General features: G+C 37.4%; 1 long non-coding RNA gene across 2 annotated transcripts; it reads right to left on the bottom strand.

The window, feature by feature from the left end:
- Nucleotides 1-16563: 16563 nt before the first annotated feature.
- LOC139076465 (uncharacterized) lies at nt 16564-61668 on the bottom strand. 2 transcript variants are annotated; one of them, XR_011528100.1, is made up of 4 exons: nt 61602-61668; nt 59220-59413; nt 42907-43027; nt 16564-18320 (listed from the first exon to the last, which is right to left on the bottom strand). It is a non-coding gene; the product is annotated as an uncharacterized lncRNA (long non-coding RNA). The 2 variants fall into 2 exon arrangements; XR_011528099.1 differs by having other exon boundaries at nt 61373-61647.
- Between the last annotated feature and the right edge of the window lie 10421 nt (nt 61669-72089).

Below are 72089 nucleotides of genomic sequence, written 5' to 3'. Positions count from 1 at the left end.
GATGGATGGATGGATGGATGGATAGATGGATGGATGGATAGATAGATAGATAGATAGATAGATAGATAGATAGATAGATAGATAGAAAGACAGACAGACAAATAGATGGATCCTTCTTCATATATCTTTCCTCCATTTCTATGCCACCTACCTAGTTCAAGATCCATCATTTCCCACTGGCCTCCTTCTGCTGTAGCCTCAGGACACACTCTCCTCTGATCTGTTCTCCAAAACACCCTTTCCAGCCTCATCTCATCACTTTTCTTGCTCTCCATGCTCCATCCACAGTCTCCTCCCTGCATTTCCACCAATTCCCCGTGGTTATTCCCAATCCTGAGCCTTTACAATCCTCTTCACACTCTCTCTCATGCTTTTTCCAACTGTTTTTATTATTTAGTATCAATTCTTTCTCTAGCTCACCAATCCCCCCAAATTTTTTATTGTACCCACATCAGTAAAATTTTAGCACTTGTAGCCTAATAAAAGTGTATACACACAGACACACTCAAGAAACTACACACATTACATACGGTTACAAATATGCTATGTATGTAATGAAAACACATAAAAATAGAAAATTTAAAGGATATATCATGAAATAAAAATACTATATTTGTAGTTGTACATATTAATGATTAAGAAGTTTGTTTCTTGGGGCTGGCCCTGTGGCCAAGTGGTTCAAGCTCCACATGCTCCGCTTTGGCGGCCTGGGTTCGCAGGTTCGGATCCCAGGCATGGACCTACTCCACTCATCAGCCATGCTGTGGAGGGATCCCACATACATAGGACAGGAAGATTGGCACAGATATTAGCTCAGGGGGAATCTTCTCACCAAGAAAACAAAAAGGAAGGAAAGAAGGAAGAAAAAAGAAACTCTTTTCTTCACTAAAAAAATGTTTTTAATAATATTTTTGTGAGATATGCAATGATTTGAAAATCTGCTCTTTCTAAATTGTCTATTTTTTTTATATCAACAATTGTTACAGCTGAAAAAAGATGACTCACAAATACACAGTCAGAAAGGCAGCAGAGTTCAGCAATTGGCTCCAAACCCAGGTTGACCAGATTAGCCTGGATTAACCGTGTTCTTGCTTTGTGATCTTTGGGAGATGTACTAACTTCTCTATGCCTCAGTTTCCTCATCTGAAAAATAATATGATAATTGTATCACCCTCTGCAGAGTTTTGATGACTAAATGAGTGAACATGTATAAGTCACTAAGGATAGAGCCTGGCACAGAGAAAGTGCTTTAATCATGCCAGTTAACATTATTGTTGAATTTATAAACTCAGAGACATACCATGGCACTCTGTGTACTTCTGGCCTCAGCTTCTCTGCTCTGATATGAATTATCATGCAAGGAAAATATTTTAAGTGATACTAACTCTATATCTTTGGCCCATAATGATTCTCATAAATTTAAGCTAAGCTGCCACTACAAAAGAGTTTATATCTACACAATTTTTCTATAAAATGTTTTAATTAAAGAAGTCGTAAGTCCAGTGTATCTTTTTAGTCAAGTGGCTCACAAAAATAATTACTTTTATATTTCATTATTAAAACAGAATCTCGCAAATACCATAAGCTCAGGCATATAGAAACATCTGTTTCTTCATCCAACTGCACAGCAAACCTCCCACACCGTGAATTTATTCTATTTGATTCTTCAAACATTAAACAGTATTTTTTCTGTGCCAGTCTTTACTGCAAAGAAATGTATCTTAGTTTGTGTCTTATTGTTCTTTATGTGTGATTTCAGCCATTTTTATTATTTCATGAAATCTAAGTAGCATTTTGAATTCTGTTAATACACAGGAAATCTCCAGAGGTTTTTTTAAACATGTATCTTATGCTTAGCGAAGACAGTGTATCACGAAATGTTAAATATAATTGAAAATATTATAGAGTTTTGTCCTCCTGTTCTGGCTTCTTGGGTTGTCAAGCATCACCATCTAATTTCTCAAGGCATTCTATAAACTTTATTAGTGGTCATAATTGCTGTACTTCACAAAGTGTCCTCGGAAGAGCTCAAACTAGGAGTGGAAGAGTCAGCTCTGCCATTTTCTCATTCACTCTCCCTGCATTATTAGTGTGTTCTCCAGTCTGTGACTTCCATATGGTCACTTTTTTCAAGCAATCTATTCATTTTGTGAGGATTAATTTAGTTGACAATGTAATCTTACATGATATGACCCGGGCAAAAGTATACTATGATATCTCAGTATACCAGGAGCGGAGAGAGGAGAGAGCACACCACTGTCAGCCTCTCAAGAGAGAACTTCCACCTTTCCTTCAGGATACGTCAGGCATGAACATGGCTCAGGTCTGGCCTAGAGATTAATTTAGGGCGCCCAGGTGTGTCCACACATTCTTAAATAATGGTCAAAGGTGATTTTTTTTCTAATTTGTAGATAAATAAACATATGTAAGTTCTATTTCTATCTTGGTGCTCCACCACCGGAATGCTTTGTACATGCTCTAGGGTATGTCATCTCCACTTTGGAGGCCATTTCATTAGCTCTTTTCTCAAACATCACTTCTTCAGGAGAGCTTGTCAGGGCCATCGGTGACCGAGGAGAAGTGATAGTCTCATCTATTGACTATCTATGGAAATGTATCTTTTCAAGTGGTCAGCATGCTGCTTTTCCTCTCTTGACAGAAACAAGGTCAACAAGAGGACTGTGTCGATTGATCTAGCAACGTTCGTTCTTCGATATGGTAGAAGAAAAATGATGAATTGGTTTTAATATGTCATTCTGGCCAATCATTAGCCCAAATATTCCAATTTTGAGTTAGCAGCAACATACATTATTTTTTATTTTACTTTTGGAATTGATTTTGATGTTTTCCAAAGTACATCTCTTGGCCTCACTGTGAGTCTCTCTTAACCTAAAATTCCTCAGTTTCCCTCAGATTGAATTAGAAGATGCCCAGAAAACTGCATCTGAAAAGAGGTAGACAGTCACAGAATATAAAACCTAGAAATGAAAGTTAAAAATAATTAAAGAAAAAGTATTACACAAATAGGTTTCACTTATGAATCTCTCTCAGAGAAGTGAGAGAGATGTTTACACACACACACACACACACACACACACACACACACACACACGGAATTTGGCTAAGCAGTGATTGAGGTTGACAGACATGGTAACTATCTACAAATGTTGTAAGGCACGCACATTAAGGAGCAGAAAAATTTCCAAGTAGAATTCAAAGCATGTAGTTAAGAGATGGTAAAATATGAGCTTTGTTTCTGGAAGTTCTTTTGAGAGTGGACACTTTTAGAATAAGAAATAAAGATTCCTCAAGGAAAAGGAGAGAAAAATAATAATAATCACTCATTTCTCCTAATTACATAGGACAAAACATTCTTGAGGGTATGTTGTGAAGAATAGTCCTGAAACCCCAAAACAACTTATTGGACTGGTTGAATTACGTGATTTTTCCAATTCAATCAACTTCCAACCAGCTTTTCTACTTTGCCATCTGTTTCTAAAGCAAAACTTAACACAGTCTGTGGAGGATGAGGTTTGTTTTGTTTCTTTTCAATCTAAGTTTTAGTGAATCACGTCTAGGCTAAATTCCAGGTTGAATGGATCATCAAAACCCAGCATCGCACCCACGTGTTTTCTTAAATTCACAGTAGAGCATGTTGTCTTTCTTGCTACATTTGAACCACAGAAATAGATTTACTATGCTAAAAAGCATCCAAATAGCACATGCAGTAGCACTTCCTAAGTGAAGAGGCAGTTAACAAGCATTTCAATGCCATTTGTCTCTACCAAGTGCCAAATTCTCCGCTGTGTTAACCCTAAAGCATTTTGAAACTCTGTTTATTCTGAATCTGATAGTTCTTACACAAATGAATTTTACATACTCTGTGTAGAATACTCTGCAAGATGTTGACATGTAAAGATAAACAACTTCACGAATTTAGCATTCTGATTATGTTATGGGGTGATCAGGAGTTCAAACTTATCCCACTGGGGTATAAGAATTCATTATTATATCAAAATAAATTTCCAAACAACAGTAATTCTTTCCTGTGCATAAATAAAGACAAAAATTCTATGCCAATATAACAATCCCTAACAACTTGGGCAAAAATAATATGAGGTTCAACTGAGAAATAATACATGAGAGATGGTTACATATACAGAGTATTCAATAAATATTAGTTATTATCATTAGACAACTCTAAAACATTCTGATTTTTAGTTTTTTTAGGAATACTTGAAGCAGTGAAATGTTGTCCTTTTGCACACTAAAACTGTGAGTCATTTAGGAAAAATAAAATCCACTCTAAGGAAAACAGTGACCATCCTGCATACTCTATATCTAATATAAAGACTTATGCACAGGGGGCACAGGAAATGGCAGGTATGCACTGAGGTACAGAAGATGATCCTTGAGTGTCAATTCAAAGTGTTTACTCAATTCCCACTCAAGTGTTGCAGCAAGTTACTTACTTGGTGTGCTAAACTTAAGTTGAGACTTGAGAGTCTGCAAGTAAGAAAGTTGTTTTGCTACAAGAGGAAAACTCACTCACTCCTAGAAGCTTCCTGAGAAAAACCTGAACTCAGCTGATTACCATTAAAACCTGCATCCCTTCAGGTACTGAATTTGTTTCATGTTAAATTATCTGTCTATAATTAAACAGTTGTTGATTTATAGAAATGCATTCCAAAAATTTAAATGTACACTGGGTGTACTTTAACAGATTATAAATATCTCAAGGGCAGGGTTTATTTCCTTTTGCCTCCTTTGATTAATACAAATGGTATATTACCTTACAGATTTTACTCTTCATAACTGCAATGATAATGTTCAAAATTAAGACATATGGGGCAAAATAATGTGATTTGATATCATTTCAGGCCCTTAATTTTTATTTTCTTTTTAACAGCTTTATGGAGAAATAGTTGACATACAATGCACATACTGAAAGTGAACAATTTGATAAGTTGTAAACATGTATACACCCACGAAACCATCATGGCAATCAAGATAATTAACGTATCAATTACCCCCTGGCATTTCCTCATGCCTCTTCTAATCCCTTCCTCTGGCCTCTCTGCACAGCCCCCTCTCTAGTCCAGTCAACGGATCTTCATTCTGTCAATATTAACTAGTTTGCATGTACAATAATTTTGTATAGAGGGATTCATACGTAAAGTACTCTTTTATGCTTCTTTCACATAGCGTAATAATACCGAGATTCATCTTTGTTATACTGTGTATCAATATTTCATTCCTTTCTATGCCTGAGCAGTATTCATTAAACTGATACACCACAATTTGATAATCCATTCACCTGTTGATGGACAGTTGGGTTGTTTCCACTTTTAGCTCTTACAAATACAGCTATTACAAACACTCACATGCATATCTTTATACGGACAAATGCTATCATTTCTTTTGGGTAAATACCTAAGAGCAGAATGGGTGGGTCAAATGGTAGATGCACGTTCAACGTTAACGAAACTATTAAACTCTTTTCCAAACTCTTTTGCATTCCCAGCAGCCGCGGATGAGAGTTCCAGTTGCTTCACATCCTCACCAACACTTGATATGGTTAGAGTTTTTGTTTTTTACTTTAAGCCACTCTAATAGAGATGTAGTGGTGTTTCACTATGGTTTTAATTTTCATTTCCCTAATAACTAGTGGTTGAAAATATTTTCATATTATTTATTTGCCAGCCAAATCTTTTCCTTGATGAAGGGGACATTAAAATCTTTTGCGCATTCTTATTGTACTATTTGTTTTCTTATTACTGAGTTTTGAGAGTTATTTGTACATTATACAAAATTTTCAAATACCTCCTTATGGCCTGCAGTTTGTCTTTTCGTTCTTTTAACATTGTCTTTTGAAAAGCAGAACTTTTAATTTTGATTAAGTCCAATTTACTGTATCATGTTTGGGAGTTATATCTAAGAAATCTTACTTAATCTAAGGTTATAAAAATGTTCTCCTATGTTTCCCCCAGGAGTTGGTGATTTACATTTAGGTCTATAACCAATTTTGAAGGATTTTGGGAGGACTATACAGTGTGAATTATGTGTAGAGGTTAATCTTTGCATATAGAGGTTCAATTCTTCTCGTTCCATTTGTTGAAAAGAATATTCTTCTACACTGACTCACCTTTGAACTTTTGCCAAAAATCAATGACCATATATATATTCAGGACTCTCCATTTTGTTGTGTGAATCTATTTGTCTCTGTTGACATGAACATCAGACTTTACTGTAGCTGTAGCATAAATCATAAAATCATGTACTGTTAGTGCCCCTGTTTTGTTTTTTGTAATGTTGTTTTCGTTGTTCCAGGTCCTATACATTTAAATATGATTTTTATATCAGTTTGTAAATTTCTATCCAAAAATTCTGCTGCTATTTTGGTAGGATTTCACTGAATCTATAACTCAATTTCAGGTGAATTGACATCTTAACAGTATTGGGGATATTGACCAATGAATACAATCTATCTCTCCATTCATTTACTTCTTAATTTTTTTCAACAATGCTTTGTAGTTTTCAGTGTACAAGTCTTTTGCATCTAGAAATTTAGCTCCCTTTTTTCTGCTTCATTAATAGTACTTTTTTTCATTTCAGATCATTTGTTGCTTATATATAGTACTACTAATTTTAGTACATAAATACTGTATCCTGAGAACTTGCTGAACTTATTCATTAGTTCTAATAACACTTTTGTAGATTTCATTGGATTTTCTACATAGACGATCACATCAAATAGGAATAGAGAAAGTTTTACTTCTTCCTTTCCATTCTGGACACCTTTTATTTCTTTTTCTTACCTTATTACACAGCTAAAGCTTATAGCACCATGATGAACAGAAGTGATAAAAGTGGACATCCTTGTTTTTTTGTTTTTTTTTTAAATTTTAGGGGGAAATTATTCAGTATTTCACCATTAAGTACTATGCCAGCTGTGTGTTTTTGGTAGATGTCCTTTATGGGTGTCTTCTATTCCTACTTTGCTGAGAGGTATATCATATATGGGTGTTGAATTTTAATTAATGATATTTCTTCAGCTATTGAGATGATATGTTTTCTTCTCTTTTACTGTCAACATGAAAATTGCTTTACTTGTTTAAATGTTAATTTAACGTGAAATCCAAATAGACAGTTCAGATATAGGTATACACACATATAGATCAATTGACTGCACCAAAATAATTCACTTAGTAAAGCACAATCTTTTTAAATAAATGAGGATGGGACAAATGATATCTATATTCAACATGGAAAAAAAATCCTTGACCCTTTCTTCATGCCATACATAAAAATCAACCCAAAATACCAATAAGCTTAAACGTAAATGGTAAAGTCATTCATCTTCTTGAAAAATACATAAAGGACATTTTTCATGACCTTGAAATTTCCTAGATATAAAACTAAGAGCACGAACCATTTTAAAAACACTTTATATTTGGGACTTTATCAAAATTAAAAATTTAGCTCTTTCAAGGACATTGTTAAAGAAATTCTTAGGTGGACCACAGATTTGGAAAATGTATTCCAAATATATATCTTTCAACAGCCTTGTGTACAGAATAAAGTAAAACTTTCATAGCAAAATAATCTAGGAAAAATGTCAAATTAAATAAAAAGGAAATATTTGAGTAAACACTTCAAAAAAGAAGATTATGAATGGGAAAAAGCACATTAAAAGATGTCCAACACTATTAATCATCAAGGAAATGTAAATTAAAACCACACTGAGATTTCACTAGATCCAAATTGATCTAGTTTTAATATCACCATAATTAAAACAGCAGGGATTTTCTGTAGAAACTGACAAGCTAATTTTAAAAGTTACATGTAAATAGAAATGATCTAGAATAATCTAAACAATTTCAACAAAGAAAAACTAAGTTGGAAGACTTACAATACCCAATTTTAAGAGTTACCATAAAGCTACAGTAACAAAGTCCATAAGATTGGAATAATGATATTTATGTGGACTATCAGAACAAATTAGAGTCCAGAAATAGAACCGCACATCTCAGACCAACTGATTTTCAAGACAAGTGCAAAGGAAATTCAATGGAGAAAGAATATTCTTTTAAGTAAATTGTGTTTAGAAAAATTGGATATCCATATTGGAAAAAAATGAACCTTGGCATGCCTTTTACTCTTTCTAAAAATTAACTCAAAATGAATCATAAACCTAAAGGTAAAACCTAAAATTATAAAATTTTTAGAGAAAAACAGAGAATCTTTGTAACCTTAGGTTAGGCAAAGATTATTTAGATATGACACCAAAAGCACAAGTCACAAAATAAGTGATAAGTTGAACTTGATCAAAATTTTTAAAAATTATTTTTAAGGACATAAAGAAAATGAAAAGATAGACTGGGAGCACATATCTGCAAAAGAATCATATCTGATAAAGGACTTGTACTGAAAAGATATGTGTGTATATATATATGTGTATGTATATGATGATGAAATGGCACACATTGTAGATTGTATATATAAAGATTTAAACTCTAATAAAACACGAGGATATCTGTCTAACTTTGCTTGTTTTAAGCAATTGTGCAATCCCTACCTATTCAAAGTTGGTCCTTGAAGCAAAACCATTGACATCAGCTTGGAGCTTCTTGCAAATGCAGCATGTTGAGCCCCACCCTAGAGCAACAGAATCAAGATATGCATTTAAAAACAGACCCCTAGTGACTCATATTCACATTAATGTTGATAAATCCTGGAATCCTTTTCCAAGCTGAAATCTTCCTTGGCTGCTCAGAGCTTGTCTTGAGATCCCTAGTCTATTCCGCAAGGTGTTAAGATCCCTGAAGTCTTTACTCTCCAACTAGAGAATCTTATCTATGAATATTTTTAATTCTAAGAAGAGTTTTAATGGCCTTCCCTGAATCTTTGCCTAGTCATTGGTGTTTTCAGGAATTCATCTCTCTCTTACTTTCAAGTCATGGTAAAAGCAGAAATCTACCAACATCCTACTTGCCCTTTAGATGTCATTATACTCTCTATGACAGTCCTTTCTCCTAATCAGGAGGGAATCACTGTGTTACCTGTCTACCTGCCTTCAAATAAGCTGTCTTTTGAAGCTATAGTTTTCATGTGTATAATTTGCAATGAATAATTAGTTTATACCTTAAATGCATCCTTTAGCAGCCCAGAAAGTTTTACACACTAATTTTTGAAGCTGCTCACATTTTTAAAGCAATTCTGTTCTGATCTCTGAAATACAATTTAAAAATCATTTAGATATACCATAAAGATGCTTTGATATAAAACTGTAAAGTGGTTTATTCAATGTATAGTGCGTTGCTTGTCATTTAGCAGCACTTTAAAAAGAGAAAACACACATCCTAAATTAAATGATATAAAAGTGTTTTTAATTGTCAATATGCTATCCGCATGCCATATAAGTGGAAGATATGAAAGTAAAGAATAAAGGAATTCTTGTTCTTTTTTCTCTTGCTTTAAAGCCATGTGAAGTTAAAAGTAGAAGGAGTTGGGAAAACAACAAAATCAGAAATAATATACATTGAACTCTGGTTAACACTTACTTGAAAGTAGATGAGACCATCTGTGCCTGTTTCCTCCATGTACAGGAAAACAATGTACTATGAAACATCTACATGAAAGCAAGTGCTACTGTAATAGTTCACTCTGGACTGATAAATCGGTTAATAATTAAAGATCGTCTATTCTCACTTATGTAAGAAATTATCTGGCAATTACATTGCCAATGTAATACAGTTAGTCTTTTCATTCCAGAACATCATGTAAGGTCCCAACTACATCTTTTCTCTGTATTTTAATGTATTTTGAAAGTGAATATATCAACTAGTGTATATTTTTCAAAATGACTCCCAACTCCTAAAGTTGACATCACCACTGTATCTTGTAATAAATTTCAAATTAGATGCTAAAGCTTTCTATCTATATATAGAGAGAAAAATCCCTGCTTTTGTAGGGATTATCAAATGCCAGAGAAAAATCGGTTACTTAAATTTAACTGGTCACCCCAAGATTTTTTTGTTCCTAACTTAGGTCAACATTTGACATGGCTCAAATATAATGAGCTCTTGTGCCAAAGCCTGCATTTAAAATGAATATATTTCTCATTTAAATATGAGATATTGTGCCAAGGCCTGCATTTAAGAGGAATATATTTCTCATCTGAAACAGCAGTATAATACAAAGTTTGCTGAAATAATAAAACCAAGTTTCTAAGCAAAAAACAAATAATTAAGTAGTGAGAAATGCTTCACAAATAGAAATGTAATAAAGACACATCAATGGCTCACTTCTGGTTTTTTAGAAATATCATATCCTGACCTTTTCTCTATTTGATTCTCTGAAGTTCTTTCTAAATACATTTTGCATTGATACCACTCAGTTCTCTTTTAACCCCTTGGTGTCATTCCAGCTTTTGTACCTGCTCTCAGTCTCACTGGTCTTCTACAGATTTCTGTAACAGCTATGAATAAGCAGGGCTTGGAAAACAAGAAAAAGGAGATCAATGGTTCAGCAACAAGCTTTTGATTTTGCTTCTCTGTTGCTTATAGAGGATTTAACTGATTTTGTCATTTTCCCCCATACTACAGACCACGAAAACAAAGCCTTTATAGTTCAAATGCACAAACTTGAAGGGAGAAGCAATAAATTGACTACTATCATCAATCCAATTGCACTGGCATCTCAGAGGTGTAGTTTCCATCAGAAGGGCCCTTGGCACTGATTCTTTCCAGAAAAAAATTTTCATCAGGACATTAACTAAAAGAGAGAGAGGATAGTAAATGGATGGATTGGATAGGAAAAAGTTCAAATACTCTCGTCAGTGTTAGTTCACAGTCAAATGAGTCCTTGGGCCTCCAGCTGTTGGGAGAGAATTTTCTAACATTTTGCAAGTAGATACACTGACAAATTCTGCACTAGACTGTATTTTCAAAGATGTTTTTATAGAGAACAGCCATAGGAAATTGAGAGCTGTCTTCCTCCAGAGCAGAAGATAGATTTGTCTGCTGTTGACTATAATGAAGATAAGGTTTCCTCCAGGGGCAAAGGTTAAACAGGTTTGTGGTTCATTATAAAAGACTGGGGTTTCCTAATCTTGGGGTTCCTCAGTGAGACACAAACACACTCTCCACACATCTTTAATCTATATCTACCTGTATTGCCCTGTGGAAATTGGGAAGCTGGGGGAACCAGCGGGAACATCAGCCTCATGTGGCCTACTGCACCATGAGCAATAACGTCCTTTGTCTCTGATCTAGGAATCTCATGTTTTCTGCTAGCATCTTTGGAGCTGTGGCAGGCTAACTTGTTAACTTGCAAGCAGGTAGAATCTCAGACCCTTTACACATTTTGATGCCATACTCATGTCATTTCTGAACGTCCAGGGCATCTACCTTCCTCAAGCCTCACTGATATTTCAAATTTGTCCATCAGGAGCTGTTGATCTAAATGTTTGGGTCAAAATGTTGATTTTTTTCTTTAATTGTTAATATTATTTAATCCACGTAGACAGTATGAATAAAACATTATTAAAAGCAAGAAACCTTTAGTTTTAGTGAAACAGTTACAATATCTTTATGGTGAGTATGTTTTATATAGTGGTCTCTTCTGGTTTCTGTTGAGTTCTAGTTCTTAGCAGAAGAGACTTGAACTGGTATATAAAAGTAGGCAGGGGCCGGCCCCGTGGCCCAGTGGTTAAATTCATGCACTCTGCTTTGGCAGCCCAGGGTTTCGCCGGTTCAGATCCTGGGCACGGATCTACCATAACTTGTCAGGCCATACTGAGGCAGTGTCCCACACAGCACAACTTGAAGGACCTGCAACTAGAATATACAACTATGCACTTGGGGGCTTTGGGGAGAAGAAAAAGAAAAAAGAAAAAAAAAAAAGATTAGCAACAGATGTTAGCTTAGGTGCCAATCTTTAAAAAAAAGTAATCAACAAGTCCCACTAGGGAAAGTATCTGAGTAGAGTCTGTCACAATTGTTAATGAATTCTGCCCATTTATAAATAGGCGAGAGGGCAGGCAAAGAGGGGACGGGCTACTGGGTTGACCCTCAGCAGGTACACAAACATACGAATGTACCTAGTTGTGTATGACTGCATTCATTGTATTATAGGTATCAGTTGTTTATGGCTGGCATCACCTCTGACTGGTCATGTATCCATACTGTCATTTGCTTCTGCTACCACAGTACATTTTTCATTGTTCTGGGTAGGACATATGTTAGATATACATAATATTAGGATTGCTTGCAACAATATTTTATCAAAACAAACTCTTTCAGTGTATTGAGAAACAAGAAGAAATCAAAAAACTGGCAAAAGATCCTGGGGAGAATGGGCAACCAAGAACAATCAGAAGAGTTTCTGTTAAAGGGAAACTATTACTTATTATGAAATTAAAGTTGTAGATAGTAGACTCAAAATAATTAAAAAGCTGCTAAATTATACCAATATTAGAATGGTATAATTGATAGGTGGATATATAGAAAAATGTAAGAAGAGGAGACTAGTAGATTAAAAGAAAATATTTCTTTTCCTTCTCTGTTCCAAACTGATAATTTCTACTATTCACAGACTCAAAGAATAAAATTATCTTAAGCATAGAAATAACAATTAAAAGGTGCAAGCTACATGCTAGGCAAAGATAAATGTTATTCACAGAATTCTTTGAGAAAGTTATTACGAACTTCTATTTGCAAATGAAGATTGGTGCCTCACAGAGATTGACTAAGTTCAAAAGAGCCAACAAGGGGCAGAGTACAAGTTTGAACTCAGATTTCTCTGATTCCAAAGCCTCATAAGTTAGGCCATTTTTAGTGCAAAGATCCATAGAGTCGCGAAGATTTAGAGATGACAGGCAAAGTACTCAGCACAATGTCAGACACATAATAAATAACTGAATGCTATTATTATTGACAATAATTTTAAAAAGCTGAAAAAATGTCAGCCGGATTTAGAAGTCAGGTTTTGTTTTAACACAAGAAGTTCAATTCACTAAATCAGCAAACATTTTTCAAATGCTTGTTCCCACTCAGATACTGGAATGTTGTGTCCTGAGTGAAGAAAACCCAGTCCTCACCCTCAGGGGGCTTACAGTTCAGTTAGAGACAAGCATGTGGATCAGCAATTTCAAGGCCATATTTTAAGGGAAGTTTTGGTGAAGTTAGTATGAGTGATGAGTAGGGACCTAGAAGATACATCTTCCTCGTATAGATGATTTTAAGACCAAGAAATTTTTCCTAATTTTCATTTTAGTTAGACATGCTTACTTCAGAAGAGTTGGTTGGTTCCTACATATGGCAGCTTGTTCCACAGAAGTCTCTGCTTGCTGGGTAGGTTACGGTCTCTAGGAGTTTTGCAGATTTAACAACAGGGAACAGCAACATGCAGAGGGACCAGCAACATCGGTGCATGTTTGGAGCCCTGTTACCTAACACTACCCAAGTCAGAAGTAACTTCTGTAGCTGCTCTAGGTGCCTCCTCACACTGGGCTCCAGCATGAACCAAATGTGAGATTTTTCTTCTTGAGTTTGTCAAAGTTCAGGAATGAAAGGAAAAGCTAGACTATTATTCCTAAATGGTTATCTGTATATCCAAAGTGAACTAAACAAAAATAACTTCAAGGAATGTACTTCCTGTACAATCAAATTTGAAGCAAAGCAACTTTTGACTTCAAAGACTTCCAAATCCTCTAGGACTAAGTAAACATGTCGTAGGTGAGATGGTTTAAGCTACTTATTATGCTCTGAAGGCACATCCCAAGCTCCCCTGAGCTTCCCTGCCTGTAATGCCCGCACGCAGTTTGCAGCCAACCCAAACACAGAACAAATGCCCCAGAGACCAATGAATTTGAAGAGAATGCTAATTATCACGGGGAAGGAAAGGTTCCAAAGCCACCATTCATCCTTTCTGATTCCTTATAATCTCTCCTAAAAGAGGGATTTGAAAATGAGCACTGCCCTGTCCTTTGTCTACTTTTTGAACTGGAACAACTGCCCGAGTTTGCTAGGGATTGAAACAGCAAGGAACAAAGAAGGGATAAGCAGACCATTAAGTCCTTTATTGCTACAAAAGCCACTCTGGAAAACCCCATCCTTCATGCCTGCAGTGTACCACTGCAAGTTCAGGAAATATAAGCACATAGGTAGACTAAATCTGAGCCACTGTGGATATGCAACGCCAGGCCCATCCTTCCGCAAACAAATAAGTACCAATTCTCCAAACACGTCACTGTCCTGGAGCTGGGGCCAACATTTACTTTGCTTCTGAGGATACCCAAAACTTCTACCAACAAAGAATAACCAAAGAAGGTAAGTCCACAAAGCTTCAAATTGTTAGAGGAAATTGTAATCTCAGAAGTAATTTTCTTCTAACTCTAGAATATCAATGGATGGAAGTCTGTAGAAGTAGCAAAACTGGATACCCAGATAATGCTACTGGCCATTTCATACATCTGACTTTTTTTCCCTCTCTTAAAAAAAAGAAACAAAGTCAGGATTTGTTCCATATGCTTACAGGCAGCAAAAACCATAAATGTCCACTCATTTGTCCTGATATCCTGGAGTAAAGCATTTGCTCTTGCGAGCACGAGGAGAGGCTGAAGGGAACTCTGCGCATTTAGACAGAGAAGATGAATTGTGCCCAAATCAGTGCATATCTGTCACTGCCAATGATTTACATCTCTGAACGTTTGGCTCTTCAAAACAGGTGAGTAGATGAATATTTGTGTTTACCTTAGAGGTTTATACCACAGGATTCCTGAAGGGAAATGGAACAGTGGAAATGAAACCTGATTAATTCTGATGTGAGAGGCACTCCATGCAATGGAAATTAAACCTTGGAGCCTTGGGGATTGCTGGTTTCTTTAGCTCTTGAATAAAATTGGAGGTTGCAGAAGCTTTGTGAAGTGCAGTCTTTAACTTCTATAGGAAAAAGGTTAAACCTTTGTTTCTTTTTTCCTCAACAGTTATTTTTTTTAATAATCTTAGACTTTTCACAGAAATTGTCTTGAAAAGCTTTCATTTCCTTGATAGGTATGGAAATGTGCTCTTTAAAAAAGTAAAATGTTCTCTTCATGCTTGTCTATACAAGAGAAACACACCCCTTCAGGAAAGAACAGGGCGAATTCTCTTTGCATAAAGGAAAGTACCAGCACTGTGGAGAAGACAGCATATGTCCTAGATATTCCTATTAACATTGTGTCCTAGGTACACATATTAACCTTGGTAACCTCGATAATTTAATATTGATAATATAAATATTGGTGTAGTAGAATATACCATCCTGACCATTTCAAGTGATCATGCTATTAGAGCCAGTCTCGTTGTCATTATTATTTGCATTATTGCCATCATTGGTTGTACTGGGAGGGGGAGAAACAGCAGTAGTATTTGGGCACCTATGGTGTCTCAACTCTGTAGGACAGGCACATTATACAAATTACATCTAATCCTCACAATGACTCTGACGTACAGTAGTATTCTCACTTTATAGTTGAGGGTACAGAGTTTAAGCATGGGTCTGAGCTCTTCTTTAAAAGCTCAACTTGAGAAATCAAGCTTCACAAAGAGAAAAAGTCAGGAAAGAGAGAAGTTGGAAGAACTGGAATAAGACTGTTTCCCAAGATGGCACCGCAGCTATATACCTATAAATCTTAAGTATGCAAGCTGTGGAACTGTATTTTTCCAAAACTAAGCTGAATTTTTACTAAAAATATAGAGAAATACTATATCCCGCTAGTGCCAAATACTTAATCTCTGCCCCTTGAGTAGAATTTCACCTAAGAGTTGGGGTACTGAGAAGGCCTAATAGAGAGGGGAAGTGCCTGGGCCCTGGTGGATCATCCGCCCAGTCGGTATTCACTAAGACCTGTCTGTTCCTTTCAGTCTTTGACCGCCGGGCCACACAGGCCAAACTTTAACACACTGGCCTGGGCAGCCAAGGTCTGCTGGCTCTGTGTGTCATGTCCATTCTGCTCTTGTGTGAACATGCATCATCCTTTCTTTTATCCTCATGATGCAGAGGCGCGGTGAGGCTATTTTCGGCCCGCCTCCCCAGCCTCCCCACAGGACAATCCTTCTAAGCTCCACAGTGGGAATCATCCTAGACTCTCACCTCCTCCGAGAGACATGGTTAAGGAAAGCCAGTATCACAATGGGTGTGTCGCTGGCCTGGCCGCATCCTCTGTGCACCTGATACAGGTGCAGGACACCAGAAGATGACGAAAACAGTCCTCCTTCCCCCTCAACTCTGCAAAAAAAAAAATCTCTGCTCTGGCTAGAGCTGGTATAGAATTGAATGAGAGTAAGAATGTATGCATAATGCCTCATACTGACTTGTTCAAGAAAATGACAAAAGGGCATAAAGAGTCTTTAAGGCTAACCAGTCTTGTGCTATACTCTAACAAGCGCCAGCTTTGAGGTCAGAGTTAAGACTGACTCCCGCACTTACCACCTTCTAGCTGCTCTGCCTAAGAAAAGTTTCTCTATCTCTTGATAATTCAGTGTCTTCATTTACAAAGGGACATAATAACAACTTCACTACAAGAGCTTCATAAAGATTTAATGTTAACTAAACCAAAAGCTGTTACACAGCTTTCAGATCTCGGCGCTTTCATACACCATTTGCAGGGCTTTAGGCATAATAACTCATTTAATCCTCACCCTAACCACATGAATAGATGTTATTATTATGCCCACTTTACAGTAACCACAGTACAGAAATATGAAGGAATTTGTCCAAGGTCACATGATTATTAAGTGGTAAAGCAGGGACTTTCCCTCAGCGAGTTTTGTGCCAGACTCCTTATTTCTACCCACTCCACTGTATCGCCACTCCACTTAGACTCAAAGTGGGCTGCCATATAACTAATTGTCCAAATCAGGATGCTTTTGAAAAAGTGGCACTAAAATAATGACACTGGGATAAGATGTATAAATATAGATTCTCCCAGAGAAACTAGAACATAAGAAATCTTAATGATAATGTGCCCCTCAATACTTCACATAGGGCCTTAACCTCCAAAAAAGAAAAATATTAATCTAACATGACCTAGAACACAAGCCACACTTGTATTTGTTGTGGAAGCATAAACATGGCAAGGTTCTCATCAAGAGACTAATAAAAACAAAATTAAACCATATCTTTGTGTGAACTGTGTCTAACGACTGTATCAAATTTCTCTTCCACTACCCCCCAACCCACTCCCTGCATCCTGTCCTCTCTCACCACCAACCTATGAAGGGTCTGTCTCAGCATCTTAGCAAATCACACCACTAACCTTCCTATAGAGAAATCGACCCAGGTTCTCCCTTGAAACAAGAGCAACTGGTCAGGCTCCACTGCCAAAGGCCTTCCCACTGGAGACTCTCCTTCATTTCCCCCCTGAAGCATTATTCACCTTCCAACTGGGAAGCTCCTCGCTCTCAGTAATCAGAGGTCTGTGGCAGGTGGGACCAGTAAAGCTACCCAGGGAGAGGCTGAGTGATTCCTTTTGGTCCTCACTGCTGAATTGATATTTTTCCAGGCACAACTCACATTTATTTAAGCTATATTGCAATACTGATGACTCATGGTCTGTCTGGCATTCAAAATAAATCAAGCAACATCAATCAATGCATGTGTATTGAACACCTATTTTAAGCGCACAGGGAGCCTGACCTTCGTTCTTACACAGCCAATTATTCCCCATTGTGCTGATGAAGGGTTTACTTTTCCCTTCAGGGCCCACTACTCTGTCCTTGCCCTCATTGACCCTCATTTGGGCTGTCTTGACTTCCTGCCCAGATCAACCAGGGCACTTCGAATTTTGATCCAGGCTTACTGGATGTTTGCCACTCTCCCATATCTTGGTGCAAATAGAAAATGGAATGAAAATTTTTCTCTCTGAATCTCTCTCTCCTAGTAATCATTTACAATCCTGAGTCCATGAATGGAGAGTTCAGGGCAATGCTATCTACTCAACACAGATGTATTAGTCATCCACTGCTGCAAAACAAAGTATCCTAAAGCACTAGTGGCTTAACAACAACAAACATTTGTTATCTGACGTAGTTTCTATGGGAAGGAATCTGGGAGCAGCTTAATAGAATTATTCTGGCTCAGGATCTCTCATGAAGTTGCAGTGATGATGTCAAGCAGGGCTTCAGTCTTCTGAAGGCGTGACAGGGCTGGAGAGTCCACTTCCAAGATGGATCACGTGGCGGCTAGAGGCCTCAGTTCCTCATCATGTGACCTTCTTCATAGGGCTGCTTGAATGTTCTCAAGACATGGCAGTTGCTTCCCCTAGAGAAAGTGGTCTAAGAGAAGAAATAAGAAGGAAGCCATAGTGCCTTTTATCACTTTGCCACACACTGTTACTTCCGCTGTATTCCATTCATTATAAGCAAGTTACTAAGTCTAGCCCACATTCAAGAGAGAGGAGAACTATGCTCCATCTCCTGGAGGGAAGAGTATCAAAGAATCATGTACATATTTCAAGATCACCTCAGTAGATATATTAATCAGGGTTTTCCAGAGAAAGAGAACCAATAGGACATCTATCTATCTATCCATCTATCTATCTATTAAAAGGAATTGGCTCACACAATTACGGAGGCTGGCAAGTTCAAAATCGAAAGAGCCAACGTCCCAGTTCTAGTCCAGAGGCCAGAATCTACCATAGAACCAGCAAGAGCTGATGTCCCAGTTTAATGACCATCAGGCAAGAGAATCTCATTTACTCGAGGGAGGGTCAGCCTTGTCCTATTCAGGCCTTTGACTGGATGAGGTCCACCCACACTGTGGAGAGTAACCTGCTTCACTCAAGCCCACTGATTTAAATGTTAATGGCATCAAAAAAATCCTCATATAAACACTAGAATAAAGTTTGCCTAATTAACTGGGTACCCTGTGGCCCAAACTGGTTGACACATAAAATTAACCATCACAGTAGGCACTTGAAAAAGTTTACTAATAATGACATATTTGTATTGTTCCTCTGGAATTTCATTAATTTACTGACCCATTCTCTGGAAAATACTAATAACTCTTGTTTGAATAGAATATTACAATTTGCAAACCACTTCTCAAAAGCTTTAGTAATTTTAAATTTTACAGCATCCATGATGAGAAAACTAAGGTTTAGAGAGGTTAGGTAACTTGTTCAAGGCCTCACGCTAAAATTGGAAGAGCAAAATCAAAAATCAAGGGAGAGGTTCTTTGAGTCCAGATCCATGGCATTTCCCTTCACACAGCCTTTTCAGCAATTGTGTATTCTAATATTTGAGGAGACTTAGATGAGTAGTTTTTCACAGTGTTTATAGCAGTCAAATTCCTTTTGTAAATGAAGTTTGATGGATAATGAAATGTATTGAAAGGATGAGAGTGAATCTGCTGAGGGTGAAGATGGGAGAGGCTGGAGCGGACGACGCTCTGCTGGCTCTGCTACTTTCCCTCCCCTTGGTGACCTTCAGGCATCATCAAGAAGCTGTAGAACCCGGTTTAAAATCCGCTGGCCTAGATCATAGCGGCCTCTGTCTTGAGAAGGAGGCTTCGTGGGAGGGGAAAAAAGCCCACTTCTCAAGTCAGGAAGGACTACTGGGTTATCGCTGTTATTTTAGCTTCGGCCATATGAGCACCCAGGTCTGGTGTTCTAGGGGGTCTTTCCAGGAGAAAGAACTCAAGTTTAGATTTGGGAGGGGGAGGCAGAGTATCAGATTGCGATTTAGCTTGGATCACTTATATTCACACCTTTAAATTTGTTCTAAGTTATATTGTCTCTGAAGTTAGACTTTCCCCAGTCTTCTGTGTTGTAAAAAGAGAATTACAAAAAAAAAAAAAAAAGGTAGGATGCCAGAGCAAAAAGGTTTGAAAAGGTACTTGGCAAAGTGAATGGGAACATAATTTAGAATGTCTGACTACATTACTTTTTATAATTAGAACATTTCATGATTATAAATGGTTGATTATAAAACCTCAGCCAGCTTGTCAGCCACCTTCAAAAGCTCTAAAAAGAATACTTTTTAATCTTGAGAAAAGCCCCAGCTCCACAATAAAGTAAGAGAAAATAACACTCCCATGTCCCAAATGAGAAAAGAACAGTGGTCGCTGAAGAGTCAGGCTAAAATCAACGCGCTCGGCTCCTAACTGAATGCTACAGCTGTGGGGTTGCACTCCATGCTCCTTTTCTGTAACTTCTTCCACTCACCGAATGACACCATGTCTCTGCAAGTCTTTCAAAGCATCAACAACTCCCTATCGCCTGCAGGATAACGTTTCCACTCCCAATCCGGCACATTAGACCCATCAAAATATACCATAGCTCTGTGTACTCGCGTCTTTCAATTCAATTAAAACAAATCTGACAAATATTAGTTGAGAATTGATAGGTTCTGTACTAGTTGAGAAATTATAAGTAAAAAAGGTCCCACTTTGAGAAGCTCTCAGCTTAACAGGACAGACTAACAAATACACAGGTCACAGATACACTGTGACACATGCAATACCAGGCCCAACACAAGGGACAGAGAAGGGAATGATAAAGTTGGAGACTTCTCAATATAACCATCTTGTGCTAGCTGTTGAGAAGCAAACTGATTTTTTTTTTTATACAAATAGAAAAGTTAGCCAAGTGGAGGACAGGGCAGTGGGGTGACAGGTGGAGGGAGAGAGAGTGACTTCTGGGTACAACAATAGCTTCTCTAAAGCTTTATAGAGAGACTGCTGGAGATTTTCATCCTCAGCAGCCTCTAGGGCAGCTGCAGCAGCCTCAGTGGGAGAGGAGGCTCCTAGCTTCCGGCTCAGGGGCAGCAGCGCCATGCTAGCACTAGCAGGCCATTTGCAGCCCCCCCACCCCCCCGCCCAATGGCTACTGAGCTCCTAGCCTTCAGCTCAAGAAGGCAGCAGCACCCAATTTTGAGTAACCACTTACTTTTCTCTTTTGCTATTTTGATCCTTTCAATACGTTTTATTTTCTTTTTTTCTCAGTTTATTGAAATATAACTGACATATAACATTGTATTAGTCCAAAGTGTACATGATTTGATATATGTACATATTGCAAAATGTATCACCACAATAAGTTTAGTTGACAGCAATCACCTCCCATACTTACAAATTTTTTTCTTGTGATGAGAACTTTCAAGATCTACTCTCTCAGCAATTTGCAAATATTCATTACGTATTGCTAACTGGAGTCACCATGCTGTACTTTACATCCCCAGGACTTATTGGCCTTATAACTGGAAGTTTGTACCTTTTGACCACCTTCACTCATTTCACCCACTCCCCTGCCCCCCACCTCTGGACACCACCAATCTGTTCTCTGTATCTATGATTTAGGTTTGTTCAGATTCTACATACAAGTGAGATCATACAATATTTGTCTTCTCTATTTGACTTATTTCATTTAGCATAATGCCCTCAAGGTCCATCCATGTTGTTGCAAATGGCAGAATTTCCTTCTTTTTTATGGCTGAATAATATTACATTGTATATATATGTACCATATTTCCTTTATCCATTCAGCCAAAGATGCACACTTAGATTGTTTTCACATCTTGGCTACTGTAAATAATGTTACAATGAATGTCCAATATGTTTTTAATGTATTTCCTGTGTTCAATTCTCTCTGCTTGAAATGCCTAGAAAAACTCATATTATCCTGATTGGACACTGACTAATACAAGGTCCTAGCTCAGTGTTAGTGCTGAATAATGAAAGAATTTATAGATGAAAAATAAATAGACGGAGAGATAAATGATGAATTAATGAGGATGCACTTATTGTAAAATTAAGACCTAGTTTTGGCAAAGAAGCCATGCATTTACAGTGACATCGTGAGGTTGAAGAACAGTGTCATCAAGGAATGGAGAATTTCCTAAGATTCTTAAACAGAAAAAGGAATGACCACAGCTTCATTGTAAGCATACTAGCTACACTGAAGATTTTATAATCATTCTCCAAGAAATAAGAGAGAAAACTTGTTATCAGTTTGGATTTGGATATTATGAATTACAAAGTGCATTCTATTTCCTGTTGAAAAATGAAAGCACCAATGGAAAGGTTTTATACTTTTCTTTATAAGCTTCCCTAATCCCTAGGTTTACTTTCATTGTGCTTTCATACAGCCTTTGGAGGTCAAATCAGAGTTATCTGCAAACAGTTTTCATTTTCAATGAGGCCATAAAATGTACAGAAAATCATGTATTGACTATAGAGCATCTGAGGCAGTTAGGACTAAAGCGAATAGAGTATACTTTTCTTTTGCGAGGGGACAATTTTGTCAGTAAGCTCTGGCAGGCAAAGATCAGACAGGGGAATTAGAGGGACAGTTTGATTTCTTAGGAGATCAATGAATATGACAGGTTAATAGATGGCACACAGCTGGTGTCAGGTTCAGAAGAAGTGATGACAAGGGACAAAGGGGAGGACAAGATGAGCATTTATATAACCAGAGTCCAGTTCTGTGTGGAAAATCAGAATGCCTTGGGGAAGACAAGAGTTAGTGGTTATCTTTCCTGGGATAAGCAAAGCAATCAAAACATCTTAGACATTCAAAGGGTCCCCTAGGAACCCGGCCACGTCCTCCTCAAGGCCACAGAGACATTTCTGAACAGCATCTATGCAGTGAAAACATCAGCCACAGTTTCTGGATTAGTCTCCCCTGTGTGAGACGCTCTTCTAGGGAAGACAGGAAGGTGTTCCCACCTGGTGAAGGTCAGAAGCAGGGAAACATTTTTCCTTGTGACCATTCCCACCTAAGGGATGTAGTGTAGCTCAGCAGGAAGAAAATGGTCTTAGATTAAACACACTTGCATTGAAATCCAGTCTCTACCATTTATTTACCAGGCAAGTAATTCAGCCTCGATTATCCTCAATTTCCTTGGCCATAAAATGAGAATAATAATACCTACATCCAACGATCATTGAAGGGTTTAAAATGATGATGATGATGATGATGATGAAGAAGAAAATGACACAAGCAAACATTTGTGTAAAATTTGCTAGCAGACACTGTGCTGAGTGCTTTACACATGTCAAGTCAAATACATATTTAAGATGTATGTGTTTATCAAGTGCCTGTATAATACCTTGAACACTGAGAGTGTCTAATAAATGGTAACTGTCTTGCTGATATTTGGTGCTGGTAATGGTGGTGCTGTTATCATGCCTTCCCCTTGAGATCCAACCGCTAAGGCCACTAGTGTTTGAACTGAGTATGCTGTCTCAGGTTCACGTTTACATGACTTAACATCAATAGGAATTCTTATCTGAGGACAGTGCGATCTAAGCAGAATTTTAGCCCAGCCGCAAGAAAGCAAAACAGCTTTATTTGTATTATTCTCAATATACTCATTCTTATTCATGCAATTAAAAACAATAAGAGTACCATCAGAAGGGTAACTGGGGCAAGAGGAATATTGAACTATGGGATTAACATGCTTAAAAATCATTAGTCTAATCTTTTCTTGGACACTTGTTGAGAAAGTGCACAAAGAGGTTCTAACTCAGGGAGGAAAAAAAAGCATAAATAATAGGATACAAATATATTGAAGAAGGAGAATTAAAATGACAATTTAATAGTAATGGTGGGTGCTGAATGTATTCAATAAGAGCCAGAGGTTCAAACTATACTATATCAAAATGTTACAAATTCATAGAACATGAAGACAAAAGCAGATAAAGTATCTGTATCTAGAAAACATACGCTATGACCATTTTTACAAACAATTTTTTTAAATCATATATACAAACATTTACAGAAATAATGAAAGGGTAATGGCAGGTTCATTGGCTTTAGAGTCTGGCTCTTAACCTGGCAAGTTGCCTAACATGTCTCAAGTTTCTTGCCCTTGTCAACTAAATGGAAAGATTAACACCTGCCTCACAGAACTGCGTCTGTTTAACACAGTAACATAAGTGAGGTGCACAATGTGCTAGTCTCTGCATAGTAGTCACTCAGTAAATGTTAGCTCTTTCTCTAACTTAAAATCTGTTAAGTAACTCAACAATAATAACTGGATGAGACATTCTCAATTCACTGGATTAAAAATACTAATTTGTGAACCCTTCCTGGTACTACATAAGATCAACTTTACAGCACTTGGGTGGGGGGGATGTTTGGAATTTTGTATTGTATAAGTAATGATTACTACAATTAGACAAATCGTAAAAACAGTAAGGATCTATGATCAGCTTTCCTCATCAATTCTTTATAGAATTCAGAATATTTTTAAACAGTCATTTTTAATAGGCTTAATAGGAAGATAGACAGAAAAGAAAAATTAAAGAACTAGACCATAATATTTTCAGAACAATCCTTAGTAATTACCCACCTTAGGATACCAAAGAGAAAGAAGACTTTAGAAGAGAACATTGTATATAGGTAGTAAGTATTCACTTCGTCACATGCAGAAACAAAACTTTGTAATAGGCACAAACTATGGAAACTAAACTTCTGTAAAAATAAAATTATAAATGAGAACTAATAAAACTCACATGAATGTATTGCATCAATATTTTCATTAGAGAAGAGATTGGGTATTACCCAAAGAGAATTTCAAATAAGTGCTGAAAGTCAGTAGGTGTGGCCTTGCTGGTGGGGGAGGCGATGGTGCACAATGGTCCAAAAAATGCAGTGAAAAATGGTGTATTAGGAGATCTCAGTTCAATTTCCAGCCCTCACTTCGTTTCATCTGGGACCATTCACTTATATCTATACTAGATGTTTCAAATAGAGTGCTAGGGTGAAAGCAGAAAAGCTGCCTGTGGGATGTCAGCCACACTAGTGACAGAAGTGCTTTTCTAAGACTTCTCTCCAATTGTTAAGAACACATTTGCCGCACGACAGAGGAACCTGCCGTTTGCTTCTGTCTGATCTCAGCACCCTTGATGAGAAGCTGCAAGGCTGCAGGACAACATCCCAGGCGAAACGGGTATGCTTCAAGCCCAATATCGCCAACTTGTGCTTTCTGAGTTGCCTGATTTGAAATTGCTCAGAGTTATACAGGTGTCTACATCCACCCACCGACTTTACAAGAGAAAACTTTGATTCCACTGAAGGGTTGCTTTGTGTGTGTGTGTGTTTTAACAACAAAGTATTTCCTATTTTTCTAATCTGTTTGCAATGAATCATTTTAAATAGCAAACAGTTTTTCTAGATCCATTCCGTGAAGCAATAACTTAATATTAAATAGGATTTTATACTGTTTGCATTTTGAATAAAGCGAAAAGAGAAGGATTGAACCGATCTTTAGCTATTTATACCTCATAAGTCTAGTTAGAGTCAAAATTCCCCTACAATTTCCTTCACTTTTTCCCATGTGAGATATTCATTGAGCAGTTACTATGTGCTCAAACTGCCAAGCATTAAATGATTGAAACAATTAAAATCCACCCCATTTCCCAAATCTCTATAAACAACAAATGAAAATATGTAGGAGCTGTAAGAAAATGATCAAGTGATAAATATGACTTTTTTCAATCATAAATTAAATGACCAACACCTTTATCAATCACATATTATATGAGGCGACATAGTATACTTATTAGAAGTTAATCAAATGCAATTTATCTCTCTCAACCCAACACACACACACACACACACACACACACACACACCGGAATTCGAGGTCAAAGAGGCAGAGAGCTAAATTCAGGCTCTGCCTATACTAGCTGCAAACTTGAACAACTTGTTTAATTTCTCTCAGCTTTAATTGCCTTAAATGTACCAGTCCATAACAATTGCTTAGGAAATACTTGTTTCTTTCCCTCCCTGAAGAGTTCTGTCGGGACAGCAAGGTCAGGGTGTGACAACTGAAGAGAATTACAAAGTATAATGTGTTATATTTTTACCCTCAAGGAACTTCCACTTCACCTAAGCATGAAAGATATTCATTCGTGGAAAGCTAGTTCATAATATTTTAGTAAACAGAGGCTTATATTGAGATGCCCACAGAATTTAAAGACAGATTTTACATCTGAAATTAAACCAATAAAATTGTACCCTTAATGGATGAGACATGAACCATCTGTTGAGGGGGCTCAATATGAACAAGCATCAGCAAATGCCTACCTGAGGAGGCCTGGGAAAAACCCAAATCCAGTCAAACATACCAGGCAAGACTTGTGGTTGTAGTGAGACACGTGTCTAGCAAGCCCTGAGTGGTAGGCACTCATGTTCTGGTCAGTCAACTCAGCAGGTACAACAATTGACTTAGCTTTCTTTGGTCTGATACTGGGCTCACCAAACAGCCTCCTGATCATAATGTGACTTCCTATGTAGGCCTTCATCTGGGGAAGGGATTTACCAACACACATTCACACACATTCCCTTCTGTTTGGAAGCTCTCTTTTCATTTTAAACTTTTTACTGTAAGCTAATAAGTGCACAAATTTGTCATGAGTTTAATTAACCAGAATCACTTCCCTTGAGCCTAGTCATGTCTGGGCACAAAGACAAAACCAAATGAAGCTCTGGATTACCAAACTGTGATGAGGTTCTGGATCATGTAAGGTGGCATGCTTTTTCCAGTCTCAACAAATACCAAAAAGCGTGGTTTATGTTCCAGATTAGTGCTTCAAAATTAAAATCCAGAAGAGAACAGAACTAGAAAGAAATACTCTTGTTTAATGTTCAGACCACTGGAAATGTTAAACAGCACCTAAAACTTCGAATGCTGCAACAATTCTCTACTGTGGTTACATAGAACCACTGGTTTTGGTTGCAGGGGGGCAGGGGTTGTGGTGTATATATATATATATATATATATATATATATATATGCGCCAATGACCACATCCCACTGACCCATAAATCCCAACCTATGTAGGTGGCACCCAGTATTGGGGTGGTCTGGGTTTCCATACTTTTTAAACCTCTCCAGGTAACTCTAGTGGGTAGCCAAGGTTTGTGAATCCATGGCCTGTAGGCAATTAACATAAACAAGTCAAAGCAGACCAGGTGGGAGCCATAGGTAACTGGAGACTATAAACCCAACTTTAGGGCAGCCATTACTCCTCTACAACTATTTCTTTGTGGAATTGTTAGGTTCACTGTCAATGGATCTTTGATATATTTGAGAAAATTCAGAAGTCTGGAATTTTTTGACAAATTTCCCAAGTTGTAACTATTGACAAACAATTCGAAGCTTTAAATATTATTCTGGGAAATCCACAAAGCCTATCTTCAGGCCACAAGCTTGTGTTCTCTGATCATAAACCAAGAAAGGCTATGTGACATGCAAAGCCATCACAGAGGCTTAAATAAACGAAGTCCTTAAACAAAGAACAAATTAACACTTATACTGATTCTGCTGTTGGACTTCCTACAGAGAAAATGATCAATCAGTGTAATGTTTTGTTTTTCCTATATTTTATCTTGACTTCAGTCAAGAGCATAAGTGTCTTGAAGGCAGGAATTAAATTCAGTTTCTTTGTTAGTTTCACTTCCTTAGTCCTGAACACATCCTTCAGCATTTATAAATCCTTGAGCATGTTATAAATGTGATGTACGGGAAGCTTTAAATAGAGATTAAGCCAGTCCTCTTTTTCATGTTTTCTCAGAAAAAAATATACAGTGAATCAAGCAAGCATCCAGGGAATATAATTAGCATTCAAAACCAATCTGTTAATTGCAATATCAAATCTCTCTCCCTCTCTCTCCTTCTCTGTCTGCCTTCCTCTCTCACTCTCTCAGTTTATTTTTCTCTCTTAAAAGCAGGGATCCACCCAATCTTGAAAATGCCACTTTTTATGTGAAAACAACCTGCAGAGAAACTGAAGGCAGTAACTTTTCTTAAGAGTGAACAACCATGGAAAGGCTGGAATATCGACCAGGAAAGATTTTAATTACACTGCTATTGATTGGGATAATGGCAATTTAATTATAGAAAAAAGTAAAAATTCTGTTCTCAAGTCACATTGTTTTTGTTCCCAAGAGTTTCTTTGGCTAATGTTTATGAAGAGAAGTTTTTTGGTTGTTTTTTTTTTTTTAATTTTTTTTCTTGGAACCTTTCCTAAAAATTCAGGCAAGTATGATAAATCAGACTGAAGCTGAGGAGCATCTCAAATCCAGTTAGCTACTTATTATTTGATTTGAAATGCTCCAGAGAGTAGCTGCTTATGAAGGGAAACAATGCAAGCATTTCTGACTTTGGGAAAGAAGACTTTGAAAGAATGCAAAGTGCCCTGAGGAATGCTGATTGGAATTCTATTAGGTATGAGAAATTTACTGCACATAAGTAAAGAACTGAGCACTTAGGAAACAATTGGAAAGGCTACCATTGAAATTCAACTGAGACAAGCAGTAATCACAGCACTGAATTTAGAAGGAAAGAGTTGAAGTTGAAATAAAATACAAGAATGCTAACTAAAAGACTACTAAAGGCGGTGCTTGGAGTTGAGGAGTCTTAAAAAATTCTCTTGTCTATGACGCAGTTTATCTTAAAATACTAAAACAGGACGTCCTGCAAATTGGCAATGAGATAAGTACTTGATTATATTGTAGTATTAGAGAATGTAAATACATAGCCCCTGATTAAACATTGCTTTTTAGGAAATTTATTTGCTCAAGAGAAATAGATGTAGAACACCTGGATCTTTAAAAAAATCGGACTTCTCTAAGAAACCTGTCATAACCACAGGTAACAACTTCCATTGTGAGAATTTTATTTTAAACTAGTTGATTAATTGGTAATCATTAAATGGAATTTAAAATTTTTGCTATTATGAATTTTGCTTGAATGACATTTATTAGAATGGACTCAACCCCATGTGAGACCATATATATATATATATATATATATATATACACACAGATATATATAATTATTATATATTATACTTATAATTTATATAATTATATATTAAACTACATTATGTTATAACTACATATAGTTATAATACAAATGTAATTCACACATACATGACATAAATACATGACGAAACATAAGAAAAAGCATAAATATTTTAATACATGAAGGCTCCAAACCTTCCTTCCCCTTTACTCCTTTCTCCATTTTAAATTTCACTATACCCTGTTCTTTTATTTTGGTTTATATTCCCTTTTTACCCCCTCTCATCAAGCATATATATTTTCTAAGAGCCTTCTGATGTTTTTTGCCCAAGTTCTTAGTGGGTGACTTCTGGCTCTGCGCTGTGGATTGCTTCCTCCTATGGTGTCATTTGCACCGGGGACTGTTTTAACTCTGGGGGCTCTGTATCGCCCGGGCTGTAGAAAAGTCCCTAAGAGCGGGGATGCTTTTGCTTCTACAGAGAGATCCATGGGTTTACCAGTATGGCACTGGTTTTTATAATTAATTTTCTGGCTTGGGGATTTCCACATCACGCCAAAATATAAATTTGGTCACATAATCCAAACATGGCACAGCTTCTGGCTTTGATTGCTCACGGGAGGCTTGGTCCCACATCCAGAGCTTCAGGCAGGGTACACAGAATTCCACTGAGCAGGCAGCACTTCCAGGGTCCAGCTTTACGCAAGAGCCTTAATTCAAGCTCCCCTTCTCATATAAGCCAAGGCTCCTGCCTCATGCGCCTCTATGGATGTTAGAAACTCAGCCCCTGGGCTTAGCTCCTCCAACCAAGAACATTAGATCCCAGTTTGCTGTAACATCAGCTAGGATGCTTACTGCTCTGGCTCTAATCTCTGGCGTGGGCTTCTGGGTTTTCCTTTCTTTTTTTCAAGCTCAGTGTTTACATATTTAAATTTTTGACACATTCCATTTTGTCGATAAGCATTTAGATTTTTACTTCTACTAGGAGGAAGCCCACAATAAATCAGTCTTCCAGGTTGCTAAAATCAGAAGTCTCCTCCCCCACTCTTTGATGATGAAGAGGACAGATTTTCATGAAAACGCTGTCAAGAAGGAAAGAGAAACTCCTCAAGATTTTCTTCAAAATTGTCATGGCAGAAGTATTTAAACCACTTTATGAGAAAATGTGAGTATGAGAAAATGTTGTCTAGAAAATGCTTATTTAGATGTAGTACCAGCTGTATATCCAAATATTTTCCTTCTACCAAGAAGGTGAGGACATTGGTGATATGGGAACGTAACAAATGTAAATTGTTGGTATAATTTAGTCCAACCCAAGATTTGGACTCAGACGGGAAAATTTCATCATTCCTACCAAGTGCCCATCCTAACTTCCTCAACTCAACAGAGGCCAGAATGCCAAAACGAGATGAGGTGGGGCAGTGGCAGCAAAGGATTATTACGGGGCAGTGAAGGATTCCGGGGCAGTGAAGGATTCCAGGGCACTGGATTAGGATCTGGCCCTTTCCTTCACAGAAACTTATAGGGAGTAGGAAGCTGAAACTGACTACCACCAAATATGTCAATGAAGCATCCTATCTCTACCAGAACCACACAAAGGCAACAGCAACAAATCAAGGAGCCAGGGAGGTAAGTGGAAGGCAGAGTCTGACACTAGGCATGAATGACAAAGCATGGAGCAGCATGGCATGAAGGCAGCCAGGAGGCAAATCTGTTCTGATAGCATATTTGAGATGGTGAACAATTCCTGAGACTCTAATCTAGGCTTTGGCTCCATCCCAGTGCTTAGGGTGGGAAGTGCCTGATCCTTGGGCATAGCCAGGACTTACCATAAGAACATGGGTTCTATTGCTTCCACAAGATCACCACCAAAGCACAGGCATCCAAAATGTACATCAGCAGGATTCCTGTAGTATACGGGATAGGAAAGCTCTTTTCCTAATAGAGACTAACAGAAAAGAGTTTCTGTCCCACCAATTTTTAATTAAAATTAAGTATATTGCTTCTAGTAATCATACAAATGTGTGTAACCCTCGCTGTCTACTGTATCAATAAATGGATACATTTATATTGAAGTTTAAAGCCCGAAGAAATCTTATGGAGCATATTGTCAAATGCTTGCACTTACAGAGGAAATTCAGGTCTAAAACTTGATGTAGCTTGGTCAAGTTTGTACTGCCAGCTCGTAGCACAGCAAATATGGTTTGCTATGCTACAGCACGTACTAGAAACAAGTTTCCAGACTCAGTTCAGTAGTCATCCTAGAAAGGCAACACCGTGTATATAATTTTAGTATACTGGCAAAGACAGTTGGGTTAATCATAATCCTCATAATCCTCAGCTATTGGCACACTGTCATCCTTGGTCCATAAAAAGCCCTTAATTATTATTATTTTTATTTTTTTCAGTTTTTCCCTGTTATTCTTGATGCCTACTCCACTTCCCCTCCTCCACACAGGAACTCATTCAATTGTGACCAATACATGATCTTGAATATGTAAATTTCCCCTGCACATTGTATGTGTGTTTAAGTGTGTATAAATGTGTTTTTAATTTCCCTAAATGATATGGATTTAATTCTAACTCTTCCTCCTCTTCCTAAAACCTACATTTTAAGAACTGAGCACGGTGCTGCATTGTTTCTAAATACTGCATAGTCTTACACAGTAAATATCTACAACATTTTAGTTGTCCACTCCCTCTGATAACAGAATTAAGATCTTAGAGCTCTTGATTAATATTTTATTAATGTCTTTTTTTTCTCTGAAATTCAAACAATCACTACAATCTACAGTCAGATTCTATGGCCCAGTAGGGTATGCTTCCTTATGATGTAGAAGGCAGATTTCTTATGGACTTCCTGTTTACAACTTAGGGAATATTTTGCTCAATATGTCATTTCCTAAATATACTACTAAGAGCTAATAACATGGAAATAAAAATGTCAGTAGTTACAGGAATTTGGGCTATGTACACATCTTATCCAAGGGGCATGGGGTATAAATTTTCTGTAAGATTAGAAATGTGCTTTGGAGTATATTTAGTTGTGGCAATTAGCACTAAATTTATTGGTTCACAACAGAAAATAGTTTCATAATGTGTGGGAATATCATTTGCCAATTAAAATTCTAAAAATATAAGTCAATTATTCCCTTGATGACTTTAGTCACAAGTAAATAATGAGAAAGTATTCACAGTACAATGTGTGGGAGCAAATATTCAAAGCAAGCAACAAACCAGTGATCCAGTATCCTAAAGACTAAATGTTGCTAAATGTTACCACAGACACCCAATGGGAAAGGGAAAAAGGCTGATTCTGTTAGGATACTTATTCAAATCTGATCATGCATTCTATCCAATACGCATAATGCAGTTTTTACTAATAATTTTAAACTGGAGCTTAGAGAAGAAATGATAGACCATCAGGCATGCAAGATATTGAGATGCATGGAGACTCCGGACAAGCAACACAGCACGGCAAGCTAACAATTATGTCATACATATTTAAGAGCTACATTAAAATGCAGCATGAGTCCAAGCAGTGACTGTCAGGAAAGCTGAGTTCTAAATGGAACACCTTGTTGAACTGACGTATGACTTCAGGTGAGTCATCTGACCTCTCAAGAATGCCCTGTTCCTCTATTAAAAGAGAGAAGGACCATGTCCCATTTCACATAACATGTTGCGATCATAAAACCCAGTGACACTAGAGCACTTAAGAGTAAAAATGAACATCAGTATTTTAATATTCATATAGAATGATTCATAACAGAAGCTGATGTGCTGACCACCAAGAAGGAAACATGAATAATATGGCGACTGGTGCTCTAGGCTTTTGACAATTTTCCATCATAGCTAAATTCCTTTTTATTAAAGTTGATGTGTTATGGCTTGAGACTAATTTAGGACAGAAAAGTATTTAAAAGACCAAAGAAAATTATTTAACAAGATTATTAGGCTAACACACACTGAGTCTTCAACCAAGAAGTGTTACTGGTACTGCTGGAAGGCAGAGTGCTGTGTACACAGTCACAGGAGTGGGAGACAGCCCACCGAAGCTTCAATAAGGGGCAGTGTGAGCTGAGGCTGTCTACACAAAACACATATCCCACACCACCCACCCTTGAAAACAAGCATATACACACACACACTCACAAGCACACACACAGACACACACACACACACAAGAATCAGGGAACAGAAATCAAGTTCAGAAAGATACCTTAAAAGAACTGAGGGAAAAATGATAGCAATAAAAATGGTGTGAGAAAAAGGTAAGAGGCTTAGAGGATAGATCCAGGAGATCCAGTGTATATTTCAAAAGAATTTCAAAAGAAAATCAGTATTCAATAAACATGAAAATAACATAAGAAAAAATATCTACCAGTAAAAGAAAGAAGTGAATTTGCAAATTTGAAGGGATTTTTTCTTAGCAGAATTCAAGCTAGAATACCTATTTCTAGAGCCACCTTGGCAAAACTTTTGAATTGTAAGGATTAAAAAATTAAAAGCCAGTAACCATAAAAATAGGAAAAGCTAAAGCAACTGACCTACGAAAAATTAAGTGGCGGGCCATAAAAACTAAGGGAAGAAGGAAGAAAGTATAAGAATTTCTCATCTTACACTGAGTATATAACAAAGCACTTTTACCATTTATAATTAGAGAAACACAAACTCAGAGAAGTTTTCCACTTAAAGGTAGTAATAAATAGATTAAAAAGTGGTGCATGCCTTCCAAGTCAAAAGAGGAAACAAATGTCATGAGAGAAAAATGGAAGGATAAAAGCAAAAGATGGGAGAAATGACACAAAAATATCAGAATGGCATCAGATTGCTCCCCTATAATACCAAAACCCAGAAAAAAAGTGGAATAGCAGGTACAAATTAAGAAGAAAAGACTGCAACTCAAGGTTTCTCTATCCAGCCTACATATCATTTACTTGTTAGGATCAAAGAATGCTATTTAACAATAGCTAGATTAGATGAGAGAGAGAGAGAGAGAGATAGAGATGGATGTTTGGTTGTTAATATAGGGGTATATTCATGTAGGGATGCTGACGTAGGGAGAGGGGAGCAGGAAAGAAAAAACTAGACAGCATCTTTTTAAAATGCATGTATACAATTATACTTATTTATTAATGCAAATTATATTTGTGCACATGTATAAATTAACATACAGAACCCTCAACCAAAGAATACTTTCTAGAAAGCAATTTCTAAAATTGCCTCAAGAAATAGAAAATATGAATAGATCAATGATCAAGAAGTAAGCTGAAAGATAGTTTAGAAGAATTACCTAGAAAGAAGGCCTTAAAACTCAAAAAGCTTAAATTATAAAAATTCCAGAAAACATCGAAGAGATTAGCACAGCAACCTTGTGACAAACAGATATAAAAAATACTGACTAAACAGAAACAATTATAAATCAGAATTCTTCAAATTAAAAACTTTAGCTCATCAAAAGTCACTATTAAGAAAATGAAAAAGACAAGCCACAGGTAGGGAATAAATACAGATATCTAAGAAAGGACTTATATCCAGAATACGGTCATATGTCAGCTTAAAGACGAGGATATGTTCTGAGAAATGAGTCATTAGGCGATTTCATCATTGTGAAAACATCGTAGCCTACTTACACAAACCTAGATGGTATAGCTTACTACACACCTAGGCTAGATGGTATTAATCTCATGGGACAACCACCATATATATATATATATATATACATATAGTCTGTGACTGACTGAAATGTCATTATGTGGCAGATGACTATATATAAAGGAGAGCAACAAATCAATGATAATAAAAAAATATAAATGAATGGGCAAAGACTTGAAAAGACACTTCACAAAAGAGGATGAATGAACCTTGAACAAGCATATGAAAGGTGATCAGTATCATTAGTCATCGGAGAAATGCAAATTAAAACCACAATGAAATTTTGCTTCACACCCACCAGAACGACAAAAAGACTGATAACACCAAGAGTTGGGGATGATGTGTAACAACTGTCATTCTTACCCATCGCTGGTAGAAATGTAAAATGGTAGAATCGCTTTGGAAAATGTTTGGTAGTTTCTTATAAAGCCTCACTTATGAACCAGTAACTATACTTTTAGGTATATACAAAGGAGAAATGAAAGTGTATGTCTACAAAAATGGCTGAACACAGATCTACACAACTGCTTTATTCACAACAGACAAAACACAGTAATGTCCAAATGTCCATTAACTCATAAATGGACAAAACAATAGTAACATATCCATATAATGGAACACTACTCAGTAATAAAAAGAGATAATTACTAATGTAAGTAATAACATGGATCAAACTCAAAACCATTATATTGAGTGAAAAAAGCCAGACGCAAGAGACAACATACTGAATAATCTCATTCATGTAACGTTCAAGGATGGGCTGGAAAATGACATAAGGGAACTCTGGGGTGACAGAAATGTTCTATTGGAATATGTAAGAATGTTTTCATTTGTCTAAGCTCATCAAATATTACATTTAAGATTGGAACATTTTTCTGTATTTAAATTATATCTCAATAAAACTGAGTTTAAGAAAAAGATCACATATAAAAAATATAAAATAAAACTGGCATATAATATTAATGCTAGAAGAAAACAGAGAAAATTGAACCTACAAGAATTGAAGTGACAAAATTAACAATAATTTTAGCTTTCATTTATTAAGTGCCTTCCATGTACCACGTGCTGTCCTATGTTCCTTTCAACGTGATCTCTTTTAATCCTAATAATGACAATGACACTGTTAGTTCTGCACCCCACACTTCCCACCAGAATTCTAATTTGTACATGTCCCCAGCCTTTTCTCACAGAGCCATGTACTTTAGGGGATCCTGATTTCATCTTCACTCTCACTAGGTGGCCCAGGAGCTATCTCATTCTCCTTGACAATGACTGGTTCAGGAATGGCCACGTGATCAATTCTGACCAATGAGATACAAAGGAAAATCTAGGGAGATGCTTCTGGGAAAGTGTCTTCACTATAAGCAAGTCACATGAAATTATCATCTCTCTCTTCCTCTTGACACTGTCATGCCTGGATGCAATGTCTAGAATTTCTGCAGCCATCACGCCCTCTTGAAGCCACTGTGTAGTCATTTGCACCTAAAAACAGCCTAAGGGACAGAGTTATTACTAGTCCCCTTTACAAATGAAGAAATTGACACTCAGAGGTTTAACAACTTGCTTGAGGTGATACAGTAAGTAAGTGATAAAATCAGGATATGTCTCTGGATCTACCGCACTCTGAAATTAACGTTCCCCAACACTCCTTATTGCCTCCTCTCAAGTTTATGTTAGAGCTAACATAAACTTTATCTGTTCATAAAGCTTTCTAAATTCCCATCCATTGTTTATTTTACTACATCATGGCATAAAATATTCTTGTTACTGCATTTGGGTAAGGTGGGATTAACTTGCAGCTGCTTTCCTTGTCTTTTCTAGGTGGCCCATCTCTTAATGTCCTCTCTTTGTATGATCAGCAAGCCTCAGGTTCCACGTTCTTCTGGCAAATCTTTCTATATCTCTGCAGACTGCATCAAGCATTCTCTCTTTTGTCCTCCTCACCTCAAATACCAGTCGGCCCCTAAGAGCTGCTGTCTCTTTTATTCCAGCGCATAGTGCCATGCCTGGTGCATCATAGATGATTAATGATAATAGAGAAGTTCTTGAGTGACTTATGGAAGGAAAGAAAAAAGGATGGAAGGAAGGAACAGAGACAGGGAGGGAGGGAGGAGGGGAGAAAGGATGGTAGATGTATCGCCCTATAGTCTAAGCCTACTGAAATCTCAAAAGGACAGATTCAGATTACTATGCCCTCATCCTCTGAGTCTCAAAGCCATTTTAATCCTCTCTTATTGCACTCACATTTTGCCTTGTCTTAAATTAATTGTGTACACCTACTTTCTTCCTAATCCATAAATTCCTCGGGTTTGGGATCTGTCATCTCCAGCGATGACCCACAGAACCTAGCATAGTGTCTTTCACTTAATAAAAGCATATGAAATGCATGTATCCATTTAGAAGGATCTTGTCAGTGATGGGAGAGATCGGGAATAGTCAGCATTTTAAGGATGGCATCTCTGAAATCTGGTGGGATTTGCTGAGCTCTATTCATGATTGAGCAGGGCTCTTGCACCTGTTGATTTGGTATCTCCATAACCTTTTTGAAATTGCTATACTCCTTAGCATCTGCACTTCAATATATAACACTTGTTTATGACAGATTTATGTCATTTACTGTTTAACAACTGCTAGTCTAGCCTCCTCAAAAGGGTTGCAAGTCTGCAATGAGACCCTGGAATACATGATCTCTGGCCCATGCTCTCTTTGAGAGTCTATTTCTATTCAAGAACTAAGACATGCATTTTCTTTTACTATGTCTACCAAGGTGCTTGGCACAGTAAACATGTGCCAATCATTTGAGTATTTGAAAGAGGAAGTAATGTGCGTGTTGTTACATCTTGACATTTTTAATGTCTCAGAAAAGTCATTCCATAGTGATGGAAATTATGAAAGGGAAATGAGAATGACAATTTGTCCAATTTGGTTCATTGCATCAGTGTGAAGCAGAGATAAAAGAATATATGTATTACGCTACAAATTCATGTATAATCCTCCAGTCAGCAAGAAAATAGCAGTTTTAAAAGTATTAAAAAGTATTAAAAGCAGTGTTATAAGGATAAATTTGACTAAAGAACAGATAATCTCGGTGGAATATCTGAACGTGGTAACATTTTTTTCCAGATCCCCAAGCTCCAGAAAATGGATAAACAGGGGGCAGGGGGTTGTCAAAAAACTATGTCTCACAGACCAGCTACCTGTTTTTGTAAATAAAGATTTACTGAAACACAGACACACCCAGTTGTTTACATATTGTGTTGTTTACATAGTGTTGTTTACATATGTGGCTACTTTTGAGCTACAAGGGCAGAATTAAGTTGCTGCAGCAGAGACCATATGCCCCTCAAGCCTATATTTCCTACCTGGCCCTTTAAGAAAAAGGTGCCTATCAGTAATCTAAACTACATATAAGTATCAAATTATTCTGGGGGTTTTCCATCACAGTTAAGACAGATTCTAGAAGATGTGCAAGCGTTATGTTTGACATGATTAGGATTAATCGAAAACTTTTCACTAGCTTTGAGGGACAATTCTAAGGGCGTAGAGAGAGGAGGCAAAGCAAAAGCATTTATTGAATTACCCAAAATGGAAATTTGTCTTTAAAATGCCAAGCGGCCTGTTTTTCTCCATTAGGAAACAGTCGCTGATACATGTCCAGTATGGATTCATCGCAGCAGCAACATTCTAATTGCAGGCTGTGAAGAGTTCTAATTGAAATAAGATTAATGAAGAGCCAGGCCAGCCTCCCACAATATCACAATCTGCATGAACGCTTAGCTTCTGAGTCATTTTCCTCCCCAAAATAACTCAGATTAAACAGCAACTTCCAAACTAATGGCAACGTTTCCGTCCAGATTTCTTTTTATGTCTTGCATCATGTTCCAGGATACAGCACACGGAGCAGGACCATCTTCTGCCATCAGCTAATGTTGTTAAATGTCAGGCACTTAATAAAGTTAACAAGAAAGTTTTAAAGAATTTATTCCTCGTAGCAAGCAGCCCTTGAGAAGGCTCAGGAAAACTCATTACTTTATCGACTGGATACGAAGGAGAAATTTTCTTACCAGGTTCTGAAAACACAACCCAATGCCCTTAGAAATTCCAACTCTCTTTGCAGGATGTCCCTATATGTATACGCATGCGTATTTGTGTTTGATTGTACATATGTATGTATTTAGGAATACGTATGAAATATAACAGTAAGCGTACTCTTGTATACACCAAATGTGGACTTTGCATAATAGCAAAGTGGGTTAAATTCATGTGTTTGGGAACTGGGGCACAATTCCTAAAAAGAGCTGTTGATAAGTTCCAGTTGCCCAAACAGGAGGTGCTCTCCATAGTGCCTGAGGTGGTGGGAGACAGCAGAGCCCGGCCCACTCTGCAAACTGGGATGAAGGGTCTATCACTGGTGATTTCTCCGGGTCCTTCAGGGAGGGAAAGCCCTCAATTTGCCTTCTCCATTTACCACTGGACTCTGAGATGAAAAGATGAGATTGATCTCCTTTTATTGCCTCAACGTCCTCCTTAAGTATGTCATGGCGGGGGGGGGGGGGGGAGTGTTGGAAATTGAGGAGAAAACAACAATTTGAAAATGCCATCTCAGAACATGAAAAATCAAATTTGCTAAGAAAAGCTGGTAGGAAGTGTTGGCAATGCTGGGTCCTCTCCTCTTACTGAGTTTCCATTCTAAGACAGACATTAGAGCACTTGAGGACAGGTATGTCTAGTTAAATTTGATAACATTGTGGGGGCCCTCCTTGTTTTTAGTACCTACCATAGGACTGATATCTATTTGCTATCTTAAAATGAAAATTCCGCAAGGAAAGGACTTATTTTAATAAAGTATGTATAGTGAACACAACAGCAGTGACTGCCTACCCTTCGACTTTGGTAGCAAAGTTAAAAGAAAAAATACATACATACAAGGAGCTGTTTTAAAACCTCCAGAGCAAGGTGCCACAAGCCTGAGAAATTGTCTCCTCTGATCTCTCGGGTTTTAATGACTAGCTAGCAGCACTCAATTACAAACTGGTCATTAACAAGAAATCTAATTGCTATTAGCAGACAGGTAAACAACTCATGTTGGCATCACAAAGTGCAAAGAGGGCCATTTTATAGTATCAAGTGAGATGAAGGTTTCCTTAAGAAAACAAGAAATAATACAGCTGCATTTATACAAGGTATTGTCCGTCCTCTTCATCTACGTAAGAATATAAGAATAGCTATACACAATGCTGATGAACTATGATACCTTATGTTTTCTTAAGAACAGTGCGAGTAAAGCTGCTAAATAAGCCACAAATCCCATTCTGTACAAATTAAATTTCTATCATCATTTCGGGCTTCAAAAATTTAAGCCACTGTGAGAAATTTGTCTTTTGACCAAAGGTGATCAGGAGTTTACTGATGATTATGTCAAAGTATAAATATATATATTTCTTAAATTATATTTGTTAAATATGTATTTATATATTACATAACTTTATTAAACCAGAAAAAAAGGAAGTTTTCTTTTTTAAACATATGGAGAAAATGTGAGTTTAAGATAACACAGTTTCAAATTCTTACCTTCTTTAAAAAGATCCCCATTGGTTCCTTTCACTAGAAGGCCAAAGCTAGTCTTTACCTATGGGGAGTCATCCAAGGTGATTTTGCAATACTTTATAGTTTATCAGTTAGTGCTTAAAAACACACACCCCTACAAAATCATCAAACACTTTCCAGAATCGTTCCCTCTCTAGGTAGAAGAGTTACAGCTGTGAGTTTCACCTTGCAAAGAGAATTTTATCCTAAAAATCACTGGGAACTCTAGTAAAACAAAAAAGAGACTTACTATCGTAAGAACTTTCTTTCCCTACATATGAACACCATATCATTGATGACCAAGTGGCAGGATAGACATACTTGGAAGTTCACTAATAATTTAAGACTTCTATGGCATTCTTATGAATTGTGAATGTTCAAAATTGAGTTTTAGTGAAGAAAATGGCAAATATTAAATTCTGTTATCAACGTCATAATCAGGTTTGGAAAAACTAATTTTTACCTAGAATTATTTTTAAAAATATAGACTTCTGTGGGCCAGCCCAGTTGCCAAATGGTTAAGTTCACACACTCTGCTTCAGTGGCCCAGGGTTTCACCGGTTCGGATCCTGGGCACAGACCTAGCACTACTCATCAAGCCACGCTGAGGTGGCATCCCACATAGGAAAGCCAGAAGGATCTACAACTGGAATATATAACTATATACTGGGGGCTCTGGGGAAAGGAAGAAGGAAAAAATTAAGATTGACAACAGATGTTAGCTAAGGTGCCAATCTTTAAAAAAAAAAAAAGTAGACTTCTGGGCCAGCCTCATGGCACAGTGGTTAAGTTCATGTGCACTGCTTTGGTGGCCTGGGGTTCATTGGTTTGGATCCCAGGTGTGGTCCTACACACTGCTCATCAAGCCATGCTGTGGCGGCATCCTACATACAAAAAATAGAGAAAGATTGCCACAGATGTTAGCTCAGTGACAATCTTTCTCAAGCAAATAAGAGGAAGACTGGCAACATATGTTAGCTCAGGGCCAGTCTTCCTTACCAAAAAAAAAATTGGACTTCTCATTATTAAAGAGGCTCTGAAAGGAACCATAAAAGTCACATAGTGCCAAAGCCATGTCAAATGTGTTCCTAGTAACTGTGTCTTCAATACTGTATATCTTCAGCCCAGAGGGAGAGGAGTGGACCAGATGACATTCACCCTAAACCTCAGTTAGAAAAGTGCACAGCCCCCCCCACCACACACACGCACAATTTACCTCTTTCAGCATTTAATAGTCTGCATAGTTAAGAAAATATATAATAATCACGTTCTTTCTTGTCTCCAGTCTAAGTCCCTGCCACTTGGCAAATTCATTTTCTTTTGTTTTCCTCTTTGGAGACAGAGAACAGCTGGTTGTCATCTTCCAAATACTGTAACAATCCCTCATATACTCAAAGACAGTAATTAAGACACCCTCTCAGCCTTCTCTTTTGAGAAACTCAAATTCCTTTTTAACACAAATTATCAAAAAATTGCCACAGCCTTGGACATGAAAATTGTTATTGCATCGACTTTCTCTGTAAATCCCACTTGTTTCTGTGCATACTCTTTCTGCAGAAGCGAAAGCAGCAGCACACGGCCTTGATGAATCTGAGTTCCCACTGTCTGGCAATGTCCTTCTTACAACGTAACATCACTAGTCAACTCGGGTTCTCCATTAACCTCCCACGTATACTTTGCAGTTCTCAGCTAAACTTGTGTGACTCCCACCTCTCAGTCACCTTGCACTCTCTGCCTCCACCTCCCCACATTCTAAAATAGGAAAACGTCGCGAAGAGCAGGTTCTTTAGCAGCCATGACAAGAGCGCAGCTCCAAATATTACATTACAGAGGCGACTGAACCAGAAGTACCATTCTCAGCGGGGCAAGTTTCCTCCATTGGGTATTAGCATGGTAATAAGATTTTAAAACAAACAAAATTTTTCTTTTAGCCGTATCCATATACAAAAATAGCACTTGTTACACAGTGATATGAAAAAAACAGATTCACTGACTGATTTCAGGCAAATTATTTATCTCACATTTTCTTCATCTGTAAAATGGGAAGAACAACGACCACAGAGTTATGTTAAGGAATGAATGAAATAGTATGCTATGCACCACACTGCTGACAAAATTCCTTTCTCTGGCACTAGTGTGACATTTTCATCCTTTGGTGTAGTTTCCTTTATGCAAATACAGTAGATTAATGAATCAGTTCTCCTGGGTCACATATTTGTATTTAAAGATGGGCTTTCTGGAGTTTTACCCAAAAGAAAAAAGTGAGTCAAATGATAAGCATTCCAAGTAGCACATCAGACTTGTAGGACAATGTTTTGAGGCAGGAATACCCTAAATAAGGCAAACCAATTCAGAGATGTGTGATTTCATCTCATATGCAAGGCATAAACATGGTTATTTAAAGACAAATATCCTCAATCTCAATAATCCTGAGTTGCTTATATCAAGATTTTCTCGGAGATACCAAACCATATATTTCACTTTGTATTATTTCACTGGTAAAGAGGATAACCCTAATCTTAGAAAGATCTGACGTGCCAATTTATGCAGACTATAGATCTAGAATATTAAGGCACCAACCTTTTACTTCATTTTGCTTTGAAGAAAGTAAGACAATTACTCTTGAGGATAAAATATTTCAAGTGTGAAAAAGTTGGAAGTATTTTTATTTTTCTTATATGACCGCAATTTAACTGTTCATAAATCCTCTCTCTTGCTCGCTATACAACTTGAAAATAAGTTGAACATATAGAATAAGATCTACCCTCCAAAAGTATTTCAATAAATAATCATTTGAGAAGGGATTGATCATCTACTTACCTGGATTTAAGGAATGACTTTTAGAGTGTCATAATTTCAAGATTTACCTGTTTCTTAGAGTCCAGCGATAATGACTAGATGGTCTGGCCAGTAATTAATTTCCCTTAAATCTAGGGATCGTAGAGAAGAGGTGGGAGGAAAAATGCTTCATGTAGGGAATAGTTATTTCTGTTAGAAAAAGAGAACAAAATTAATTTTCTAAGCAGCCAAGCTAAATGGCTCAATCAGCTGCCCAACAAACACTTCCTTACCTAGTATATCAGCCTCTCAAATGTCAACCAAAAGTCATCATTTACCTAGAAAGTTTCTCTTTTCTGTATTTAGAATAAAGCTACCTGACTATTACTATAACCCGAAATGTATAGGTGTGGATGTGTGTGTCTGTGAGCATGTGTGTGTGTGTGATGTTTGTGAGGTGAGGGTGTGTGGAAGGATTATACATATTTAAAGCTACTTCTGCTCTTCTTAAATGGCAATCTTAACTTGCTACTTGGTGATTCATTTTATAAGGTGATTCATTCTCACCCACAGATACATTTCTATTTTTGAAAAGAAATACACCAATATGCCAGTAGTGCTTAAACAAGCTGTGTTTTATTTACGAAATATTCTACCCCAATAGGGCCATTGTGGGCCATCAACTTAACAGCAAACTCCGGTAATAAATGAATACTAAGGGTACAAAAATCTTGATGTGAATGAGTGAACTAGGAGCACATCCCCTAAGTATTTCAGTAACATGCTACCATTCTCACCGATAACTGTTACTCCATTCCAAAAATTTTTTAAAAAGGAGATAATTTGTTATTTGATGAAAGTTTAATCAATGTTCAATAGAACCCTGCATTTGCAAGGGTTGAAATTTTCCTCCAGAAAAATATGAGTCCCTTACATCCATGAACTCCTTGACCTCCCCAGAACTGTGTGCGGAGGAGACAGACAACCAGGAGCCCATACGACAGCTAGACAAGATTGGCAGTAGTACACCATTCCATCAACCATGAATCTGAATTCATTTACAGTCTGAATGTATAAATTCCACAAAATTTATTGAAATAGTAACCTACATTGTATATTCAATGATTATGAAATTCTTACATTCTTATCCCTCTTCCACATGTACACACACGTGTATATGTGTGTACATGATAATTATACCAGTAAAATGGTTCTGAATTTTTAATTTTCTTTGAATGTTTAGGATTTCAGAAGGTCATACTCTTGAACCAGCAAAAGCAGGTAAAGAACAGTAGCAGACTTGTTAAAGAACTTCTATACCTCTACCCCCAACACTCCTCTAGGTCACAATTGGACCATATATTTTGTCTGGTCATCTGTTTCATTAATATTGTTTGAAGGCTCTATTCTAATTTTCTATACAGTTCTCTCTGCCATTCAATCCCTCCTTCATCTGGTTTGTACAATTTATTGATTTTTAAATATTTCATATAATTTAGTTATGATTTCAAAGGTTACTGTAGCAGGAAAAGTTGTTTTCAGTACTTCCAACATTATCCTCTGTGACTTACTTTAAAAATTCATTGTTTTAATGTCCTCACTCAATCAATATGCCATTTCCTCTTAGTCTTCTACTCTCTCAGGTTTTGCTTTCCTCAGTAAGATTTTTTCTTCTCTTCCTATGACTCCTCAATTTCCACTTTCTATCCACCATGTTTCCTTGCTAAATATAGTCATTGGGCTATTAATAAAGCTTTGCTTTATATCTCAACTGAATCTTTCAGAATTACACATATATATTTCATTCATATTTTCATTCATTCCACAAACCATTAAAACATATCAGAGCTATACTGGCCAGTAGGGAGACAAGTCACAAGTTTACTTATAAAGGAAGTTCATGAGTAATTTCTATCGATGTACATCAGCCACAGTCTACACAGCACTACTCCCTGAAGAACAGAACAGCCTCCCCCCAACACCCATGAAAATAACATCCTTTCCAATACTCTTCTCCAGAGAAAAGGAAGGAGACGGAAGACAGAAGAGAATCAGTCACTGTATGTCAGGTTAGTAGTGGAGCAAAATGACAGTATCAGACACTCTAGTGAAGAGGAGAAATCATGAAGTCAATAATCAAGTGCTCATTGCTTGTTGGAGGAAAATGATTATCATGGACCATGTCTCCAGCTGAAGGCTAAGAGACGTGTAAAATGTTGAGTTCCTTAAAGAGGTAGTATATATGCCCAAAAGCCAAGAGAACAAACCTTAACAGAAGTATACAGAATTAGTCAGCAATTTGCTCTGGAAATTGTTAATATAGAGGCAAAGATAAATAGGAATCTTCCTAAACAAGAAAAGGAGAAAGAGGAGAACAAAGAGGAAAGTTCAGTCAGAAAAAGGTAAAAGTGGGTAAATAAGAGAAATTTTAAAGGACATGTTCTCAATAAGGAGAAGAAAATTAAAAATTCAGAACCATTTTACCAGTATAATCCACATACACACATACACGTGTGTGTATATGTGGAAGGGGGATACGAATATAGGAATTTCATAATCATTGAGTACACAATGTGTGTTACTATTTCAATAAGTTTTGCGGAATTTATACATTCAGACTGTAAGTGAATTGAGATTCATGGCTTGATGGAGTGGTGAACTACTTCCAATATGTAACACTGAATTGCTTTTTAAATTCTTTTTTATATTCAGATAATTTTGCAAAAATACATGAACACACAGGTAAAAGAAGTAAATTAGTGCATATGAGCAAATCCATCATGTCCCTGTTATTATACTGTACAGGCAAAGACCTCACCGCGAAGCATGTGTTCCATTCAGCAGAGCCTCAAATCCACAATCCTGAATTTTTCTAAGCAACATTTCTCACAAAGAGCTTTGATTTCTGCAAGAGTTAAATCAACCAAAGTGCTAAACTTGGAAGGGAATGGTGTACAGTTACAAAAATAAAGGGATAATTAGGTATAATATTCCAGAATAGTTAGAACTGTTTACTTCTTGCAGGCAACGGTTTTTCCAAATAAAAGCACAGGGGGAATTAATTGTTGTAAAATAAATACACAATCAAGCAAATAACATTTTATAATTCTGAAACAAGCATAGAATAGAAACTGTTTCAAAGATGCCTAATCCAGGGAACTGGCAACTTGAGGGAGATTTGTGAACTAGCAAACAGTGATGATCTGGCAGTCAACTTCTCCAGTTCCCAGCCTTTGAATGCACGCTATAGAATGAGGGAAAAGTGCACAGGAAATTAAATATATGCAGTGTATGAAAAATTAAGCAGACGGAGGAATGAAGAAGGGGAGCGAGCGAACTAGTCTCCAGGGGAATAGGAAAGCAGGGGAACCGGCGAAGGGAGAGGAGAGGGAAACGAAAAATATCTGACTCTTCAGAAAATCTATTTACCTTCTTTGTTCAACATCTTCTATTGATCACCATCGGTGTTGGCAAGTAGCTGGAAGCTGCGATCCTGAATTGATATTTAATTAAAATCCAGTTCTATTTTAATAATACGGTAAACACATCACAATTCTGTATGTAAATGACATCAGCACATGAAGGATAAAAGACGAGTCAAAGCTAAGTGCTAGGAAGTTTACAAAGAAGGCAAAGAGCGAATCATGCAGAGAAAAACAATAATTAAACTCTGCTTCCAATTTATGGTTATTGTGGCTTTTATTAAGATTCTGCTTTAGTCCAAACGTTATTTTCTTTCTGTCTTATTTGTCTTGCCAAGGAGGAAAATAAGCACAAACTGCATTTTACTTCTCTTATCCATAAAATAAGAGCCAAGTTCTACCCTCAGTAACTCATTCTCAACTCTCCACTGGCTGGATGATGTTCTTGATCATCACCTTTAACCTCCTCTGGGTAAAATTCTTTCCCCAAATTTTTACCCATGGTTACACTAAAAGAGCAGGTAATGGGAGTTATGTATATTTATCTAGGGAAAGATTTGGCACTTGAAATAGATTTCACTAGTCAACGCAGCCAACTTCTTTGAAAAACACTCAGGTTTCCAAGCATCCTAACAGATTCTACTTCACAGGTATGTTACATCTCCCTGGGAGCCATGGACATGCATGTATGTTCATACTCATGTATATAAGTTTGTATAAAACGAAAAAATGTTTATGAGATTTCTTTGTAATTTGGAAAGTGCTTTCCACTTCAAAATTTTTTAATTATAATGGATATTCAGTGTCATAAATCTTTGTGCTTCACCCAGCAAGTGGGCTAAATTATGGTTCCTTAGTGGGCTGGAATAGGTAAAGCTATAACAAAGCTTCAGGCTCCCTAAGTAGGGGAGTGCCTTAATTAATTGGGTTGCTATCACAAAAATACCATAGACCAGGTGGCTTAAATAACAATCATGTATTTCTTGCAGTTCTGGAGCCTGAGAAGCTGAAGATCAAGGTGCTGGCAGATTGAGGCAGATTCCACGTCTGCTAAGGGCCGACTTCTTAGAGGGATGTCTTTTCAGTGTGTCCTCACATGGTGGAAGGGGCGAGGGAGCCTTCTTGGGTCTCTTCTTATAAGGGCACTAATCCCACTCTTGAGGGCTCTGCCTCCCAAACAACCCACCTCCAAACACCATCACATTAGGCGTTAGGGTTCAACATATGAATTTTGGGAGACACATCCAGTCCATGACAGGAAGACTTACTAAGGACCACATTGTTTCTTCCTTTCCTAAGAATTGGACGAAGTTCTGATCTCATGAAATAGAATCACTGAAATTTCTACTTCATTTCATTTTCCATTGATCCATTGTGCCTCAGTTCCAGAGTGAGAAAATGGTCAGCAAAAGGAAGTATCAAATGGATAGCCTCCTATAGAATCAAGATTGAAAGGACAGATGGAAATGTCTCCCCATCAAGTTAGTGAAGGAGATGAAATGCAGGTTTCTTGAGTGAGCACAGCCAATCCATCTATCCCATGTGCACCTCCCCTGAGCCTCCCACCAGGAGGAGCAAAGACTCCATAGGAACCTCCACTGGGATTGCAGAGAGAGGAGGGAAAGCAGCCATCCCTCCCCTCCCCAGACTCCCACCCTTCCAGGAACACAGGGGCTAGTGCACTTGTGGGCACCATTATTCTATTCCAAAATAAACAAATCTTAGAAACCCAACACTGCTCCAGGTGATTCTCAGGGTGAAAGGAATCACCTGTATTATTTGCAGACATCTCAGAGACGTGTGGAGCAAGCAACTGCATAGGCAGTAGCAAGAAGAAAGGCTCACTGTGCTTAGTTATTCTATTCTTGACATAGCTAAATATTCAGAAAGAATATCAAAGGGGCCAAAAGGGAGGATTTTCTTTTCTCCGAGACTAGCAGAAGTAAAGCAAAGCCAAGCCTACAACTCCTCAGCAGTGAGGCACACGCTAATTATTTGAATGGAAAGAGCTGTACCAACGCCAGAAACATAAAACAGGCAGAATAAATTCAAAGATTTGAGAAAAGGATGTGATTTGGCTAAGAGCTTATTTCTGCCTTTCTCTACTTCCAACCCACTTTAATTCGAGCAGCTCACATCTGGTGTTTTATGTGAAGTGAAGAGGAAAACCAAACTGATGCTGAGCAGCCTCTAGGCTGGAAGCAAGGCCCATGCGCTCGTGAAGGTGGAGAAAATCAGAGAGGAGACCCACCTGCCAAGCTCCAGCCTTGAGAGCCCAGGATTTGTACAAGCACCTCCATTTCAGTTAGAGGAAATAGATAAAGAGGTAAAATTGTTAAGATATAGTCAACCAGAAGTAAAAACCATATTGAACCCACTATATTAGAATGCAATGACTTCATTGCTCATATAAATAGCAAATTAGGATGCTACTTCCTATATTCTTTTAGACTATCCCTTACTTTTGAATTAAAAGTTATCGGTTTGTAAAAAAAAAAAAATTAACTTCTTAAGTCACAAAACTTGCAAGGTTTTAATTACAAAGTTAGAGTTGAGATATTCTAAATACTGCATAAGTCTGTAGGTCAAAACAAAGTCAACCACCAAGAAGTGTGGCCCACCGTACTCCCCACGTATGCTGTGTGTTAAAATGAGCTTTGATGGACTGTACTGTCAGCCTGACCTCACTCCCTGAGGGAGGTGGGTAACCCCACCAGAAACATACTCACTTCTGAGCCTCATTCAAACAGTGAGAATATATCCGACGTGTAAGGTTATTGCGAAGACTGAGAGACTAAAAGGGTCTAGAACGAGCCCAACACTGGCACAAACAGGCGCTGGGCAAATAACAGTGTCCTTTACTCTCTTTTGGCCTCATGGGTCTCCCCTAATGCTCAAAGCTGTCAGGCTAACAAAAGAACTGAGGAAAAAGACTATATTCCCAAGAACATTAAAAAAATCTGGGTGCATAATTTGAAAGACTAGATTGATGCACCGTCACCCCTCAGAAACTAAAAGGAGAATTTCTCTCCCAGGAAATCCCATCTCTACTAATCTTACTCGGAAGATTTCTTGCCAACATCTTGTGTTTCTCTGTCCAAGTTTTATTCCCATTCATAAATGAATACTTCAAAGTGATTTATCAGAAGCTCCTTAATTCAGAGCTGATATGATAGGCACGATAAATTTGTGAGGACTCCTGGGGTACTTCCCAGTTTAGTCCGGATGCTAGTCGAGATCCTTTTGTGAGTTAGCTCTCATTATTTTGTTCAATTCTTAGGGATCAGTCAGAGCTTCAGTTCTTATTGCCTATATTCCCTTTAGAGGAGTTCTGAGATATGTCAGATTGCTCTGTTTTCCCAAATTTCAAAAAAAAATACACAGAATTTTTGCTTTCTTTGGGATGTCGGTGTTGTATACACATTTTGTCCATCAGGGAAACGTTTCATACTGTGCACCATGGGGCTTTTGTATAAACGGAACAGCTGCTCTCATTTCCTGCCACAAGTCTGGATAGTATGTGGGGTTGTTGCCAAAAACGGAAGAGGATACTGTGGTCAAAAGAACAGTCACGGCATTGGCTGGGGGAGGAGAAAACATGGACCAAACTTCAAGCATGGGCAGGAGGGGTGAAGAGGCAGCTGGACTAAATTAGGTGTGCACATTCGGTGTGCTGGGGTACAGAGCATTGCAATAACTGCATGGTCTGGTGAAGGGGCACAAAAGAAGCAAATAAGCCCCAAAGGCAACATAATGAGGAGTAAATTGCATCCCGCATCAGTTAGTTAATTCACACTGGTAAGCCCATGAACAAAGGATAGGTACTACAGTATTTGCTTATGAAAAGGAAGCCACCAATTAAACACCTCTCCATAAAGACGCCATCAATGGCTGGACAATGTGCAAAATTACAGACCAAACTCTAGACGGACGACTTCCATCAATCACCAATTCAAAGCTGCACCTTTATTTTCTACTTTTGTTTCCCACCAAAAGCTTTGGAGTCTTAAGGAGTTTTCAATTCTTTAAGTCTGAAAATTACTTTTCCTTTGAAAAATAACAGCACCACAAAAACACATTCACTTTAGCAATTGTCTTTCATCCATTTTTTAATGACAGAAAAGCAGCCAGATATTACTGAAAGCACGACCACAACCCTAAGTGAATTAAACCAGCATAATTCAACAACATAGCACATACCCTGTGGCTACCAATGTGTGCATCTCTCTTTACAGCTCCATTACTTTGGACCTGAACTTCAGCCCTTTGAAAATGTCAGCACTACACAGGTTGTAGAGACAGTCAAATTCTTATCCTTGATTCATTAATGTGATTGTAGTCGTTGAATTGGTTTGAACTCACATCCAAGGGCACTACGTCCGGGCACATTTTCCAAGGATAGAGACAGAAATAGAGTAGAGATGAAAGATAGACATAGAAATTGGAGATAGATGGTATTATAGATAAATGCAACACAAATCTTGTATTATCTCACATATCTATCACAGCAAAGGACTTTTTTAAAAGATCTTGAATATCTCTTTAATGATATATTTTTGGTACTCTCCTAAAGAAAATATTCCTAAAAACCTATTTTAATTGCCTGATGATCTATACAGTGTACAAGATTGATTCTATTCTAGATTTAATATTTGTTTGGCATTACCTTTAGAAAACAGAATTGCTGAAAGGTGATTGTCAAGCCCTAAAATCAAGTGTAAACTCTTAGAGCTTGAAAGAGCAGACACAGATTTTCATTCTATTCATGGATATAAAAACTGCAGAGTACCATACATGGCTTTGCTCAAGTGTTAATTGTATAGAACAGAAATACAGAAATCGGGGGGGGGGGGGGATCATCTGAACAACTATGAAGAAAAGAAGAGAGCAAAATGTCAACTCAGAAGGAAAAAAGGAAATTAAATACTTTGAAAAGATATATGTGATAGAAAGCTTAGAAATTGAAACTAAAATGTACAAGAAGGCAGATCATTTTTCCTGTCATTTTGAGTACTTCCTTGTCCTGACATATCACCAATGCTAGAAAAGCTATCTTACTGTATTTAAACTCCTCAAGTACATAAAAGTTTGAGAACTGATTGTTTAAAAATGAAACAAAAGTTAAGCAAAACTTTACCAAACGTTGAAAAGAAATTCCAGTCCAATTTAGAATACAACCTAATTCATGCCTGCTGATCTTTCCATTCCTGTTGGTGAGGTTCATTTGTGTCTCAGATTATGTCACTCTTTTTACTCACCACTTTTGCAATGAAATAAAAATAAATTCAATCTCAGCTTTCAAGAGCGATCCTTACGTTTCCGTCGCTTATATGAAAGCGACTCCCTCATGCCTGAGGCTTTTTGAGTTATGGGTCTTTCCCTTTCATCACAGAAACATAACTAAACTTCACAAGTGAGGCATTCTGAATTAAGAACGGGAAGATGGAGCTCCAGTTCCTCTTGGCAAAACACCCTCCACGGGATGTTGGAAGAACCAACTCTGAATCACTCAAGATGCTGATTCCTCAGGAAGATAGGATTCCTTTTTCCCACAGAGCAGTTTGAGGATTAAGAAACCTAAGAAACTTCTGAGCATGGAAAACATACCCACATATGCACGCATGCATTTATGTATGAATGTATGCCTGTATAAACATATACACAGGTGTGTATATACAACACATACTCTACATAATTTATACATGTATACAGATATAAATACATATATGTGCACTTACATGTGTGTTTCGATCATGGTGCTATATAAACTGGTTATATATGGCCTCATCCTGGGCCATATATAACCCATATAATCTTCTTCTTCATGACAGTCCTCCAAAGAGTTGAAGAGAGCTATCTTAATACGCTTATAATGGATCACATAACCTTATAATTATTTCTTGGGGATATCTAAGCTATCTCTTACTATATTCATTTATCAATTCCAGTGAAACAGAACTGTCACTCATCGTTTTTACTTGTTTTCACCTTTTCCCCCTGAATCTACTTGCCAGAAGTTCAGGAACAGAATAGATTCATCTTAGTAGTAACAGAAAATGTACAGAGTGGACTCGGTGTCAGATGGACTTGACATGAGGGTCCAAAGAGCAGCTCTGCCAGTTTTTCACCTATTTGCTCACGTATTACTTACTCACATCTCTATACTTCAGTGTCATCATCTTAGAAATTAGGATGAAAAATAGGGTTTCTGTAAAGATTATATGAATTTACATATTATAATTAGCAAACTGGCACATAATGACACAAAATTGTTCATTACTATATTATTTCTTAAGACAAGGATGACCCTGTTTTATCCCAAAGGTTTCATGAAATTAGACTTTTAGTTATATGTAAAAAGTAATAGACAATTGGGGCTGGTCAGGTGGCACAGTCGTTAAGTTTGTGCATTCTGTTTCAGTGCCCCAGGGTTCATGGCTTCAGATCCTGGGTTCAGACCTACACATCACCCATCAAGCCATGCTGTGGCAGTATCCCATATGCAAAGTAGAGGAAGATTGGCACAGATGTTAGCTCAGGGACAATCTTCCTCAAGCAAAAGAGAAGGATTGGCAACAGATGTTAGCTCAGGGCCAATCTTCCTCACCAAAAAAAAAAAAAAAAAAGTAATAGACAAGTCACTTATTTGGTCCATGATGTTCATTGTGTGGCATGGGACAAGTCTGAAAATTTATGATATGGAAGATGTCTAAAGAGTCATTTCTGTATACTAAACCATAATAAATCTAGGAGTATTTTCAACTCTAACTTTGGGTAAAATTCATTGTAGAAAATATGGTTATTCCTTACTAAATATACCATGTGCCCCTCCATATTTCCAAGCTTCCCTTGTTTGGGGCCATGTAATTATTTCTTGCCAGTGGTTAATAATCAGATATATCATTTCTGGTCCAAGTGCTTTAAGAGCAGTTTCAGTTCTCCAAACTCTCTCTTTCCCAGGCCTCGGGTAATGAACGTGTTATGTGGAAATAACAGAGCCAGAGGATGGAAACAGTCTGGATTCCTCAGCTGTGGTCCGAGATTTCAACACTCCTCTCTCAATAATTGAGAGAACAAGTAGACAGAAAATCATTAAAAATAAAAAATGCTTGAAAAACACTATCAATCAACCTGACCTAATAACCCTACCTAACAACAGCAAAATATACATTCCTTTAATATATATGGAATACTGACAAGCTAGACCATCCTGTGGGCCATAAAAGAAGTCTAATTGATTTGAAAAGTGTACAAACCTCATATGTTCTTTAATGACAACAGAATTAAATTAGAAATCAATAATCAATCAATATGTGGCCAGGCCCTAAATATTTAGAAACTAAGTAATATATTTCTAAATAACCAATGGGTAAAAAATAAAATGATAAAGTATTTTGAAGTGAATTCAAATGAATACAAAATTTTGAACTGAATATCAAAATTTGGGGATGCAGCCAAAGTACAACTTAAATGTCTCTAATATTTATTTATAAGCATTGAATAACTATACTACAATAGAAAAAGGTCTCAAATCAATGACCTCAATTTTCACCTTAAAAAACTCAAAAAAAGAGCAAATTAAAACAAAGAAAAATTAATAAGGTTCAGCACAGAAATCAATGAAATAGCAGAAAAACAATAAAGAGAAAAAAACAAAATGTGGTTATTTGAGATCTATAAAATTGATATATACCTAAACAGACTGATCAGAAATGAAAGCTGGAAGACATAAATTACCAATATGAAATGTGAGAGAAGTAGCAAAGCTATGTATTCTAAAGGCATTTAAAGAAAAAAAATGATGACATTCCATATGAAATGTAAAAACTGCCTGAAAGACATAAACTACTGAAGCTCACTAGAGAAGAAATAGATAACCTGAATAGCCCTATCTTTTTAAAAAAAATTGAATTTTAAGTTAAAAAGCTCCCCACACAGAAAACTCCAGGCCCATATGGCTTCCCTAGTGAATTCTAGCTAATGTTTAAGAAATAATACTAATTTTATATAAACTTATAGAAAAATAGAGGAAGAGGAAACAATTCCTAATTCATTCTATGAGGCCAGCATATTCTGGTACCAAAACTGGACAAAAACATTAAAAGAAAACTATAGAACTATAACTCTCATGAATATATATACAAACATTATTTTTAAGAAGATGAAGTCTTGTCATTTGCAACAACATGGATGGACCTTGACGGTATTATGTTAAGTGAAATAAGAGATGGAGAAAGTCAAATACGATATGATCTCACTCATAAACAGAAGATAAAAACAACAAACAAAGACACAGAGACAGAGATTGGATTGGTGGTTACCAGAGACGAAGGAGGGAGGGAGGAGGGCGAAAGAGGTGATTAGGCACACGTGTATAGGGATGGATTATCATTAGTCTTTGTGTGGTGAACATGATGTAACCTATACAGAAACTGAAATACAATGATGTACACCTGAAATTTATATAACGTTATAAACTAACGTTACCTCAACGAAAAAGATTTATTGGATGAATGAATAAATTCTGTAATAAAAAATAAAATAAAATAAAATTTTAGGAAATCTAATCCAAAAATACATAGAAAAGATAATACATCACAACCAAGTGGAGTTTATCCCAGGAATGGAATATCAGTTGAATATTCTAAGACTAATCAATGTAATTGAACATATTAACAAACTAAAAGTGAAAAAGGATATGATCACCTCAATAAATACAAAAAAATGAATTTGACAAGATCCAATATACCTTTCTAATTAAAAACTCTTGGCAAACTAGAAACAGAAGAGAACAGAAGGAATCCTCCCCAAACCTACAGCTAACAGTACACTTAATGGTGAAAGCATAAGCAAGTTCCCTCTCAGAACACCAAGAAGACAAAGATGTTCACTCAGCACATCCACTCAAACCTGCACTGAACATTCTAGCTAGTACAGTGAGGCAAGTAAAAGAAATAAAAAAATCCATATTGGAAAGGAAGAAGTAAAGTGGCTTTATTTGAAGACAATATGACCACCCATGGAAAAAATTCTATGATCTCTATCAAAAATGTACTAGAACTAATAAGTTGACAAATTTATAAGATACAAGATCAACACAGAAGAATCAATTGCGTTTCTATAGTCTAGCAACAATCAGACGGTGAAGTTATTAAAAAATCCATTTACAATAGCATCAAACAGTATTAAATTTACAGGGAAAAATCTGACAAAAAATGTACAAAACCTATACACTGAAAACTACAAAGCATTCCTTAGAGAAATTAAAGAACATCTTTATAAAGAGAGAGAGAAACCATGTTCATGGATCAGAATATTCATTATAGTTAAGATACCATTTATCCCCAGTAGATCTAGAGATTCAATGCAATCTCAATCAAAATTGAGTAGCCTTTTCCATAGGAACTGACAACCTGATTTTAAAATTCATATGGAATTATAAAGGACTTAAAACAGCCAAAACATCTCTGAAGGAAAATATGAAAATTCTGCAGAAGAGAACAGATCTTCAAAGCCAATTCAATGAAGAAAGAATAGTTTTTTCAACAAACGGTGCTGGAACAACTGGATAATCATATGCCAAAAAAAAAAAAAAGAACTCTGATCTATACAAAAATTAACCCTCAAAATGAGTCACATATCTAATTGTAAAACCTAAAGCTATAAAATTTCTCGTAGAAAAAATAGTAAAAAATCTGAGATCTTTGGTTAAGTGAAGTTTGCTTTCAACACCAAAAGCACAATCCATAAAATTAATAAATGATAAAATTGATCATTTCATTAAGTTAAGAAATTCCTCTCTTTGAAAGGCACTATTGAAAAAAAGAAAAGACAAACCACAGACTGCGACAAAATATTTGCAAACATTATGTAATGAAGGACTAGTATTTCCAAACTCAATAAAAAAAATCTTAAAAAAATCCACAAGAGCAAAAGATTTGAATAGATAATTCATGAGGAGAACATACAAATAGTAAATAAGTACATGAAAATATTCCTAACGTCAATCAATGGAGTGCCAAGCCGTATTGGAATCTGAAGCAAAAGGAAAAATCAGCAATTTTAATACTGTCTCTACTTAAAAAGTTTGATACTTTGTTCATTGTGGTTATTTTGCAGTATTTTTTATTTTAAAAAATACTGTACTAAAATAGTATTTATCTTGATTCTTGGCACCTCCTCAAATTTTGTGCCCAAGGTGAGTGTCTCACTCATTTTATCATATTATTGACTCTGCTTCCTGTCATTAGTAATTAGATAAAAATCACAATTAAATACATCTACGCACTTATTAGAATGTCTAAGCTTAAAATAAGATTAATCATTCCTAGTGTTGGTGAAGACGTGGAACTCTCATCCACTGGAGATGGGAATGCAAAATGGTACAACCACTTGGAAAAGCAGTTTGGCAGTTTCTTAAAAATTAAACATACTACTACATATGACCAAATTGTTCCACTCTTAGATATTTATGCAAGAGAAATGAAAGCATATTTCCATAGAAAGACTTGTCCATGAATGTTAACGGCTTTATTTGCAATAGCCAAAAACAAGAAACAACCTAAAAGTCCATCAACAGGTATAGAGATTAACAAGCTGTAGTGTATCCATACAATGTATACCAATCAGCAATAAAAAGGAATAAACTACCGATCCACGCAAAAACAGGGACAAGTCTCAAAACAATTATGTCTGTGAAGGAAACCAGAAAAAAAAAAAAAAGAGTGCCTACTATATGATTCCATTGACATAAAGTTTTAGGAAATGCAAACTAATTTATAGTGATGGAAAGCAAATCAGTGATCGCCTGGGGGCAGGCAGGGGGAGCTGCAGGGAGTGGCGGTAGGACGGGATTACAAAGGAGCACAAAGAAATTTGGAGTGGGCATGATATACGCCCTGTCTTGATTGTGGTCATGGTTTTATAAGTCAGAGCATCTGCCAAAACTTATGGAATTGGACATTTAAAATCTGTACAATTTATTGTAGGTCAATTATACCTTAATATAGGTCAATTATACCTTAATAAAGCTGTTTAAGGAACATATGGATGTACAAGAAAGAAGTCATGTCTTACTCTATTGTTTGGTAGATAGCATTTCAAAATGCCAAGGAAACAGCGAGAAGAATTCAGTGTTTGCCTCTGGGGAGTACAACTGGAGTTCAAAGTAAAGAAGAGACTGCTACTTTCCATTATAAGCCTTTCATATTTTTTGCTTTCAAAACTATCTATACATAATGCATCATTTTGATAAAAATAACTGTTTAAAAGGGAAAATGCAAGAGGAATTCTGATGCACTCTAAAGATTAAAAATCACAAGAATGTCCATAACAAAACCAATAAATACTAGATAGCAGTGTGGAAAAGAAATGAAAGTACATTGTTTTATTCTCAGGGCCACTGATTCTTGTCCCCATTGTTTATCTAGAATTCTCCAGATATTAAAGGAACATTATTCTTTTTTTCCCCACAAATAATAATTACTGAAATATTAAGAAATCATCACCATCCCCCAAAGAACTTACAATATATTGTTGGAAAAGCCATGTTTTTATGTCTCCTGGGAGGTTCCCAAATATAAGAAATACTTTATCACTTTACTTTGGTGGATCATGCAGTATTCTAACATCCTAAGAAGAAGGAAGTAACCTCAGAGTAGACAAAAATGATAGCGTGTTATTAAAACTAAATAAGACTAGTTGACAACACTCATCAGTGCTGACCTCTAAAATTTGGCTTGTCACCATCCTATATATCAGAGAGATGTACAATCATGGCCAACTCATTTAGTTTCTTTGAGCCTTACTTTCTCAAATATAAAAGGGACAAGCTAGACTCATTCTCCAAATCTCTAGGCTTCAGATATAATATTTAATTCTATGATATGATGACTAAACTCCATACTTTATTAAATCTAAAATGTCATTGATTGTAAGATGTACTATTACTTACCACAAGGAAAACTGGCAATTAAACTGTTTTCCTGTTCTTTAGGATTTTTATTTAAAATTTATTTATAAAGTCTTTTCACACTTTAGATACAGCTTTTTCTTTTCACATAGCATTCTTGTTAAACTAAAAAGGAAAGCGTAAATGAAATTTGTTTAGGTATTTGCCACACTTGTGTGCAGAAACTGACTTCTGAACCACTTTTTACTTAGACAAGAACATGGTATATAGCATTTCTTAAATGCTTCGCTATTGTCTCCAAGATTTTCTTCCAAGCTACTTGGACGCCTTAGTCAAGATTCCACATGTGTGCCTTCTTGGAAAGGCTTCAGACTAACCACCTCATATTCCTTTCTCAACCAGTCCTTAAATGATATGCTGAGTGACATGTCAAGGGGTTGCACTTTTCCAGTCATGCCACTAAGTTCAAGCACGCACAGTGATGACAGCTATGGCAAAACTGCCCCCGTGCATCAGCAGGCAGAAGATACTCTTGATTTCAGAGAAGTTAAAACGTGGGGGGAGAAAAACACATTCATCTTAGAATCAACGAAATACAAGAATAACAATGAGGAATCAGAGAAATACATAAATGACTAACCTGCTACTTTATAGCAGCTGTACTAATTCAATTCACAAACGCTCCATTCCTATACCCAGAAACCTACTCAGTCTCTGTCTCCCAGACTCAGCGCGTCTCCAGCACGCACGCACGCACGCACGCACGCACATACGCACACAACTACGCGCGGCAGCGCACCTGAAATATACCGAGAATGCCCTAAACTTTGCAAGACACCTTTCTCAAACTAGACAGTTCATTTCATCAGGGCATTAATGCTTACAATTAGACATTAAGTCATTGAACTGTGATTGTGCTGTGTGCAAGGAAAAATTTAGAAGGACGATCATATACACCGTAATTTCCGGCGTGCATGCCTCTTACGTATACTCAGGTGTTAACGTTTAAATACACGATTTCTATTTCTCTCATCATACTGATATTAAGATTCTCTCAAGAGTGAGTTACCTCTAATGGGAAAATTGTCTCTTGATTTCTGCTTCCCAGTGGTCTCTGTCTTTTGCCTAGCCAGCTGGTTTTAATCATTTCTCATTCCTTGAACGGACGTTGGTTCCTTGCAGGAGGCAATAAGCCCTGTTTCCTTTAAGAATTAGAAAAGCAAGGCATTGCAGGGTTTTTAGTATTATTGGGGGCGGGAGGCGCTGTAAATAGAAAATAAATGTACATCACTTTTACTGAAAATGAATAGGCAGGAAAAAATACCCAGATGATCAGTAAGAAAATATGTATTTACTTTTGCTTGCTCAAGCTTGGGAATGAGTGCAGAAGCAAGCTAGCTCTGGGACCAATTTCTCTCTGCCCTTGCTGCCCTGCAAATGACATTCTTACCAGACCATTAAGAAAACTGTTATAACTTCTAGTGAGACCACCTGCTAGGTCTCAGTGCTGGGACGATTACATCTATCGAAAATAATGACCCATAACTAGAATAAAACACATTAATAACGTCACATTTACCCGGGATAATGCATTTCACCAGTTTATATTGCAAAGACCAAGTTAATCAGTGAAAGCATTACCAAAAAACGAGAGCAACTAACAGGCACAGAGTAGATAATGAATATAAAAGCAGAACGTTCAGGCTAATTTTTTTTTTCCTTTAAAACTGAGAAGATGTGTAATGGGCAGTAATGGATGGAGGAGTAGTTTGGAAATGGGCAATCCTACTTTCTGTCTGTGGACTCATATGCTGAAGGAGACCTGGAAGCACCTTCCTCTGGACATAAGAGAAAACAGGAGGCTGTGAGGTTTAATGGAAAGAGCTCTGGATTAGGATTTAGAAGAGCATAGGTCTTACTCCAGCTGTGCTGTTAATGAGCTGTGTGACCTTGGGCAATTCACTTCACCTCTCTGAGCCTCAATTTCTTATCTGCAAAATGAACAGCTTACACTAGGTGATCTCTGAAATCCCCTCCAATTCTTGTATGTTGTGATTTGAAGCAGATTGTCAACCTGACTGAGAATGCTGTGAAATGTCATAAAAATGCCAAAAAAACTTTGGAGCTCCATGCTCCTTAGAACTGCAGGCAGAAAGGATCAGATTGCAATGGCTTTTAGGAGATTGCTTTGACACAGTGGCCCAGGGCCCTGGTAAACTCAGGGACTTTGGAGAAGTGCTGCATCAGGACTAGAGTAAGGCAAGCCTGTGGTTCTTCTATCATTTACGTTTTTAGACAAGTGCTTGGGTTGATCGTGGTTTATTTCAGGAATTTCAAGATCTATAGTAACAGGAAAAAACTAGTCATAAATAAAACAGATTATACAGGCTAAATAAACCCAATTAAGATATATAACATACCTAAACGTCCAGCCTTACAATTCAATATTTTTAGAAGTTAAAAGAATATGAGAGTAGGAAATTAGTTAAATGTCTTGAAGTTTTCAATCTTTCTCATAATTTTCGGCTTTGTTTCTATGACTGAGCACTTGTGATTGAATAAACACATTTCCCAACTCACCACAACAGCATTTCCACTGGGACTTAGTGACTAGAAGCCATCGCGGGAAAATGTGTATAATGAAACGAGAAGCTCTAAAGGTCCCAGGACCAATGCCTAGTGCGGGTCTTGTCTCCCACATCTGGGTTTGCAGATGCTCCATTCTTATGACTGTTGTCAGTATTTTGGAGGAAAAAAAGCCATAGTGACCTTTTCATTTTAATCAAGAAACAAAATGTTGAGTTGATTTTGAGGAAAAGGCAGAAGTGGGTACAGTACCTGCTGGCATTTTACATGCAGAGCCCCACTGACATCTGCACGTCAAACCCTCAGGGACACAAAAACTATAATCTTGCTACATAATGCTGTCCCATTTTAGCCTCACATTATTACTTGAATCGAATTTTAAATTAGTCTCCTTAAAGAACAAATTACCAAGAGTTTAATTTTCCTTTTCCAACAAATCCCACGGCAAGGACCAGTCACCTGAAGCCAACAGAGTTGTATGTTTTGTCGAAATGCAAGTGAAATGAAATATTAAAATCAACTAATTCTCACTCAGAATAAATGTACAACCCACTTCTACTAACAGTCTTCGGTCAAGCCAGATTTTAGCCAAACATGATCAGAAATGGTCCTTAATACAAGCATCCTCCTTCTTACCCCGAAATAAAATAGAGAAGATAATAGAAAGGCTGATAGCTTCTTGTAATGAAGGCACAAGTGATCGAAAAAAAGATGTAAAAATTAATGATATCTAGCTGACATTATTTAAATAGACAACGGCTCTATCAATAAAAAAAAGCCCTAACAAATGTGTTTCATGACAGAAATATATTAACCACTTTTCATCATCTGGAACCTTCATAAATCAATAAGAGATAATATTTACTCTATCCTGCTGGGGAGGCTTTTTGTATTTCTAATGGAATTCGTTTAATTCTGGTTGCCATAGTTACAACAGAGTTCTAGAATGAGTTTTGTTTCATCATAATTGCTGCATGTTAGTATATAAACAGCTGAACTCTACCTTCAACCAGCAGCATTCACTCGTGAATAAAGAAAATCCCTTATCATAAAGTAATTGAACTAGAATTCAAAATATACCATTGAGCTCTTGCTCTCCTCAGAGAGTTGGCAAATATTTCTCAAACTTTTTTTTAGCATACTTATCTCTGAAAGGCACCTCAATAGTACAAGAAGAATTTAGAAGATTAAAAATGTTTAAAGTGATGCAGAGATTTACAGAATTTAAAATAGTTTATTGTTGGTCTGTTCCATAAATCACAGGGAAGAATTTGACCTTCAGGCGATTGACCTGTCTTTTTACCAAATACCTGTCAGTTCATGTAGATATTAAATTTGAAATGTGTTCATCCCCAGCCAATTCAGTGCCAGTTGGTTCGAAAACAGTTTATCCAATTAAAAAAACACAAGCCAGAATAATTATTGTTAAGCCTGATATGTTTTTAGCATTAATTTCAAAGGTCACAAGGTAAAAGAAAGAAAAGGAAAACATGTATCTTCTTGTTACTTCTTTAAGGTAGCAAATATCCAGAAAACGTAGAAGCAAAAAGAACTGAATGCCACGACTTGCGAAACAGGGTATTTAGAAATCACAAAGAATAATATTTGTGCCCGAGAAAAACTCAAACAAAATTTTCATAAACCAAAGTCCAACAATTTATACCAGTAGCAGTTAAAATGTCAGTTGAGTTAAAGATAGAATTCTTTAAATTTTGAAAAACAAAAAACTTCTGTTTATCACTCAATCTTTTCAAATCTGTATTTGTCTACAATGCCGCCTGTGAAATCCAAAAGGAGAACATGTCATGAGAACATGGAAGGACAAGAAACTTCAACTAAAATTGTCTTTTCCCATATGGCAGCTTAAGACAAATAGTCTTAAGCACATTATTTTGAGAGATCTACAATTCTTTTAAAAACTGAAGATACCTCAAGTTATTCTAGAAATGAAAAGTGAAATGAAGTGCTTTTGCTTATTCACCTTTTACTTTTCCTATTAGAGGTCACCATTCAGTGTATTCCATTTGAAACTCTTTTTATTCTATATGTGTAATATTTATTGTTTAAGGGGGAACCATTTTCTTATATATGTTAGATTTGAATCGTGACCATTTGCCTGAAATTTTATTGAAATATGTGGTTTTGAACATGAACAAGACAGTGTGTTAATGATTCAAGAGATGCAAAGATAAATAAGACAGTTCTTGCCTAAAGGAACATACACTAGAAGAACTTAGAAGAAGAATGGGGAGAAGTGTTAAGATAAATAATGCTGGACAGTTACATAATCTGGCCTCTGTATGAATGTGATTGGTGATCTAGTGGTTAAGATTCAGTGCTCTGACCGCCATAGCCTGGGTTGTTTCCTGGTCAGGGGAACCACACCACCGATCTGTAAGTTGTCGTACTGTGGTGACTGCATGTTGCTGTGATGCCAAAAGCTATGCCCCTGGTATTTCAAATACCAGCAGGGTCACCCATTGTGGACAGTTTTAAGTGGAGCTTCCAGACTAAGACAGACTAGAAAGAAGGACCTGGCCACCCACTTCCAATAAAATTGGCCATGAAAACCCTATGAATAGCAGCTGAGCAGTCTGATACAGCACCATCGGATGAGAGATAGGCACAAAAAGACCGGGCACCATTCTGCTGTGCTGTACACAGGGTTGCTAGGAGTCAGAATTGACTCAATTGCACTAACAACAAATGAATGTGGTAAAGGAAGGGAGAACAGAGGGCTATGTCAGTCAACGCAGCAAAGAGATATGCCCTTGGCAGGATCAGAAAAGGCCTCAAGAAGGCAGTGGTATTTGAGCTGAGTGTCCTGTTAAAGGCAGCTCAACAGGCTAACATTAGTGAGGCATATTTTGATAGTCTAGAAGGGGAAAAGCACTACCAAAAATGAAAATGATGACCAACACAGTATATGTGAAAGTTCTTTCTAGAACCTTGTCAAACTTTTTATAGATGTTGGTATAGGCAAATGCAGATTTAGAAGTACATGTTGGAGTTTTTAAAAGGCCACACAACAGTTGTGAAAAATCTAAAGCATTTTTGCAAATTGAGGATACAGCCTATTTCATCACACGGTAGGAGCCTAGGAAGAAATATCATATTGTTTGAGTGACGTGAGGCAGCAGCTGGTGGGACAAAGAGGGGGCGTTGGGGACAGCCTGCTTCGGTGTGAATACTTGCTCTGACGCTAACTAACTGAGTGAACCTGGAAAAGTTACTTAACATCTCCATGACTGTTTTCTTATCTAAAGTAGAATATTGAGTGCCTACTTCCTAAGTTGTCATGAGTATTAAATAAATTAACATGTATAAAACACTTCAACTAATGCCTGGCAAATGGCAAACGCTCAGTGTGTATTAGCTCTTATTTTTGTTATGTGGAGTAGGGCTGAAAATACTATAAATCAGATCCAGATTTTTTTGAAAATTTTATTTTCTTCCCTTTAAATTATCTTATCCTGCTCTGGATCATCTAAGAATTTCAATAAAGGGGGGGAATCTAAAGTAAATTAATCTTGCCAATTAAAGATAAGTTCAATTTAGAAGTCTCCTTTGAGTTTCTTTTTCCTCATTGCAGTGCTTCTAGAATCTGGCTGCACTTTTTAATCATATGAAGATTTCTTAAAAACACTAATACCCAGATCCCACCTCTAGAGATTTTAATTTAATTGGGCTTGGCCGTAAAGAGTTTTAAAAGCTTCCCAGGTGATCCCAATGTGCAGCCAAGGTTGAGAACCACTGATCCCATGGATGAATAATCTGCCAATTAGAAGTTCAAAATCCCTGTAAGAGCTGGTTCATCCCTCCTCACCAGGTTTTTCTCTTCTTCCTCCTCCTTCCTTCTCACACTGGTACAGGGGCAAATCAAGGATGCTCATCCCCATAGTGATGAGTCTCTGACTTGGGACTTCACAAGTCTCCCCTATCACGAGGTTGGTCTACTTTTATTCCTGGGAGGCCTACCTTGCTTCCCACTGAAGCGTGGATCCCATATGAGCCCTGACTGCCCTGGCTGGCTGTTAGCTCAGATAATACATCATCCCACCTGACCTTGGTTGGCACTTTGCTGGACGTGCTGCTGAAGCATACCAGCCCACATGTGCCTCTGGCTGGGAGGTCCTGTGCTCTGTAGCCTCTTCATCCTGACACCTAAGCTCTCTGTTTGTCACTGGTCCTCTTGAACCCCCACTCCACCCTCAACACCAGGCACATAGGAGCTAGGTCTCTTGCAAACCTGTGCAGGTCATAGGATTTGGGGTCCTTTTGCAGCTAAATGTATCCAGACATCCCTTTCCCTCTGCTCTTGCTCTTCTGCTGCCCCTGGACCACACTGAATGCAAAGGAGGGAATTGTCTGGGACTTTGGTCAGATTTCTATCATCTTGTGGCTAAGACCTAGGAGCGAGGATTCTGGTCTCATACAAGGGACCAGGGAGCACCTGAGCCTAGTCTCTCCTCCTCCAGTGCACCTCATCCCCCAGGACAGAAATCTGCTCCCTCCTCCTCCTCACTTTCCTTCCTCCTCTTCCTTTCCTCCGTTATCTTTCATATCCTCAACCCTTCCTACTCTGTAGCTTATGGAAAATTCTGTGATCCAAGCCTCCTAGACTTGGCTCAGCACACAGAAAGGGTAAATTTTTGGAATTCAGAGAAATCCTTCTCTTTCAGTAAGTCCTGGTATATTGTCTCACAGTGGACTCAAAAACTTCATTTTTAGTCAAAATTTGAATAGTAAACTTTTTCTCTTTGTGATCCTATCCTAACACTCCTTCCATATTCCTTCCTGAGGCAATGGACATGCCTGGCTGAATCAGGGGACAGTCCAATACAAGGAAGTATAAAAAATGAAAGCACACTAGTATATTTCAAACTACATTATTCCTATAATATGTGTAATTGAAAACAATTCCAGCATGAATCTCCCCCTCATTCTGAAGCATGTAGCTTCTAGCCTAGTGGACAGGATATAGCTGTTTTCAACCTCAAGAATTTGATACCGTCAATTCTTTCCTTCTCTCTCTCTCAACCCAAAACCGTGTGTGTGTGTGTGTGTGTGTGTCTTTGTGTGTGTGTCTGTGTGAAATTCTTGTTTTGCTCACTAGATGATTTAGGCTTATAAGTCACAACATGCTAATATGTCCTAAGAATTTACCAGTGGGACTCATGTCTGGACTATCTGCCACCAAGACTAAGAATGTAGAGCACATAGTAAGACCCTAAAAACATTTCTTTACAACCCACAATCTATCCTGGTATCTTGAGTTTGGAAACTGTTTGAAAGATGTATTTTTCTTTCCCTTTGGCTTCCTTCAATCCTTCATGGAAAATAAATGCACTAAAGTTCTGGCTTCTCTCTCATTAGGATGGAATCAATATTCAGAAATCCCAATTTCATACAATGTGCCCCCACCTCCAGAAACCCGGATGAAGTTAATTTCACCTCACACCTCATAGACACCCCACCTCAGCCGCAGGTCCTGTTTCGTCAATTCTGCTCCATAATCCTACAGTCATGACTGATTCTTCACCTTGTTCCTCCATTAAAAATACTCAGGGTTTTGTAAAATGGCAAAGGACTATTTCCATTTAAGAAAAACTGGAAAATTGAGAAAAGGATTAAAAACACCCAAATAAACATACAATAATTACTGATTTTGTCATTTTGGTATATTTCCTTCCATGAGTACAGTATAAATTGCAATCAAATAGGTAGCTTCCTTTCTCATTTTAGAATACATTATGAAGATTTACTCATGTTATTAAATGGCCTTTCAAAATGTTTGTTTCCACTATTTTTATTCATAAGTAAAACTGTAATGAAAAAAGCAACAACACTCAAAAAAATATTATTTAAGTATATAATTGCCATGTACTAGGCTAACTCTTTAATGTGAATTATGTCATAAATCCTCACAGAAACTTTGTCTATTGGTATTAGTATCATTCCCATTTTACAGATGAAAAACTATTAGAATGATTAAATAATTTGGCCAGTGACACACAACAAACATCAAAAAGTAGATTCTGCACTAAAATTGAGTTCTCTGATTTATTTTGTGCATAATTCTATTTCCATAGGAAAAAAAAGATGCCCAGAAGTGGAGTTAAAAATTCAAAACCTTTACCTCTTTTGTGCTTCTGATGCCCATATCTAAGTGGCTTTCCGGAAAGACTTTTAAAAAATTTTACAAGCCTACAAGTAGTGTATGAAATGCCTGTTTTCCAGCTTCATTTCTCAAATGGTTGTCAATCTGAAGGCGAAAAATTATAATTCATTGTGTTTGAACATGTGTTCATGCTTATTGCCCATTTGTATTTCTTTTCTGAATTGTCTTTTCTTGACTTTTGTCTATTTTTCTGAGATCTCTTATTGCTGACTTTTAAGATCCTGGGTGCAGACCTACAGCACTCGTCAGCCATGCTGTGCAGGTGACCCACATATAAAGTGGAGGAAGGTTGGCATAGACGTTAGCTCAGGGCTATTCTACCTCAAGTGAAGAAAGAAAGAGGAAGACTGGCAACAGATGTTAGCTCAGGGCTAATCTTCCTCAGAAAAAAAAATCCTTTCCTGTCATGAGTGGATAAATATCCGATAGTTTAATTTCTCTTAGTTCTGTGCTTCATTAGGGGAAGCCCATTGTGGTATGCAATGTGTTTGCTCTTCTCTGAGATGGTCTGAGTGGAATCCTGGCCCTGCCCCTTATTCACTGAGTGACCTTGGACAGGCCACCTCTTACTTCTGAAATATCCCTATTTTTTTATACCAATAAAAGTTCATTCTCTCATGGTTTTGGAGGCCAGCAGTCCAAAATCGGTATCATTGGCAGAAACCAAAGCGTCATCAGGGCTGTGCTTTCTCTGGAGGCTATACAGGGAGAATCGGGTCCTTGCCTCTTTCAGCTTCTGGGGGCTGTTAGCCTTCCTTGGCTTGTGACTGCATCACACCAATCTCTGTCTCTGTAGTCACACGGCCTCCTCTTCATGTGTCTGTGTCAAATTTCCCTCCTCTGCCTCTATCTTATAAGAATATACATGATTGCATTGAGAGCCCACCTTGGATAATCTAGGATAATTTCCCCATGTCAGGATACTTAATTAATTATGTCTACAAAGTTATTTTTTTTTATCTTATAAGGTAAAGAGATGTCTGCATTTCTTTCTTTTCTTTTTTTGGTGAGGAAGATTCACCCTGAGCTAAAATCTGTGCCAGTCTCCCTCTATTTTTTGTGTGTAGGATGCCTCCACAGCATGGCTGATAAGTGGAGTAGGTCTGCACCCAGGATCCAAATCCACAAACCCAGGCCACTGAAACAAAGTGTGTGGAAATTTAACTGCTTGGCCATGAGGACAGCCCCCCAAGATATCCCCATTTCTTAAGTGAAGATGATACCTACCTCTAGAAGTTGTTGTAAATATTAAATGAAACACTATATTTAAAGTACAGGACACATAGTAAGCACTTAATTAATAATGCTTATTATTTAATTCACTTGAAATTAATTTTGTTTAGTATACAGTATAGATAATTTAATTTTTGTCCCAAATATTTGATCCGTTTTCCCAGCATTAGATGTTTAAAAACCTTTCGTTCTGTGGTGTCTGTTGCTACAATTTGCAGTCACTAAATCTCTGTTTATGCTTGAGTTGGACATGGAAAGAAGAACCCCTGTTCTAAAGTGATTTGTGTGCATGTGTTCTTGCTCACTCTAGGCTCAATAATGCAGTACTCTCCAAATACGAGAGCTTGAACTATTCTGCCCAGAACTGCACATAAAACAACCTGGCAATCCTATCTAAGGGAAAGGCCAGTGGAGTCAAGGGCCAGCCACAGAGCTTGTCTGTTGGCTCCACCATATTGGAATATACCTCTCTCCACCCCCAATACACACAGATGGCAGGACTGACGAACCAGCAGACATACCAGGTGACCCACACACAGGACTGCAGAGCGAGCCGCACCACCCATGCTGCCCACATCACTGCAGAGAAAACTCTTACAACTTTTCATCCCTGGTGTTCTGATGAAGCTCCAGAGGAACAAAGGTAAGACAGGAGATCTAAGGAAGATTACTATTCTCCTCAACAGGGTGCTGCTTCCCCCACCCCTTTTATTCTCATCTTATCCTAAGGCTAGCTTGAGGAACTGCCCAGAGTGGGGTAAGCCTGCCTGAAATGTTCCTTCCAAGTTGTCAAATTCTCTCTCCGTGAAGCCTAACTTATGGATTTTCAAAAATGTTTTCCTCCAGCTATTTAATTTAGCTCTCATCCAACAAAAGGAAAGAAAAGAAAAAGCAAACTTCTAATAAATGATATAAACAACTATACATAGACTTTTCACATTTGCTTTCAAATCTAAGAGAAAATAAGATTTTCAAGCCAATTTACAGTGATATAACAACCTATCTTCAAACTAAGACCTGAGTCCATGTAAGCCTTCTCAATTAGAGCAGCCATGGATTGTGGTGGAATCAGGTTAGGTAATGTCTGACATTCTCTGCTTCCAATTCTATTCACCAATGATTACCATAAATTTTTGATTCTTTCCTAGAATTTTGCTGCTAGTTTCTCTGCCCTGGCCTCTGTCTTAGCCTGCCACTGTGAAGTTTGTCTTGGTTCATTAATTCCTATGTAGGTTTCTGACTCGCCTCCAAATCACGGAGAGGATTTGTGGTTCTATAAGGCTCCTGGGAGCACCTACTCTGTGAAGGTTGTTAGCTGTGCAGGAGTCATTCCCCGCTCTGGGCTGCCTGCTTCCACAAGCACAGCTGACTTCGGTTTTCTCCTGGGTCTCAAGGCCAGGCATTGTGCAAGACCCAAGACCTTAAAGCTGACTAAGAAACAGAACCCCTCAGGAATGGATGGAAGCCTTTAAGCCTTTTTACCTTATTTCCCAGCTCTTCTCTTTCAAGTAGTGAGAGCTATAACAAACAAAGACCCTTCATCTCTCCTCCCAGTGGAGTTTCTCGACTAATATTAAAGCTGCCTCAAATATGCCAGCTCTGCTATCAATCCTATTTCCAAACGTGTCATTTGTGGCTGTGTTTTCCCACTAGTCAACAGAACTGTCCACGCCACCAGTATGTCTCACTTCCTTTGTTCATTCTTAAATCCCACCTACCAACAGAGTCAAGGATTTCTCTAAAAAGTCACCGAGATTCCTCTTAATTTACTTGCTTTCCACATGGTCTAGTTTGTTGAAAAGAAAACTAGCAGAACATTTGAAACAGATATGAAAGGAAAAAACCCTGCAACCAGCAGTAGAAATTTCTTCGTCATCTTATTTTCATCATCATCATCATCCCTAACAATTACATAGGGCTCACTATGTGCCAGACACTAACATAACTGCTTTATACATATTCGTTTATTAATCCTTACAACAACCTAATAACGGAGGTAATAGTATTAACTGCACTTTACAGATAAGGACTCTGAGGCAGAGAGAGAATAAATAACTTGTGCAAGGTCACAGCTGGCTCTGGATACCCTACTCTTAACTCTTATACCACGCTGGCTTTCCACATTGACAGTCGCCCAGTGGCTTCCACAAACCACTGCTATCTAGTGTAACCAAACACCCTGTCTTCTGGGTTGGCCCAGTTCACTCCTGAGTGCACCACTATGGATTTACGCCTAAAGAGATAGTCACAGAAATTCTACAGAGCACAGTTGGCTTTACAAGCAGGCTAGTATGAAAAGTGAGCTTGGAATTTCCACAGCAAAATAGCAGTTTTGACACATGCATATCCAATATTTAAACTATATCAAAAACCTAAGCAATAACATGGAAAACATTGCTCCCATTTTATAGCAGAAGAAAGTGAAGCTCAGCGAAGTCAAATATCTTGACCATCATCACACAGAGAGAGCCTGAGCCATTTACCTACAGCATATATGTTCTTTCCATTTTAACACGCTCTTCCTTAAATAAAGATATTCTAATTAGTTGTATAATACCCCTAACATACTCTAATAAATTAGAGTGTGTTAAAGTTAATTCTAGGAGGTTAAACTTTAATCCTAGGGGAAATTCTCCTCAGCTATCAACATCCTGTGGTTCTGGGAAAGCAGATCCACCATTTTCATGGCCTTTCCATTGAATTCAGATGACCCTCCCAAGACATTCAAATTATAGAAGTGAGGTGGAGGTGCAGATGGACAGACCCTACAGACATTACACAGAGACATCCTACCCTGTGTACTGCACAGCCAGACTCAAAAGGCTTTCTGAGATTCTACAAAGACCTAAAATTGTTTTCTTCAATTCCCATAGTCAGCCCATTCAATGACAGAATACCTAAACTGACTTCTCTGCTAGGTGACAGCTCATCAGTTTACCCAAAAATATTTGCAAAGAGTAAAGTTTCACTGTTCCCACTCTTTTGAGGCACTGTGGTGTGACGTATGAAAGAGAACAGTTTCAAGAAAAACAATCAACTAGATTCAAATCCAAGTTATGTCATTTACTATCACTGTGAACATGGACAAAATACTTAACTCCTCACAGTTTTCAGTTAATTCACTTAGAAAATGACAAGATATTATTATTAATTTGTTTAGATTTTGGAAAGGCAATAAATCCCACCCTATCTTCCACTTGAGTTTGGGTCAATTAAAAAATAAGACAGAAGAGAAGGACCAATCCCTATAATAGTGCCTGGTATATTGATAAAGTGCCTGACTGGAGACCATAACTTCAGCTGGATTCCCTAAGCTCTTTGAAAAATAGACATGGTTATTCCTCCACTCATAGGCAGAGTAGGATAAACCCTGGCCACCGGGATCTAGTCCAAAGCTACCCGAATGGAAGACCATGCCTGTCTCCTGAACACCTGTGAGTTGCATAAGAGGGGACCCAGAAGGCACAGAGCCCAGCGTGCTCAGCTCTTTCTACAAGATTTACCAATAGGATGAGTCAGTCTTGTCAGTGAGGAGTCAATGAGGATGCGGAAAGAAGTTGGAAGAATTCCTCTCATATTTACCTTCTGTGGATAGCAATTCTCCCCTCTCTATGGATTTATGGATAACAAGGAAAATGTGTTCCTCCTAACACTTAGCACCAAGAGTGATATTTTTGGTTAAGAATTCTGTTTTGCATACCCAATTGCGTGTTGAACATTTCAACATATATATAATACACATACCTAAAATTCAAAAGCCTGAAACTGAATTAATAATCTTTTATTTCTTAAGATATTCCTCCTCCAGTGTGCCTGCCCTATCTCAATAAAAGTTCCCACCATCCATTCAGAGGCTCAAGCCAGGAACCTAAGAGTTATCCTTGATGTCTCCCTCTCTGTCTGACTTTATTAACTAATTGTGAGATCTTATTTAATTCT

The sequence above is a fragment of the Equus przewalskii genome, chromosome 16 (genome assembly GCF_037783145.1).
Source record: "Equus przewalskii isolate Varuska chromosome 16, EquPr2, whole genome shotgun sequence".
NCBI lineage: Eukaryota > Metazoa > Chordata > Mammalia > Perissodactyla > Equidae > Equus > Equus przewalskii.
Note: the sequence above shows the minus strand (reverse complement) of the source record. Positions and strands in the feature narration are given on the sequence as shown.